General features: G+C 44.5%; 2 protein-coding genes and 1 pseudogene across 7 annotated transcripts; 1 reads left to right on the top strand and 2 right to left on the bottom strand.

Annotated features, from left to right (window-relative positions):
* The first annotated feature begins 14,747 nt into the window (after positions 1-14,747).
* Positions 14,748-19,508, top strand: LOC123127461 (cyclin-dependent protein kinase inhibitor SMR1). Of its 6 annotated transcripts, XM_044547195.1 has the most exons (5): positions 15,466-16,185; positions 16,388-16,792; positions 16,897-17,820; positions 18,673-18,766; positions 18,915-19,508. In XM_044547195.1, exons 2-3 carry the CDS (start codon positions 16,396-16,398, stop codon positions 17,814-17,816), a joined length of 1,317 nt encoding a protein of 438 aa, XP_044403130.1. In that variant the 5' UTR covers positions 15,466-16,185; positions 16,388-16,395; the 3' UTR covers positions 17,817-17,820; positions 18,673-18,766; positions 18,915-19,508. The 6 variants fall into 6 exon arrangements, with proteins under 6 accessions (XP_044403144.1, XP_044403141.1, XP_044403130.1 ...); XM_044547201.1 differs by lacking the exon at positions 16,897-17,820; XM_044547198.1 differs by having other exon boundaries at positions 18,673-19,508.
* LOC123127454 (syndetin) lies at positions 19,320-29,636 on the bottom strand. The gene is made up of 25 exons (XM_044547176.1): positions 29,156-29,636; positions 28,893-29,060; positions 28,735-28,809; positions 28,165-28,243; positions 27,850-27,914; positions 27,675-27,764; positions 27,276-27,365; positions 26,930-27,016; positions 26,691-26,774; positions 26,465-26,584; positions 26,172-26,200; positions 25,537-25,669; positions 24,634-25,074; positions 23,607-24,076; positions 23,458-23,521; positions 23,257-23,359; positions 22,964-23,136; positions 21,691-21,816; positions 21,526-21,596; positions 21,294-21,356; positions 20,866-20,938; positions 20,480-20,599; positions 20,318-20,395; positions 19,815-19,865; positions 19,320-19,726 (listed from the first exon to the last, which is right to left on the bottom strand). The coding sequence occupies exons 1-25, from the start codon at positions 29,408-29,410 to the stop codon at positions 19,616-19,618; spliced, it is 3,219 nt and encodes a 1,072-aa protein (XP_044403111.1). The 5' UTR covers positions 29,411-29,636; the 3' UTR covers positions 19,320-19,615.
* Positions 29,637-33,049: 3,413 nt separating this feature from the next.
* On the bottom strand, positions 33,050-46,402 carry LOC123127449 (uncharacterized; annotated as a pseudogene).
* Between the last annotated feature and the right edge of the window lie 25,687 nt (positions 46,403-72,089).

The raw sequence follows: 72,089 nt of genomic DNA, 5'->3' as shown, positions 1-72,089 counted from the left end.
TCCAAAGTCAACTAGGTTCCCCAAAGTATATGTATAACCTTTGCATACTTTGCACACTCCATTTTGGCTTATCTTGGTTAGTTATCTATGTGAGGACCTGGAGATTTTCCGTAGCTTCAAAATGAGCCCAAGATCATCAAGATCGGAGTCCGGATGTAAAAGTTATGCATGTTTCAGTTCTGGGGTTCCTGCTGTTTTTTTATGGGCCGAACATCTGGGTCTTGGCCGGATGTTCGGGATTCTCCTGGAAATCCATCCGTCCATGTACATAAACTTTGCTGAAATGTTGTTTAAGTCTCCCGGATGTCCAGGGCCCCAACTTTGGCCAGATGTCCGGCCCGACACAGCCACTTACACTCGAACGGCCATATTTGCACTACCAATATATATAGCCTTCTTCCACCCCAAGAGAAGGTTGAGCAACACATTCATATGAACTGTAGAACACAAAAATGCTCCCTCTCACTTCTCCTACACCAAATCTTAGATCCCGGAGAGATTCCTGAGAGTTCTTGAGAGATTTTTCCAATCAAGTGATAGATCCACTCCCTCTCCCTCTTGTGACCAAAGGAATTCATGATTTGAGCAAGTCTTGAGTATTTCCCCCTTGATCTTGTTACTCTTGGAGGTTGGAGACTCCTAGGAGGTAGGAGTGCTCCGGTGAGGAATCAACTTTTGATTTTTCCCCAGAAAGTTTGTGAAGGTTTGGAGGCCGCCTCAAGGTCTACCACTAGTGGTTGAGAAACGCCTTCGCGGTGTTGTCTCAAAGGGAGAATAGGGTGAGCTTTCATGGCGTTGGTGTGCCTTCGTGGTAGCATCCACCTCTCTAACGGTGACTAGCTTTCCTCCAAGGAAGTGAACATCGAGATACATCCTCGTCTCTATGTCTTCAATTATCTCTAACCCTAGCCACTACTTGTGGTTTACTTTGGTCTCTTGACCTTGCATTCACTATATATTATTGTCCTCATTATATTGTGTTGGCTATTTCCTTGTAGAGATTGTTTAGGCCTACACTTTATATCCCGCAATTCATACATGCTACTAATGATATATCTTGTGTTTAGTGTGAATTGCTAACTTGTGTCATACACTTACCCATCTTTTGATATTGCTCAAGTAAGTTTGTGTAACTTACGTGTGCTTATTAGTATCCTTGTCATGGTCATCTTATTTAGATCAAGTTATTGGTGCACTTAGTTGAGCCTAGTATAATTTAAGATTTGTGCTTGAAAAGTATCCTCTTAGTTTATTTCCGCATTGGGATAAAGCCAAATCCGTAGAAGTTTTTAAAACGCCTATTCACCCCCCCTCTAGGCGACATCGTGATCCTTTCACCTATGGGTCCATAGTTAGTAGCTAGATGGCATCTTCTCTCTTTTTGATCTTCAATACAATGTTCTCCTCGGTGTTCTTGGAGATCTATTTGATGTAATGACTTTTTGCAGTGCGTTTGTCGGGATCCGATGAATTGTGAGTTTATGATCAGATCTATCCATGAGTATTATTTGGGTTTTCTCTGAACTCTTTTATGCTTGATTGTTGTAGCCTCGTATTTATTCTCCGATTTATTGGTTTGGTTTGGCCAACTAGATTGGTTTGTCTTGCCATGAGAAGAGGTGCTTTGTGATGGGTTCGATCTTGCGGTGCTCAATCCCCGTGACAGAAAGGGACATGACATGCATGTATTGTTGCTATTAAGGGTAACAAGATGGGATTTATTTCATATGTGAGTTTATCTTGTCTACATCATGTCATCTTGCTTAAGGTGTTACTCCATTCTTCCATGGACTTAATACACTACATGCATGATGGATAGCGGTCGATGTGTGGAGTAATAGTAGTAGATGAAGAATCATTTCGGTCTACTAATCTTGGACGTGGTGCCTATATACATGATCATTGCCTTGGATATCGTCATAATTATTTGTTTTTCTATCAGATGCCTAATAGTAATTTGTTTATCCACCGTATGCTATTTTCTCGAGAGAAGCCTCTAGTGAAAACTATGTCCCCCGGGTTTATTTTCTATTATATATTAAAACCAAAAATATCTTGCTGCAATTTTATTTTATTTATTTTATTTTTTATTTTGTCAGATCTATCTATCAAAATCTATACAATTTAATCTTGCTCATAACCATTGAGGGATTGACAACCCCTCTACGCGTTGGGTTGCAAGTATTTGTTGTTTATGTGCAGGTGTTGTTTACATAGTGCTGCTTGGTTCTCCTACTGGATTGATAACCTTGGTTTCAAAACTGGGGGTGAAACTTATTTCTACTGTACTGCATCATACTCTCCTCTTCGAGGAAATCCCAACACAGCTCACAAGTAGCATGGCGTCCCATGCAGCTGAAGGGGGAGCGACGGGTGCAGGCGCACGCACGGGCATGGGCGCGGCGGGTGCAGGCACACACATGGGGACCGGCGCGGCATGTGTAGGGCACGCACGAGCACAGGCACAGGCGTTGGCGCTTGCACGTACATGAGCTCGCACGGATCCACGGGGACCTCGCTGATGCCCGCGGTTTCCAGCGTTGTGATGGTGCTCGACGACGAGCCCGTCAATGCCACGGGGATGGTCGTTGTTACGGGGATGGGAGTTGGGACGGGCTCAGGGTCAACATGAAGGAAATATCCCCTAGAGGCAATAATAAAGTTATTATTTATTTCCTTATTTCATGACAAATGTTTATTATTCATGCTAGAATTGTAGTAATCGGAAACTTAGTACATGTGTGAATACATACACAAAACATATTGTCCCTAGTATGCCTCTACTTGACTAGCTTGTTAATCAAAGATGGTTATGTTTTATAACCATAGACATGTGTTGTCATTTGATGAACGGGATCACATCATTAGGAGAATGATGTGATGGACATGACCCGTCCGTTAGCTTGGCATTATGATCGTTACAGTTTCATTGCTACTGATTTCTTCATGACTTATACATGTTCCTCAAACTATGAGATTATGTAACTCCCGGATACCGGAGGAACACTTTGTGTGCTATCAAACGTCACAACGTAAATGGGTGATTATAAAGATGCTCTACAAGTGTCTCCGAAGGTGTTTGTTGGGTTGGCATAGATCGAGATTAGGATTTGTCACTCCGTGTTTCGGAGAGGTATCTCTGGGCCCTCTCGGTAATGATCATCACTATAAGCCTTGCAAGCAATGTGACTAATGAGTTAGTTGCAGGATGAAGTATTACGGAACGAGTAAAGAGACTTGCCGGTAACGAGATTGAACTAGGTATGATGTGAAGGAAATATGCCCTAGAGGCAATAATAATGTTATTATTTATTTCCTTATTTCATGATAAATGTTTATTATTCATGCTAAAATTGTATTAACCGGAAACATAATACATGTGTGAATACATAGACAAACATAGTGTCACTAGTATGCCTCTACATGACTAGCTTGTTGATCAAACATGGTTGTGTTTCCTAGCCATAGACATGAGTTGGCGTATTTCGAGATTAGGATTTGTCACTCCGACTGTCGGAGAGGTATCTCTAGGCCCTCTCGGTAATGCACATCACTATAAGCCTTGCAAGCAATGTAGCTAATGAGTTAGTTACGGGATGATGCATTACATAACGAGTAAAGAGACTTGCCGGTAACGATATTGAACTAGGTATTGAGAAACCGACGATCGAATCTCGGACAAGTAACATACCGATGACAAAGGGAACAATGTATGTTGTTATGCGGTTTGACCAATAAAGATCTTCGTAGAATATGTGGGAGCCAATATGAGCATCCAGGTTCCTCTATTGGTTATTGACTGGAGACGTGTCTAGGTCATGTCTACATAGTTCTCGAACCCGTAGGGTCCGCACGCTTAAAGTTAGATGACGATTATATTATGAGTTTATGTGTTTTGATGTACCGAATATAGTTCGGAGTCCCGTATGTGATCACAGACATGACGAGGAGTCTCGAAATGGTCGAGACATGAAGATTGATATATTGGACGACTATATTCGGACACCGGAATGGTTCCGGGGGTTATCGGAACCCCCCGGGGGGTTAATGGGCCTCATGGGCCCTAAGTGGAGAAGATGAGGGGCGGCCAGGGCAGGCGCGCCCCCTCCCCCTCTAGTCCAAATAGGACAAGGAGGGGGGTGGCGCCCCCCCTTTCCTCTCCTCCCTGGTGCGCCTCCTCCTGGCCGGCCGCCCCCTCCCCCTTGCTCCTTTATATACTGGGGCAGGGGGCACCTCTAGACACAACAATTGATCATTGATCTATTAGCCGTGTGCGGTGGCCCCTCCACCATATTCCACCTCGATAATATCATAGCGGTGCTTAGGCAAAGCCCTGCATCGGTAGAACATCATCATCTTCACCACGCCGTCGTGCTGACGGAACTCTCCCTCAAAGCTCGGCTGGATCGGAGTTCGAGGGACGTCATCGAGCTGAACGTGTGCAGAACTCGGAGGTGTCGTACGTTCGGTACTTGGATCGGTCGGATCATGAAGACGTACGACTACATCAACCGCGTTGTGCTAACGCTTCCGCTTTCGGTCTATGAGGGTACGTGGACAACACTCTCCCCTCTCGTTGCTATGCATCACCATGATCTTGCGTGTGCATAGGAATTTTTTTGAAATTACTACGTTCCCCAACAGTGGTATCCGAGCCAGGTTTTATGCATAGATGTTATATGCACGAGTAGAACACAAGTGAGTTGTGGGCGATACAAGTCATACTGCTTACCAGCATGTCATACTTTGGTTCGGCGGTATTGTTGGATGAAGCGGCCCGGACCGACATTACGCGTACGCTTACGCGAGACTGGTTCTACCGACGTGCTTTGCACACAGGTGGCTGGCGGGTGTCAGTTTCTCCAACTTTAGTTGAACTGAGTGTGGCTACGGCCGGTCCTAGAGAAGGTTAAAACAACACTAACTTGACGAACTATCGTTGTGGTTTTGATGCGTAGGTAAGAATGGTTCTTGCTCAGCCCGTAGCAGCCACGTAAAACTTGCAACAACAAAGTAGAGGACGTCTAACTTGTTTTTGCAGGGCATGTTGTGATGTGATATGGTCAAGACGTGATGCTACATTTTATTGTATGAGATGATCATGTTTTGTAACAGAGTTATCGGCAACTGGCAGGAGCCATATGGTTGTCACTTTATTGTATGCAATGCAATCGCCATGTAATTGTTTTACTTTATCACTAAGCGGTAGCAATAGTCGTAGAAGCAATAGTTGGCGAGACGATAACGATGCTACAATGGAGATCAAGGTGTCGCACCGGTGACGATGGAGATCATGACGATGTTTCAGTTATGGAGATCATGAGCACAAGATGATGACGGCCATATCATGTCACATGTTTTGATTGCATGTGATGTTTATCTTTTATGCATCTTATTTTGCTTAGTACGGCGGTAGCATTATAAGATGATCCCTTACTAAGTTTCAAGGTATAAGTGTTCTCCCTGAGTATGCACCGTTGCTACAGTTCGTCATGCGGACACACCACATGATGATCGGGTGTGATAAGCTCTACGTTCACATACAACGGGTGCAAGCCAGTTTTGCACATGTAGAATACTCGGGTTAGACTTGACGAGCCTAGCATATGCAGATATGGCCTCGGAACACTAAGACCTAAAGGTCGAATGTGAATCATATAGTAGATATGATCAACATAGTGATGTTCACCATTGAAAACTACTCCATCTCACGTGATGATCGGACATGGTTTAGTTGACTTGGATCACATGATCATTTAGATGACTAGAGGGATGTCTGTCTAGGTGGGAGTTCTTAAGTAATATGATTAATTGAACTTTAATTTATCATGAACTTAGTCATGATAGTTATTTTGCATGTCTATGTTATTGTAGATCAATGGCCCGTGCTACCGTTCATTTGAATTTTAATGTGTTCCTAGAGAAAGCTAAGTTGAAAGATGATGGCAGCAATTACACAAACTCGGTCCATAACTTGAAGAATATCCTCATTGCTACACAAAAGAATTACGTCCTGGAAGCACCGCTAGGTGCTAGGCGTGCTGCAGACGCAACTGATGACGTTAAGAACGTCTGGCAAAGCAAGGCTGGTTACTACTTGATAGTTCAGTGTGCCATGCTTTACGGCTTGGAATAGGGACTTCAAAGACGTTTTGAACGTCATGGAGCATATGAGATGTTCCAAGAGTTGAAGTTAATATTTCAAGCAAATGCCCGAGTTGAGAGATATGAAGTCTCCAACAAGTTCTATAGCTGCAAAATGGAGGAGAATAGTTCTGTCAGTGAACACATACTCAGAATAACTGGGTACCATAACCACTTAACTTAGCTGGTAGTTAATCTTCCTAATGATAGTGTCATTGACAGAGTTCTTCAATCACTTCCACCAAGCTATAAAGGCTTCGTGATGAACTATAATATGCAAGGGATGAACTAGACAATTACCGAGCTCTTCGCAATGCTAAAGGCTGCGGAGGTAGAAATCAAAAAGGAGCATCAAGTGTTGATGGTCAACAAGACCACTAGTTCCAAGAAAAAGGGCAAAGTGAAGAAGGGGAACTTCAAGAAGAATGGCAAGAAAGTTGCTGCTCAGGAGAAGAAACCCTAGTCTGGACCTAAGCCTGAAACTGAGTGCTTCTACTGCAAAGGGACTGGTCACTGGAAGCGGAACTGCCCCAAGTATTTGGCGGATAAGAAGGATGGCAAAGTGAAACGTATATTTGATATACATATTATTGATGTGTACCTTACTAAAGCTCGTAATAGCGCCTGGGTATTTGATACTGGTTCTATTGCTCATATTTCCAACTCAAAACAGGGGCTACGAATTAAACGAAGATTGGCTAAGGACAAGGTGACGATGCGCGTAGGAAATGGTTCCAAGGTAGATGTGATCGCCATTGGCACGCTACCTCTACATCTACCTTCAGGATTAGTTTTAGACCTGAATAATTGTTATTTGGTGCCAGCTTTGAGCATGAACATTATATCTAGATCTTGTTTGATGCAAGATGGCTATTCATTTAAATCGGAGAATAATGGTTCATCTGTTTATATGAGTAATATCTTTTATGGTCATGCACCCTTGTTGAGCGGTCTATTTTTGTTAAATCTCGATCGTGATGATACACATGTTCATAATATTGAAGACAAAAGATGCAAAGTTGATAATGATAGTGCAACTTATTTGTGGCACTGCCGTTTGGGTCATATTGGTGTAAAGCGCACCATGCTGATGGACTTTTGGAATCACTTGATTATGAATCACTTGATGATTGCGAACCGTGCCTCATGGGCAAGATGACTAAAACTCCGTTCTCCGGAACAATGGAACGAGCTACTGACTTATTGGAAATAATACAAACCGACGTATGTGGTCCAATGAGTGTTGAGGCTCGTGGCGGGTATCGTTATTTTCTTACCTCCACAGATGATTTGAGCAGATATGGGTATATCTACTTAATGAAGCATAAGTATGAAACATTTGAAAAGTTCAAAGAATTTCAGAGTGAAGTGAAAAATCATCGTAACAAGAAAATAAAGTTTCTACGATCTGACCGTGGAGGCGAATATTTGAGTTACGAGTTTGGTCCTCATTTGAAACAATGTGGAATAGTTTCACAACTTATGCCACCTGGAACACCACAGCAAAATGGTGTGTCCGAACATCGTAACCGTACTTTATTGGATATGGTGCGATCTATGATGTCTCTTACTGATTTACCGCTATCGTTTTGGGGTTATGCTTTAGAGACGGTTGCATTCACTTTAAATAGGGCACCATCAAAATTCGTTGAGACAACGCCTTATGAACTGTGGTTTGGCAAGAAACCAAAGTTGATGTTTCTTAAAGTTTGGGGCCGCGATGCTTAAGTGAAAAAGCTTCAACCTGATAAGCTCGAACCCAAATCAGAGAAGTGTGTCTTCATAGGATACCCAAAGGAAACTATTGGGTACACCTTCTATCACAGATCCAAAGGCAAGATATTCGTTGCTAAGAATGGATCCTTTCTAGAGAAGCAGTTTCTCTCAAAAGAAGTGAGTAGGAGGAAAGTAGAACTTGATGAGGTAATTGTATCTTCTCCCTTATTGGAAAGTAAGTTCATCACAGAAATTAGTTCCACTGATTCCTACACCAATTGGTGAGGAAGCTAATGATGATGATCATGAAACTTCAGATCAAGTTACTACTGAACATTGTAGGCCTTCCAGAGTGCGATCCGCACCAGAGTGGTACGGTAATCCTGTTCTGGAAGTCATGTTACTAGACCATGGTGAACCTATGAACTATGAGGAAGTGATGATGAGCCCAGATTCCGTGAAATGTCTTGAGGCCATGAAATCTGAGATGGGATCAATGTATGAGAACAAAGTGTGGACTTTGGTGGATTTGCCCGATGATCGGCAAGCCATAGAAGTTGACACTGACCATAATGTTACTGTCTACAAAGCTCGACTTGTTGTGAAAGGTTTTCGACAAGTTCAAGGAGTTGACTACGATGAGACTGTCTCACCCGTAGCGATGCTTAAGTCTGTCTGAATCATGTTAGCAATTGCCGCATTTTATGATTATGAAATATGGCAGATGGATGTCAAAACTGCATTCCTGAATGGATTTCTGGAAGAAGAGTTGTATATGATGCAACCAGAAGGTTTTGTCAATCCAAAGGGTGCTAACAAAGTGTGCAAGCTCCAGCAATTCATTTATGGACTGGTACAAGCCTCTCGGAGTTGGAATAAACGCTTTGATAGTGTGATCAAAGCATATGGTTTTATACAGACTTTTGGAGAAGCCTGTATTTACAAGAAAGTGAGTGGGAGCTCTGTAGCATTTCTAATATTATATGTGGATGACATATTGTTGATTGGAAATGATATATAATTTCTAGATAGCATAAAGGGATACTTGAATAAGAGTTTTTCAATGAAATACCTCGGTGAAGCTGCTTACATATTGGGCATGAAGATTTATAGAGATAGAGACGCTTAATTGGACTTTCACAAAGCACATACCTTGATAAAGTTTTAAAGAAGTTCAAAATGGATCAGTCAAAGAAAGGGTTCTTGCATGTATTACAAGGTGTGAAGTTGAGTCAGACTCAATGCCCGACCACTTCAGAAGATAGAGAGAAAATGAAAGTCATTCCCTATGCTTCAGCCATAGGTTCTATCATGTATGCAATGCTGTGTACCAGACTTGATGTGTGCATTTCTATAAGTATAGCAGGGATGTACCAAAGTAATCCCGGAGTGGAGCACTGGACAGCGGTCAAGAACATCCTGAAATACCTGAAAAGGACTAAGGATATGTTTCTCGTTTATGGAGGTGACAAAGAGCTCATTGTAAATGGTTATGTCGATGCAAGCTTTGACACTGATCCGGATGACTCTAAGTCGCAATCCGGATACGTATTTTTATTGAACGGTGGAGTTGTCAGTTGGTGCAGTTCCAAGCAAAGCGTTGTGGCGGGATATATGTGTGAAGCGGAGTACATAGCTACTTCGGAAGCAGCAAATGAAGGAGTCTGGATGAAGGAGTTCATATCCGATCTAGGTGTCATACCTAGTGCATCGGGTCCAATGAAAATCTTTTGTGACAATACTGGTGCAATTGCCTTGGCGAAGGAATCCAGATTTCACAAAAGAACCAAGAACATCAAGAGACGCTTCAATTCCATACGTCATCAAGTGTCGGAGGGAGACATAGAGAATTGCAAGATACATACGGATATGAATGTTGCAGACCCGTTGACTAAGCCTCTTCCACCAGCAAAACATGATCAGCACCAAAACTCCATGGGTGTTAGAAACATTACTTTGTAATCTAGATTATTGACTCTACTGCAAGTGGGAGACTGAAGGAATTATGCCCTAGAGGCAATAATAAAGTTATTATTTATTTCCTTATTTCATGATAAATGTTTATTATTCATGCTAGAATTGTATTAACCAGAAACTTAGTACATGTGTGAATACATACACAAAACATATTGTCCCTAGTATGCCTCTACTTGACTAGCTCGTTAATCAAAGATGGTTATGTTTCCTGACATGTGTTGTCATTTGATGAACGGGATCACATCACTAGGAAAATGATATGATGGACATGACTCATCCGTTAGCTTGGCATTATGATCATTACAGTTTCATTGCTATTGATTTCTTTATGACTTATACATGTTCCTCAAACTATGAGATTATGCAGCTCCCGGATACCGGAGGAACACTTTGTGTGCTATCAAATGTCACAACGTAAATGGGTGATTATAAAGATGCTCTACAGGTGTCTCCGAAGGTGTTTATTGGGTTGGCATAGATCGAGAATAGGATTTGTCACTCCGTGTTTCAGAGAGGTATCTCTGGTCCCTCTCGGTAATGCTCATCACTATAATCCTTGCAAGCAATGTGACTAATGAGTTAGTTGCAGGATGAAGTATTATGGAACGAGTAAAGAAACTTGTCGGTAACGAGATTGAACTAGGTATGATGATACCGACGATCGAATCTCGGCTAAGTAACATACCAATGACAAAGGGAACAATGTATGCTGTTATGCGATTTGACCGATAAAGATCTTCGTAGAATATGTAGGAGACAATATGAGCATCCAGGTTCCACTATTGGTTATTGGTCGGAGATGTGTCTCGATCATGTCTACATAGTTCTCGAACCCATAGGGTCCGCACGCTTAACATTTGATGACGATATGTATTATGAGTTATCTGTCTTTGATGACCAAAGTTTATTCAGAGTCCCGAATGAGATCACGGATGTGACGAGGAGTCTCAAAATGGTCGAGACATAAGTATTGATATATTGGACCATGTTATTCGGACACCTGAAGTGTTCCGGGTGGTTTCGGGTAAAAACGGAGTGCTAGAGGGGTTACCGAAACCCCCCGGGGGAACTAATGGGCCACCATGGGAATTAGTGGAGAGAGAGGGCCGTGGGAGGGCTGCCCCCCTTGGGTCCGAATTGGACTAGGGGAAGGGGTTGGCGCCCCCTTTCCTACTCCCTCTCCCTCTCCTTCCTTCCCCCTCTCTTTCTTGGAGGGGAATCCTACTAGGACTAGGAAGTCCTAGTAGGACTCCTCCTCTTGGGGCGCGCCATAGGGCCGTTCGGCCTCCCCCTCCCTCCTTTATATACGGGGGCACGGGGCACCCTAGGATACACAAGTTTCTCTTAACCGTGTGCGGTGCCCCCCTCCACAGTTACACACCTCGATCATACCATCATAGTGCTTAGGCGAAGCCCTGTGCCGGTAACATCATCATCACCGTCACCACGCCGTTGTGCTGACGGAACTCACCCTCGTCCTCAACCGGATCAAGAGCACAAGGGACGCCATCGAGCTAAATGTGTGCTAAAAGCGGAGGTGTCGTACGTTCGGTACTTGGATCGGTTGGATCGCGAAGAAGTTCGACTACATCAAACGCGTTACTAAACGCTTCCGCTTTCGGTCTACGAGGGTACGTGGACACACTCTCCCCTCTCGTTGCTATGCATCTCCTAGATAGATCTTGCGTGATCGTAAGAATTTTTTTGAAATTACTGCGTTCCATAACACAACATCCTCCATGGCTAGCTCGTTCAGGGCTATGTTCGTGAGGTCCCTCCTTATATTCTATCTCCTCGGGGTCGGGGTCGACTTCACCAAACCAGAAGACTAGTGGCAGACGATCCTTATGCGCCATGGCGTAGGTGGATATCTGGATGCTAGGAGGCGGGAGAGGGGAATGGGAGGCGAAGAGAGAGGATTTTGAGTGAGCCGGCAGTAAGGCCTCCTATTAAACAGCGGCTCGGGCGTCCTTAATGGAGAAGTTGGGAGCGAGGCAGGCGGCGATGGAGTCAAAGGGCCCGCTTCCCGGTGAGCCTGCACAGCGTACTGCTCGCACGCCTTCCGGCGAGCCTGTGCAGTGGAGGACTGCTTGCACGCCTCTTGTCTACTCAAAGAGCTACCCGCACGTCACCTCCTAGCCAATAAAAAGAGGGATGTGTTGCGGCACGTAAATGGTCAGTAGAACGCCGTGATTTATAAATGATACAACTTTTTGCGATGGTAACATCACAATTATTTCTTCCAAAATGCCTTTATCGGTTGTTAGTCTGTGCGTCTCTTCTCAAATTGGATATGGAAAATACCAAAACATATTTGTGCTATATCATGATACCCTGCCCAACTTCATGAATTTCATCTGAGTTTTGGATTTACTAGAATTTAAATCAATATTCAATGTTGGCTCTATAAAAAAATAAAAAACTTGTCTCGAATTGGAAAACAAAACCCTACAATGCCTATATGTGCCCTGCCATGACACCATGCCAAGTTTCATGAGTTTCTGATGAGTTTTGAATTTGCCAGAATTTAATAACAAAGTTTCTCAATGTTTGCTGTCAATCCACAACACCGAGATGTTTGAAATCCATTCTCATTTCTTACATGGGACCTAAACATGCACCCAAGGACACAAATATGTTTTTCAACCCGTTTTGGTGCACTGGAGCATGTGTTTGCGGTTCAAATTTGAATTATGCACATTAAATGCCTACAAAACTCAGTTAATCTATAAAAGGGTCAAACGAACCCTGAATAATTCCAAATTTTAACACGACACTCCTATTGGTCAATGTTACATCTACAAAAAAATCAAGGTAATAAGAGGCATCGAATGTTGTATCGCCCACAAAGGTGATACATGTTCCTTATCAAAATCACGAGGCTTATTATGAGAAGCTCCAATTTGTAAGAAGCTTTAACCAAAACTTGTCCCAAACTAGACAAAAATTGTACCACGGCATAAATGTGCCATGCCATGACACCATGCCAAGTTTCATGAATTTCAGACGAGTTTTGGATGTACGGGGATTTAAAAACCAGGATTCTCAATGTCTGTGGCCGAGCTACTATCTTGAGATGTTTTAAATTCATTCCCATTTCTTGCATAGGACCTAAACATGCACCCAAGGACACATATATAATTTTTAACCCATTTTGGTGCACTGGAGCATGTGCCTGTAATTCAAATTTGAATTATGCACATTAAATGCCTAGAGAACTCAATTAATGTATAAAAAAGGTCAAACGAATCCTGAATAATTTCATATTTCAGCACGACACTCCTATTGGTCTATGTTTCCTCCGGGGAAAATTCAAGGTGAGAAGAGGCACAGAATGTCGTTTTGCCCACAAGGGTGACACATTCCCTATCGAAACCACGATGCTTCTTGTGAGAAGCTGCGGTTTGTAAGGGTGACACTCCCATTGTACCAAAACTTGCTCTAAATTGGACAAAAAAATCACCACGGCATATATGTGCCATGTCATGACACCATGCCAAGTTTCATGAATTTCACGCGAGTTTTGGATTTACAGGAATTTAAAAAACCAAGATTCTCAATGTTTACGTCGGAACCATGACGCCAAGATGTTTGAAATTCATTTCCATTTATTGCATGGGACCTAAACATGCACCCAAGGACACATATACGATTTTACAACCCATTTTGGTGCACTAGAGCATGTACTTGCAGTTCAAATTTGAATTATGCACATTATATGTCTAGTAAACTCAATTAATGTATAAAAAGATCAAACGAACCCTGAATAGTTCCATATTTTAACACGACACTCCTATAGTTGCATGTTCACTGCAGGTAAATGTTCAAGCAATTCAAACATCGTCCTTTGTCGATGCGACCCCATTTTATCTTTCCAAGTACATCACAAACAGTTGGCAGTAAGGCTACACCAAGTTGTTGTTCTTTAATTTGATAACATCCTAGTTGATAGAAAATATCTTGATAATCATATGATGCGTGTTGTGATAAAGTGCTATGTAGCCAGGAATTGTTTCGCGACATTAATAAGTGGACCTTTTGCACTGCCCAACTCATTTTCTTAGGCATCTTTGTTTCCTCAAATGGCATAAAGTTGATGAGTTTAAGATTGGCATGATAGAAAGTTGGCATCAACCCACCAATGTGACACAAGTACCGAGTTTGCCATTTATGAGCTTTCTAAGTTTGTCGGGCCGACATCATCCCCCTCAACGCAAACTGTATCAAAATTATAATCCTTTTGCTCGAGAGTTTGAGCTTTACGGAAGGCGGCTTCAGCTATCGCCCCTTGGACCTCGCCTTTGGCACGGATTGACAATTACATTTCGAGGATGGCTCGTGCTAGGTTGAAAGACAAGGCAACTATCTACTACAATTTGTTCAAAGTCAAAGTCTGGCAAAGCGTCAAGTGCACAATGGGTGATACTCTTTCTTAGATTTCTTCACAATATTCCAACACAACACTACTCCCTCTATGTTTGAAATGCTTGTTTTTGGGATATTTATACGGTCTACTTTGATAATCTATTAAAAATAGTTATACATTGCAATATTGTAAGTTTGATGTCTTCAATGTTGACAACTCTTCTGGATTGATAATCAAACATGTAAAGGTTGACCAATGCAATTTCTACAACGAGTAACATTTTGAAAAGGAATGAGTGGTAATAGATTTACCCCTTTTTTGTTGTGGAATTGATACTAACACAATTCATGAGATTCGTCCACAAAATTGTTATTTAATGTGATGAAGACTTCTAAGATAACTAACTTAACTAACATGTTTTCGAGAATCTTTCTATATTTTTAGTATCGAAACTGAAAGGAGAAATTTTGTTTCTACCACTCTAATTTTTGCCAATTTTGCTTATGCCACTCTCAAATTTGACATCTAACTTTTGCCACTCTTAGATTTTGACAATGTATCACAATTGACATTCAGTGGCAAAAGCAAAAAAGATTAGAGTGGCAATTGTGATACATTGTGAAAAGCTAACAGTGACAAAAGTAAAAATTAATATTTTTTGCTCGCTCCCTCGTTCCCTCCACTACCCCCCGCACGCGCCGCCACACGCCACGCACCACCACCAACCCAAGAAGCTCCCTCTCCTGTCTCCTCTTCCTTCTTCCTTCTCTCTCACAGGCACAAGAGTAGGTGCCGCCGGCCGGCATCGAGATTCGAGACCGACCATGTCGGCGTCGCCCGAGTTCTACAAGCCGGCGCCGGCCTTCTCCCCATGCCGCTCGCCGCTTGCCCCGCGCGGAGATGTCACCGCAGGAGCGGCCGGCGGAGCAGGAGTAGCAGGAGGAGTGGATCAGCAGGCAGGCGCGTGGGAGGAGCAGTGCTGCCGGACGCCGACGGGCAAGGGGAGCGAGCTGAAGCAGGCGGCCGTGACGTGCCCGCCGGCGCCGAGGAAGCCGCGGGCGCCGGCCGCGCCGTGCCGGAAGCGGCTGTTCGAGGTGGAGGTGTTCAGCCTGCGGCTGGAGGAGCTGGAGCGCCTCTTCTGGCGCCCGCACGCGCCGCCTCCGCCGCCCGAGAAGAAGGTCAAGCTCAAGCGCCGCAGGGTCGCGCCGCCGAGCGCCTCGCCGTCGCCGGGGCCCAGCAAGAGCTAGCTCGCTAGCAGGACGTGCGTCTGCCGGCCGGCCAAGCCGTTTTGGCCTGCCGGTGCTGGTCGCGGTAGGCAGCTAGTGTAAGATTTGGTACCGCGTTTTTACTGCTGTACTCGTGCTCTATGCTACTACTACTCGATTAGGTCAGTTCGTGGTACCCGTAGCTAGGTAGCAGTAGTAGCAGGAGCAGTTCTTTCTTTTTACTGTATGTGATACCCCGTAGCACCATTGGCGTACCCAGCGTGTGTGCAAGGTGTGCCGTGGCACACCCAAAAAAATTCGATTTTTTTATTACCATATGATATTTAGGCCCAAATCAACCCAAGCCCAGCGTGGCAGCGCCCCAGCCCATCTACTCCCGAGCGAGAGAGGCAGCGAGCCATCGATACAGTCCGTCGGCCAGGCAAAGCGCAGCCGCTGAAAGACCTAATCCAGCGCCCCCCTGCCCCCCATCCCCGTCCGGCCATCCCCATCCCCATCCGGCCATCCCGCCGGGGTCGTCCGCCGGACCGCCGTTCCTTGCCTCCTTCCACCGAGAAGGCGAGAAGAGTCGCCGCTCTGCTCCCCTTCGAGCGCTCCTTGCCTGGCTGGTGGATCTGCAGCCACCACGAGCCGCCGCCCGCCGGTCGCCGGACGTCCGAACTCCGTAGCCCGGCAGAGATGAGGAGCTGCTGCCCAAGCTTCTGAATGGCTTAATCCCTGCTGAATTCCTAGTTCGTGACGCCCTTTGGTTTTTGGGTGAGCTTCTGTCAATAGTACACTGTATATCCATTCAGTTAATTTGCTGTCCTAAACTGCCAATTGATTCTTAAATTTTTTGCACGAGGGATGATATTTGGTGCAGTGCATTGAAGGGAATATGTTGCCAATTGAGTAGTAGTATTGTTCAATCTTAAAGTTGTGCTTGTACTAATAGTTGTGTTTTTTGTTGTAATTGTAGAACCAAAGATGAAGAGGAATGGTGACATTCAGTCCTTTTTTCGGAATTATGAGGCTGCTAAAAGAAAGAAGGTTGCAGCCGAAGAGCAACCTGAAGATATAGTGTCAAATATTGAAGATGAAGCAGTCCATAATCCACCTCCAGTCCATTCTGCAGAGATTGAATTTGATATTGAAGATGAAGCAGTCCATTCCGATGTAGAGATTGAAAGTGATTGTGAAGATGAAGCAGTCCATTCTCCGTGTGCAAGGCCATATAATATTCAAAGGCTTCCTCCTGATCCAGGGGAGAGGATTCCTATTTCAGAGTATGATGTCGATGATCAAGATGAAGTTCGGAGACGATACATTGCAAAGCAAGCAGTCCAACCATATGCACACAACTTTCAAGTCAGAAAAATCTATGGTAAAAATCGACACTTCAACTTTGTTTGGTTTGAGACCTATAAATGGTTAGAATATAGTGTCAAATATGAGGCAGCATTTTGCTTTGTTGTTATTTGTTCAAAGGAAAATCGAATGGGGGGCCTAGGGGTGATGCCTTTGTTAATGGTGGTTGGAAAAATTGGTATAAGCCCGATGCATTGGTCAAACATGTTTTCAATCTTCACTTGATGCTTGTTATTCTTGGCTATACAAATGAGTTGTCCAAATCTGTGCAAAAGAGAGATCAAGATATTGTCAATGCAATGACACTTGTTAGTTTGGCGAAGAGTAGAATGCAACACATGAGGTCTCATGGTTGGGAAGAATTTCTTGCAAAGCTAACCTTATTTTGCAACAAACATGACATTCAAGTTCCTTTGTGGGAGGATATTTATAAGCCTAATCGAAGATCACGTCGGTATTATGAAGTACAAACAAATGATGATCGTTATAGAAGAGAAGTATATCTTGGTGTCATTGATCAAACCATTCAAGAGCTTGACAATCGGTTTGATGAGGTTAATACGGAGTTGCTTATTTGCATGTCGGCTTTGAATCCCCTCAATTCATTTGCTTCTTATGATGCACTCAAGGTAATGAGACTTGCTGAATTCTATCCCATGGACATTTCAAGCACAGATTTGATAAGGCTAGAATTTCAACTTACTAATTTTATTGATGATATGAGACAAGATGATAGGTTTAGAAATGCAAGTAATATTGGTGAGCTCTCTATTATGCTTGTTGCAACAAAGAAGCATGTTCTTTATGACTTGGTCTACTTACTCATCAAATTGATATTGATTTTACCGGTGGCGACGGCAAGTGTTGAAAGAGTATTTTCAGCAATGAATCTAGTGAAAAATAAGTTGAGGACTACTATGGGTGATGATCGCTTGAATGATTGCTTGGTGACATTTGTTGAACGGGATGTGTTCATGGAAGTAAGCAAAGATGACATAGTTAATGCTTTCATGGCAATGCAAAAACGTAGAGTTACCTAGTGATGTAAGTTTCTACTTATGCTTCTTTCATGTAAGACTATTCCTATTGTAATTGAGCACATTTGAGATATATTTTGTGAACTAAATTGTTGTGAGATTTGCATTAAGCTACTCATGTTATTATTTTGCCATATTTTGTCTGACACATGGATTAGGTGGGAAAAAAAATTTAGAGTGTGCACACCCTTCATTTTTTTCCTGGGTCCGCCACTGCGTAGCACCGTGGTCAATGGAGTAATAGTAGTACTAGTAAACTTGTAACAGGTTAAATTTCCTTCTTCCATAGTGTAATAATAGGTTTAAATTTCCTTCCATGGACATGGAGTGCAGGCTGTATAGATGTGTAATGAGACGCTTGATCGATGCTGTATCTGCCTATGTACCAGTCTAAGCAGTCTCGTTCCCAATACAAGTACTCCATACTACTTATTTGTTCTTCAGTCCTGTGTTTATTTTCTCTGAAATTTTAGCCTTGTTCTGTTTGGGTGCGGATTAATAAATCCAAAATCCCCTCAATTCCCTCCAACCATCTCAGAGCCTAATCCCATAGCAAGAGATTGTTAACCGAACGAGGCCAAGTGGGGTCGCTGCCAAGCTTAGGGCAAGCTAGGGCACGAGAGATGCTCTGATTCGTCAGTAACTTGGAGCAGTTTTCCATGGAATAATCCTGGCTTCCTTGCACGATGGTTGGCGTGGGGCGCCTCGTACGCCGGCGCGGCCGGCCCTATGCTACCGCTGCGACTGCGAGTTGCTGTCTCCGTCCGTCGTTGTCGCCTACGTTTGCCGATTGGTGGCGTTCTGTTTTCCTTCGATTGCAACCCTGGTGCTTAATGGATTCTTAACTCCTTGCTTTCAGTGGATAACACAGCGACGGCAGCGCCATCCTACTATAAAAATCCGGCCCTGCGCTATGCAGGCCGCAGGGGAGAGGAGGAATCACCCGTGCAGAGGTAAAGAGAGCAGTGAGTGGTGCAAACTAGCAATGATATGCCGCCGTGACTTTTACCGAAGTTTCTGCAGCTTTTTGGCGTCCGCAGCTCGTGAGGCGGAATGATTCCGCCACCACTGGTACTAATGAATGTGTTGGGGGGTGTTCAGTGTTCGCAGGCAGTTTCTGTCCTGGAATAGTCGAGCCGCAGGCGCTGCGAGAGGAGACGGCGTACGGCCGGGGAGATCTCCTGATGCCCTTTGCAGCCTTCCAGGCTCCCATCATCACGTCGTCCTCAAATCCTTCTGCCTTGCCGGGAACACTGTATTCCGGGGGAGACTTTTCTTTAGCACAGCAGCACGACTAACACGGCCATTAAATGGCTGTGTGTACGTATACGATTTCCATACGGATGAACGCAGCAGAACCCGTATCATATCATTATGGTTCCGATATGGGTTTTATTACAGCATCGTCCATTTGAAATTTTAACACAGCAATCTGCTGCGTCCATGGCGCATTTGCTGCCATTTAAGACGCGTGCAGAAAGCTGAGGACGCGCAGCACATTTCGCATAACTGGATGATGATTTGATTTCACATTTATTGAGCCAACGCTCGTTCATATACGGTGTACATACAGCACTGTACTGTTCGTTCGCTTCTGGTTGCTAACCCAGCTAAATCACTATGATACAAGGCTCTTGTCCCATAAATATACACCAAGGAAAGATAATGGTGGTAGCATCATCAAAATGGAAAGAGGTTGAAAGAATTGACAATATTGATGCGGACCAAAATATAAGAGGAAAACAGCTCTATATGCAGCTGGAGCAAACAAAAATGAAACGGTTACAAACCACCGCCTTCACCTACGACGCTGCCTCAATCTTCTCAATGGTTTCTAACCTCGTTTTCCTTTTCCATCCTTTCATGGTGGCCACCAGGTTAACCAGCCCGACAACCTGGCTCTTGCTGTATTCCTACAGAGTTACGCAGCGATAGAGGGTGTAAATTATTTGCATCTTCTAGTTTAAAATGAGCTTCTAGTAAGATTCTCCGAGTTCTTACTGGATGAGACCGTGCCCAGTGGACATACTCCGTCTCTGGCAAATAATAAGCCTGTTTTATTCAAAGAAGAATCGTTAACAGTAATAAGCATGTTTTATTCAAAGAAGAATCGTTAACAGCAATGGTCTTTGTCAATACCGAATTTATATGGGAAATGAAATACAAGGTTAAATGACGTCCATGTAGAAGGTACTCTCCAGGCAGAACTAATGCCATTAAATTACGGTAATGCTATTCAGCTGACGTTCGCTGGGAGGGGATGGCAAATCATACTTTTTTATGGCAATTTATATTGTCGCGAGGATGTCAATTTTACTTTGCAAGCACGGCAAATACTGGCAAAAAACTGAACTGAGGCAGATTTGCCATGCTTGCCAACTAAACTTGCCATCCTTGGCCAACATAAATTGCCATGCAAATCGTTCCCAGCTGACGTTCGCTGGTTAAGCCGGCCTTAAAGTACTGGTATGCACATGATGGTTCAACAAATCTGTGTTACATACCTTCACGAAAGTTTCCACAATTTGCAGCCTCGGCTTAACATTTGACGATACTATGTGTTGCAGCCCATTGATCAGTACCTGAAAGAACAGTAAAACTCTTATACCAAGTCTTGCTCCATGCCTTTCATCCACTCACAAAACATCACAGCGTAAGATTACAACCTGAAGGTCAAGTGACATCAATGCACGCCCTTCATCAGTGCACCTTTTCACTCTAGACAGCCCTTCAACTAACACTTCTGCAATGCTCTCTATGCCATAGTCCAGCAAGAGGTGTTGGAGCTGGGAAGAACATGAGAAATTTAATTGCCTTCAATGTGAGTAATCATCAAAATTTTGTTAGGACAAACAAATGCAGAGATTCTTGAATTCTGGAAAGTTACTCCTCCGTTCCAAAATAAGTGTCGTGGTTTTAGTTCAAATTTGAACTAGAACTACAGCACTTATTTTGAAACAGAGGGAGTAAAAATCTAATTAACACACGCATAATAAACAAAGTCAAGGTGATACTAAAGAGAAAAATATTCAGTTAACTGGCTCACGCTAACCTCCTTAGAAATTCCTCCATGATCCAATCTTGTTTTGTAATGTTTGAACTCGCCCAATAATAAATCAACGTAACTGGAATAGAAAAAAAAGGTCCAAACCAAACAATAATCAGTGGCACTTTCAGAGCATCATGTATTCAGCTTCACGGTACCAAGGAGTAACACTGACTGCAAGAGTAGAAGGTGTGATTTTATCTTCAAAAACTAAACTTTGCAAGGCATAGGAAGGAAGCAATACTATATAGCCACAGAACTCCATCAACATCGCATGCAAATTGATGGATTTAATTTGAAAACTATAATGCACAAGTGAATAAGACACGGTTCCAGAGAATAGTTCAAACGGAACATAAGAAAGGGGCCAAAGAGAGACTCAAAGCAAGAAATTTCAAGCTACTGGCAAAAAGGCGGCTTAAATATAACCATACCCATTGTGGTCTGTGCCAAGCTCCTTGACCTCCCATTTGGCATTTGCTATCTTATCCGGATACCTGAAAAGCACATCAAATGCAGTAGCTGAGCAAGATGCTATTGTTATATACTTCTAATAGCATCTATGGAGATGCCTATTTCACCCAAGTTATACTCGGCCAAAAGAAATATTAATGACACAAGATTTCAAGGGATTCACGAAACACATGCAAAGTTTATTCAACATACCCATTGATATGCAAAAGCATCCGTGCACTTGTTCTATGAATGTGCTCAGCCAAGTCTGGAACGGTGTCCACCTATCATAAACAAGAAAAATGGCAGATTTCAGCATTTACACAGAATGTACCATGGACAATAGCAGCAGCAATTACAACAAAAGTCGAGATTTACCAATGTCCCAAAAAACTCTTCAACAACAGAAGTATTATTTTGAGACAACACAGAATGTAGATGGGCTCTAGATCTGTTCAAAACTCGAGCAACCAGTGATACTGTTTCGGCAGCTGCGCATCTCTCCTGCGAGAAAAGGAGAAGTTCCAAATATAGATTCAGGTATTCACTCCCCACTCATAATAGTAGTTTTAAGGTAAACTGAGATATGGAACTATGGGGATTGTGGACATACAGACATACATTTTTCTTATACTAATGTGAAGAAAAAGCTTATAATAGCATCCATGGCGCTTTATAAAGCATATGTTCAGGCACAAAAACAATCTGCTAGCCATATGCTTTTTAAACACCTAATTAAGCAGAAGGAACCTTCAGAACACAAAATTTTCAGTTTGACCTAGTTCATGAGAGAGAATTACACTGATAGTGAGGCACGCGTTCAAGGACTTATGTAAGAATATTATCATAAAGAAAGGATCACATCAGCCTCATGCCTACACCTTATAAATTTCTCCCAGTCCTACATCTAGATTCTTTCCATTGTGCCTTTTTTTAAATGACACATAATCCTCCATTAATTTGTACATGAAAATCATCTGCAGACAATATTTGTTTTTCCTTACTTTTGCCCTCCACTTTCTCCACCATACTACAGTTATAGGCTGACAATGACAAGAACTCTGCTCTCTTCACTATCCACAAGTAACTTCACAAGGCAAAAAGGTACTCGGCATCCCCTCACATTACATCCAAAAGTTTTGCCTTCCCAATAACCAGCTGCTATAACTTCTTTCTCATATTCACACAAATCAATATAAGCTACTCTGTATCAAAATATAAGACGTTTTTGTAGGCTGCGGTGCCAAGGGGAGCAATTGGCTATTAAAAGTAAACCATGAACCAAATATGGAAAACTGTTCCGTGGTAACCAGCAGAAATGAATGCTAAATTCATCACAGCTGCGAGAGTTTATCTTTTTAAATTTAGAAAAATATTGGAGCAGTTAATGCTGAAGCCATGAAAATATAGACATGTCGCTAATGTTATGAAATTTCATTCACAGCCTCTTAATAACTCCAAGGGCTGCATGAAACCATGAATTAACAGACATGACCTGAATTTTTATGAAGCAAGCTCAAGCCAAATGTGTTGTCTATGACAGGCAAACATCAAATTTATGGTGAGTACTGTACTCAGTTCCAAATACTAAAATATGTTAAAGTGCACATACATAAGGCTATAAGCATAGCCATGTAAAACAAGCTGTTACCTTTAACCCATAGGAGGTGAACATTGAGCTTGGGGGCGCAGTAGGCATCACATCCATTTGGGCAATAGTTGAACCAATTGATAAAGATGATGAAGATGGATACAAACTGTTCTGTGGTTTAATCCACTGATCAGAGTCTTGTGTTATTTTTGATAAAGCCGCTTTAAGCCGAACTGAATACAACACAAGCATCAGAAAGGATATACGAGCTCCAAATCAGCAATCATGAATTTGCATTAATAGCAAAGAACCACGAGCCAAGAAAAATGTTGGACAAAGCATATAACCCATACATGATTGAGAATCAGGTAGTGGCTTGCCACTTTGACTCCTGTCCTGGTACCCAAATGTCTCATATATGTGGTGATAAAAGATGCCAAAAAGTTGGAACATGCCCTGGAATAAGTTGTTAAGTATGAACAACAGAAGATATTCCACAAACTTCAAATGCATGCAATTTACCGCAACAAAAATCTTTTGACACCATAACTGACCTTAAAAAGCTCAACATTGACCATTTCCAGCTTTTGCATAAGTCTAGCATATTTATCCATCATCCTGATTCCAGTGAAGCAGTGACAGCTTAGCTTAGGCAGTTACGTTATAGGAATTTCTCAAGTTAAGGTACAAAAATATTTGATACCTTAATAAAGAAAGTGATGATCCTGTCTGTGATGAAATGTCTCCATCTTTCCAATGTGAAGTATTGCCTTTCACAATTTTTGTTTTCAATGTCCTACTGGGCAATTGACTATCTTCATCAATGAAATCAGCAAGAAGGTCTTCATTCTCTTCATCAAATGGTGAATTATTTCCATTGCCAACTGATGAGTTGAACAGCACATTGCCCTTGGGGGATTCCGCGGAGCCATTCTCTAACTTGAAAGAAAATGGGTTCCCCATATTATGCCAGGAAGCAAATCCATTGTTTTGCCTTCCTGTATTGGTTGCGGTAGAATTTCCACGGAAATAATCTTTTGGCAAGGTAGAACTACCACTGGTAGGCGAAATCAGTGCAGCGCCATCACCAGTAAGTCCTGCTAAACTAATTATCTGACTAGCTTCAGCAGACATTATTGTCCAAGATTCCTTTTCCAGTACCATTTTAAGTGCCTGCCAAAAGAATCACAAAATGAAAACTATTAAAATGCCACACTGAAATAAAAGTCAAGAATGACCATGCCATCAATAAAGTAAAATGCCGACTAGAGCAATCCATACAATACCAGAACACAAAACAGTAGTGAAACATAGCAAAGTATGTAAATGCCCCAGTTCATAATGCGGTTGTGCTTGTACTGTTAAAAAACGAGCCGGGGGAGGGGGTGGATAGGGAAGCCTCAGGTTGTTTTATCAAAAGAGTCACAAGTGGATTTACTGTTGTACTGACTCAGGAAATTGATACAAAGATAAACAGTAGCTGCTCGCATCGAGATCAGTCTACAACAGCAAATCCTGAAATGCAATGGCTAAAACATTGGCACCATGTTTCTACAGAAACTACACTCTTTGCTCGATGCTATAGTTTCAACGGTGGTTTAATAACTTGACAGCACTCATGGAGTTTGCATAGTTGGATAAAGGTCTAGTGTGATAATTTCCTTTTATCTGACCCGCAGAACAATTCATGCTTGTACTCCTAATAACTGAATAGTAGTCATTGAGCATACGTATATATTTTGCCGGTGAAAGGTCACTATGTAGTTCAAACAGACTGTCTTCAGCTTCTGTCGGAATTCGCTAGCTTCAAACCCACAAAATGCTTCACCGGCCAGAATAAATAGTGTGAGATCTTCATAGTTCTTCAGAAATTGGTATATGCTAGTTGAAGAAACAGCTGAACAAGCCAGTAAAACAGACAGGCGACTTGTTGCCAGTTGCCAAAGATTTCTCCGGCCCCTTTCAAATGTATATTTAACAAGTTTTGTAGCATCTGTCCTCAGTTGATAGAATGGAGCATCTGTTCCTGATGTGCTAGCATCAGGATTACTGACAGAAGATGGCATCCTGTCGCTCTTCGTGGCAGCAACATCATCCTGATTGACTACTGCACTTGAATGGCTTCTTCCTGTATCAGCTGAAGTTCCACTTGGACTCTTAGACGTGTTATTCTGAAGAGAAGAACACACAGGTTCCATTAATAACAAACATTCAAATCAGAATCGTTAAGAACTCAACCAAAATATTTCATCAGATTTAGATGCAAATCTATGGGAAGATAGATCAAACTAGATCAGGTCGACTGGCAACATATATGATTTTTACCAACTATCAGTTCCATAAACAGAGAAGAGTTTAAGAAACTGTTGACATTTGACACCTGTATATAAGAAGCTTCTTCAGCTGGAAGTTCCTACGGCATCACATATACAATCGATAACAAAATATAATTTGTAGCTTTTCATAATGGTTTACACTTACATAGAAATGGATTCACCAATTCTAGCACAAACATGATTCAGAAGGCAAGTCCAAATACGAATTGGACTTGCTTATGAGGCTGCCATTAATCTAGACACGCCATCAAAATTTCAAGAAAATAAATTTGACCGCACACCTATAAAAAAAGTTACCTTTGCTTCTGGGCAAAAGCTCATAATAGCATAATATGACCGCATCAACGAAAATATGCTCTCAAGAGTTTTTAACAAGCAGGAGCGGAGTTTGGACTCAGGAACTTGAACACAAAGATCACTGTATGTAAATCTGCAGAAAAAAAACATCAGTGGAGTGAGTACTCAAGAGAAACTTGAATAGTGTCTGGTTTTATATTTGGAGTATCTAGCCCACAAGATTCCCTCAAAAAAACTGACGTGGGTTTATCTGTAAAATGACACAAATGATAGGACACATTTACATACATCTTATACTGCTTTAGATGATTGGAAACGGTCGGTCAGTGTATGGCAACATAGACTGGGTTGGTACACCACTATTCTAGCAGAGAAGGGACCATGATTTTCCGCAGAAACTGCAGCACTTGAGACAATAGCATGCGAACATATGAAGCTCCAATTTTTGAGTAAATCGATCCCAGTGTAAGATGTAAATTGTGAAACATAATCCTTTTAAGTTAATAGTTTGGTTTGCCAAAAAAAATCGTCCAAGGCTGATAAAATCCACCCATCCATATGTTATGGAAAACAGTGTAAGTTCTATTTAATCTTAGTGCAATGAAAAGAACAAAAATAAGGTACTAGATACATACCTATTTCTCTGTGTATTATTTCCCACCTCCTGCAATATTAGAGAAAATGGTATGTTATGGAAAGAGCTGTCATATCGCACAACCACCCAAGTGAGCAAAAATACATCACTACATAACTTGGACTGCAAGTCAATCTACTTTTATCTGGACCAAAGCAATCTACTAGACCTAGACTAACAGGAAACCATAATAACCCCTAAAAAATATGGCATGTGAAGGAGTTAACAGTAAAAGAGTGTATGAACAGCACGAGTATAGCAAGGAAGAATATGTCAATAAATCAAATGTGATACCTCTTCCAACATTTCCTTCAGGACAATATGTGTTCGAGAGAGTACTTCTTGCAAAAAGAAACTCTGCATCTTTTCAGCCATGCCACCAATGTCACCCATCAATGCGAATGCATCAATCACCTATAATTCAGAGTTAATCGTTAAAAGGATATAATTCAAGAAAGTTAGCAAAAAAATATAACCAACCCAAGAAAGCATACAAATTAATGGCCAGGTAAATACTCACGGTTAGATAGCTTTCTTCACTGAAGGTCTGACAAACTCCCAGTAAATGGTTGTCCAACTTTCTGATTGTCCTTGCTAACCATGCCTGCAGGGCAGAAATACCATAATCAGAATATAAATATAAAAAATAAAACAAACGAAGTGAGAAATGCAGATGACTCCATCGAATTTGATGGTGCTCAAGAGTTTTGTTTCTCTGAATAACCCAACAGAAAACCATGGGATGAATGCAACAATTACCTCAATCCCTCGTCCCATTTCTTGTACGGCGGAAAGGCCTGAATAGTTCTCCAAGATTTGCAGATACTCTGGTAATAATTGAAATGCCTGCGACCATCAGTAAGGTATCATAAGGAAACTAACACAATTTGGACGAAAAATATGGATTGCCATACACATAGCAAACACATGTAGGGTCATTTAAGTGGAGTAAAACAACCCTCATTCGAAAATGTGATTATGGGGTTGAAAACTACTGTGGTAAGATTGTGAAATAAAGATTATGCATATATCTATCTTGAGTAGAGAAGAAGATAAACAACGAACTAGACCAAATTAAAAGTGCTCATGGCCAAAATCAGCCTACCTGAAAGTAATTTTCTTTCTCAACAAAAGTTTCTAGCTCCATTTGCATATCTTGAGCATGTCGAAGTTCTGTAAGAACAGGAAGAACATCCTGCATTACACAAAAACTAAACCTTTTTATGTATAGATCCTCAATTCTACTTATCTAGAGCTAGCTGTAGTGAAAGAGATATAGAATTTAAATTTAACAATGCATTAAACATTAATAACTCCATCTTAAGAGTTAACACCATGATAGACAAAGGAAGTGTTGATCTAGAAGGAGTTAACACACCAAGAACCTCATCTTACAATAGAATTAGAATGGCAGCTCAGTGATCTTTATGAACAGCCTAAGGACAATCACCAAGCTTATCCATTTAACGCAGAACATACAGATAAAACAACAGCAGGCACCTACCAACAAAGCTTGTTTTTTCTTTGATTTTACATTGACAACCAGATCCCTTGACACCTCATTCTTGGAAGAGGATATGTGCCTTCGACCGTTCTGAAATAATAATTAATTCATAAGGGCCAGATACCCATGAGGGGTAAAATAATGTTTGCAAGGAGAAATAATCGTGAGGTAATACCATGCAGATCACATTTGCAACCTTTAAGTCTTGTTCTAACTCCATCACTAACTGCATCCCCTTCACTGGCCAAAAATTAGTATCAGAAATCTGGTTTTCATTGAAAGGCGACGTTTTGGTAGCATCCAATACATATGTCTATTAATCATAACTAAAAGGGCTTAAAAACCTAAACATGTCAAAGGAGAAGCACCCATCCGATGGATCAGTCAAAGACAAAATTGCAAAGGAATTCAATGGAAACATATCCTATAGTGTGCAGAGAAATAGAAAACTAATCAATGAAGATATTGTACAGTCTGATCGGACACATACCCATTTCTTCATGGTGACCCATAACATGATGAGACAATCGTTCTGCAATCTTGTCGAGCTGCGCTAATCTCAAAGTAGACTGCAAAAATGAAATGTGCATCGTTAGAAAAAAGATGGAAAGTGTTAATGTGGTAACAGAAGCGCACATGCATAGAGATATAACTGAACTTTTGGTGGCGATTGTCAAATATATTCATGGATAACTAGAATGATAGGAACGACAAAAGGGAGTCGGTTTCTTCTACAAAGGGCATAAGTTGCATTCATAAGGCAATTACTTCCGAAACTGTCATTAACATATCCGCATTGGTATGCGTGCAAATGTCACTCGGAAGAATGGACTACATAAGTTTGTACTCCCTCCGTTCCTAAATGTAAGTCTTTGTAGAGATTCCACTATAAACCGCATACGGATGTATATAGATGTATTTTAAGTTTAGATTCATTCATTTTGCTCCGTATGTAGTCCACCTAGTGAAATCTCTACAAAGACTTATATTTAGGAACAGAGGGAGTACATAGCATGCACTGGTGATAATGACTTGAGGTGATTATAACTGACACACTAACCTGCTTATCGAAATAGGTGGCGTCACCAGCTCCTTCCGAAATATTTGCCAGAATGTACTTTATGGGGTCGAATTCCTGCACATAATTGGAACTCAAAAGCATCAAGTCCAACTGGCACAAAGCGGCGGCACCCATGCCTCGAAAAATGCAGCACCAACCTCCTCATAGAACACCTCCTCGAGCTCATCAACGGCTGGCCCCTGCGGGTTGCTCCCGTAGATCGAGACCAGGTCCTCCGAATTGGACGGCAGGTTGATCCTCTCGTGTGGTGGCAGCCCGGCGATCGCGCGCGCAGCGGCCGCGGCTGCAGCAGCTCGAGCTGGAACCTACAGGCGCACGGCACAATGATAGGCAGCCAACCACTATCGCCGGATCCAACACGGGGCGACGGGAGGGAGGGAGGGGTGGAGCAGCACGATACCTCGGGGCGGGAAGGGGCAGGGGCTGGGGTCGGGGGGATGAGGCCGAGGGAGCGCGCGGAGCGGACGGAGCTGAGGAGCCTCTCGCCGACGCGGGAGAGGTCCATGCCGCCGCCCTGGATCAGGAGCAGGGGCAGGAAGACGAGCGGCGAGGGCCCCGACTCGAAGAGCTCGCCACCGCCGCCGCCGAAGAGGGAGGGGGAGGCGGAGGAGGAGGAGGCCGATGGCGCGGTAGGCGGCGGCGCGTCGCCCCGCATCTCAGCGGCGCCGCGCCCCGTCGGCGCGGCGGGGGACCATGGGAGGGAGCGCCGCCCGCGGCAGCTCCCAGATCCGCGCGCGGGTTAGGGCTCGCCCCGCGCGTCGTCGGTGGGCTGGATCGCGCGGGGGAGAGGACCAGGCGGTTGGTCGGTCGCGTGGCTCCTGTGTGTCTGTCTGCGTGTGTTGGAGTGGGGGGGAGAGGACGTACGGTACGGGGCTGGAAGAGAAGAACGGTGAGGTAATGACGAGACGAGGAAGGGGATGAACTGGCATGGGTTCTTTTTTCTTTCTTTCTCCGCGGCATTTTTCCACGGGGAAAGGTTCCGTGTTTTCAGGTAGTAGCTTCGAATTACCGTCCTGTGAAGTGTTCGGGTCATGTGTGTTGATGAGTTTCCTTTTTCACACCTCATGTGAAGAATTCTTTTGTTTTTGCATGTGCACGAATAATAAACATACAAGTAATCCATGTATAGTATTGAAATTTGCATTACGCCATTTTTTTGGTTTTTACTCCTTCGTCCCAAATTACTTGTCTCACATTTATCTAGACACAAATGTATCTATTATATAATTTTTTTTATGGATCATGAGAACCGCATAGGCCTTGGTTGAGTTTTAACTTTTGCATGTTTAGGTCGAAACCATCATAAATTTACTAGTGAGATACTAATTGTGCCACATAGCATACACCATGCAATATAGGGGTGTTTGTTTTCAGGGACTTTTTTGTGTGGGGACTAGAAAAAGTCCCTCTTAGAGACTTTTTTACCAAACGGGAGGGACTTTTTAGGGACTAAACTAGGCATTTGGGACTAAATGGAGAAGACTCTCAAGGAGAGTCTTTTTGGGGACTTTTCCAACAATGCCCCTCCATGCATCCATTGGCGCGCCACCCCATGGTGTTGTTTGATTGTTATTTTTCTATATACTAGGGGCAACATGGTCATTTAATAACCTCTAGAAAGGGACTAGGGACTTTTTAGTCTCTGGAAACAAACAGGGAGGGATTTTTTAGGGACTAGGGACTTTTTAGTAGGGACTGGAAAAAGTCCTAGGACTTATGAACCAAACAGGGCCATACATTGGCACCCTTCATTGCACTTGCATAATCAAGAGAATTAATACAACCCTACCATAATTCCGCATGCAATGTTACACCACAGATATAAGGTTTGCACAATATAACGGCAACACTAGTAAAAAAAGAGATTCGATGAATTATGAACTTTGTCTCAACCATGGACAAAGCTAATTAAGTTATGACCAGGGTGTCCTAGCCCCCCACCCCCACCCCCACCCTCAAAATTAAATCGGGATGGGAGGCTTTTTCCACTTCGGCATGTTTATACAACATACACCACATAAAAATTAGATAATCGTCACCATGTGTTGATTCTAAAACCCAACCAATTTAGTTTGCTTCATCAAGTTTTCATGTTTGTGTTTATCATCACATAATGTTAACTCTTCATGTTTTTGATTCACTTTGCTTTTCACCCAAGGTCACCATAGTGATAAGGCCAATGTTGATGGGTAAGTCCATGAAGGTGATACGGGGGCCCACTCAAGTTGGGTTTTTACAATTGTTAGTGATATCTTGTTATGCATTTGCTTTGCTTCGAGAGGAATTCTATCTCTCAGAAAAATAAAGAAAAAGTTTAGGAGATTTTTGGAACCTTATTTTTAACGGTTACCTTCTCATCACTAAATAGGAATGACTCAGTGCGGTAGCAACCATACACATCATATTTCATTAAAAAAATGTCATGTGAATTCAAATAGTTTTGGTTGTATTTTAACATACGAGAGGCGGGTGGGGACTTCGTTAATCTCAAGATCTGAAACCGCCCTATGTAGACACTGTGATCATATGTTGGTTGTTTAAGTACATATTTGATCTATCAATGCTTAATTAGTGTTGGATGGGCATCGTACAAAAAATGTCTTACATCAAGCAGTGAGGAGATCCCGACGGTTCAACCTCTCATATATGCTCATAGAGATAGGGTGTACATGTGTGCGTCCACAAAAGATGAGTTCATATATGTGACTTCTCATCACTAAACAGGGATAACTCAATGGGCGAGCAACCATACACATCATCTTCCATTCAAAAAAAAAACATCGTCATGTGAATTCAAATAGTTTTGGTTGTATTTTAACATACGAGAGGCGGGTGGTGACTTCGTTAATCTCAAGACCTGAAACCGCCCTATGTAGACACCGGATCATATGTTGGTTGTTTAAGTACATATTTGATCCATCAATGCTTGATTAGTGTTGGATGGGGCATCGTACAAAATAATGTCTTACATCAAGCAGTGAGGAGAACCCGGTTCAACCTCTCATATGTGCTTATGAGTGTACATGTGTGCGTCCACAAAAGATGAGTTCATATATGTGAGCGCATGTGTTGTGTTGTGTTTATTAAAAAACATAAGAAAGGCGGAGAAGTTCACATTATTTGAGCTGCTAAATAATAATCATCACGAGTGAAAGATGAGAATGACCAACGATCGGTAACTGTTACCACAAACATAATTGGTGAAATCGGGGCGTGAAAAGGGAAACTAAAGACTTCTGCCGGTAATAAATAAAACAATGTGCATCTCCCGTATTCAGTCACAAAACCTCCAAACAAGTTTCTAAGTATTTTAGAAGCATCTAGCATGTGTAGGGAACAACAATGGGCAACCTTTGAAGTCAATTGCAGAAATAAGAGCATCTGCAACCGTTGGAGCCCCCAAGAACACCACCGAACCAAAAAAGTGGGTGTCTTTTGGGGGGGGGGGGGGGGGGCAAATGCTTCATCCGGCTGAAATAGATGTGCATCTTCCCAGCCACACACTAGCCCAACCAAAAGCTTGTGAGCCCCCCAACGCGCTGGGTTTCGCCTGGGTTTGCTGGCGCTATTTTGACGTCCTGCGAGAGTGGGGGCGTGGTTGAGCCGTTTTTCGGCAAAAAACGCCGTCCGAGCCTAAAAAGGTGTCCTAGGGGGGTGGGGGCGGGGGGGGGGGGGGGGGGGGGAGTGAAGATGCTCTAACCAGCAATACATCTGTAGCCTTAAGTCAAACAAAAAGTCCAAATCAGTTTTCATGGCATTTGAAGTAATGGGCTGCTTATTATCTTTTCAGTCCCGATAGCCATTACAACGTCATTTCAGGTTGTATACCATGCGAGGGTTTGGCCCTAGCATGAACACACTGTATCCACACAATGTCTTTTTCGCCAAAGAACCTACTCTTATGATATTTCATATATTGCTATTGGCGCCTAAGCATAGCCATAGCGCTGTGAGACCATCACGCTATCTGAGTTATCCATAATTTTGACAACCCTGCGTCAAGAAGATCGGGCAAGCCACAAACAAGGTCATGATTTAACTATTAAAATGTTAAAATTACCAACGTCAGAATTTTAAGCATTGCAAAACAAACGTTTTATATGGCAATTTGTGTTGTTGCAAGAATGACAATTTCCTTTAGCAAGCACGGCAAATCCTGGCAAAAAACTGAACATTGCAGGATTTACCATGCTTGCTAAAGGATTGACATCCTCGCGACAACATCATTTGCCATAAAAAAAAACTTTTGTTTTGCCATGCTTAGATATCTGACGTTCACTGGTTATCAAAGTGCTTTAATTATTGCTCTTGCATCCGTGCGTGGCTCTCTATTGGGAATTTACATGTACAACGGCGTGTGATCGGTTACAAGTCCTACCAAAATTCTGCTCCCCGTGCGTGCAGCTACTACCAGTTCCATAGCAGAACGGGGAAGACAAAAATAAAGAATGGGAACCAGTGGAACTATGTAACCTATTTTTGTATGAGCAGGAAGAAAAACTGTTCTGTGTCCAGCCCGTGTCCTCCAACTTCGCCAAGCTCCTCTGGAGAGGGGAGATCCGGGGGTTGGAGGAAAGAATGCGTATTCACAACCACGGCGCCTTCACGCTTCGTCTCTTCTGCAGCAAGAATGTGACATGCTCGCCTCTTCTCGGATTGCCGCGAGAGAAAACATGGTGTATCAGCACTGATGGACCGGATCTTGCAGCTGACGTGATCGATTTTCGGATATCTCTTTTGGTTCTTCCGGTTTTACTACTGTTATTGTCCCAGCGGCTTTTGTTTGTAACCCAACTTCTGCCTCTCTAGCAACTTCACCTTGCTCTTGAGCTTCTTGTCCAGTTTCTTAATGTATTTCTCTTCCCTTTCGCGGTCGGCAATGCCCGGCCAGAACACTTGCCCAGTTAACGGCCACAGCCATTGGTCCTTCCCGGGGTGCATGCCGTCATCCGCTTCCTCTGCTAGATCCTCGTCCATGCTTTTCAGGAGGGTGAAATCGAAGAACTTCACCCACATCTCGTTTCTTTCCTCGCGCAGATGCTGCTCTTTGCTCTCTCCAGTGACAGGGTTAAGGTACACCATCTTCCTTCCACTGTGATAAGCCCAGATATTTACAAGGATTTCCAGGATTCGACAATAGCAGTGCCTTTTCTGAGGTAAAGATGATGGCTGAGTTGAGATGGCATCTGTATTGAATTATAAAGATAAGTTGGGGGGGGGGGGGGGGGGGTCACCTCAGGTTGTGATGCTCCAAGCAAGCATGAAGCTGGCTCGGTATTGTTTCCATTCAAGCTATGAAGCGAATCAACAAACATCCTGCAAAACATGACTCAATGAAAATAATGAACATAAAGATAAGTGAATACCTCCTAAAAATATGGATCATTACCTTGTGAACATGATGAACTTTAAAAATGACGGGGTGGGCATTACCCAACTATGAAGAGTAGACCAATAATCGCCATCATTGGGCATTGGCGGCAGGGCTGCAACGCCCTCTGGTAATCCGTACATATTCCTAAATGCATCCTCAAAAAGAGTTCTGCCAAATAACAATGAAGGTAAAGCCTAAGCAAGCAGATTGGAATAGAGCATTGTATAAATCTCTTGCCTAATACACCATGATGCAAAAGGTAGGAACAAATAGCACAAGTCCCTTCAGATCAAGTTTGAAGCAAAGGAAAAATGTAATAGTACACTGACAAAATGATTCGGGGAGTGGTTCTGTCAAGGGCCTCAGTGCCCAAGACAGCGGGGCCTCGACTACGTAGTTCGTAGTCCCGGTGGATAGGAGCGCTAGGGTTTTTGCCTGGCTGCTCAATGGTGCGGGAGGAGAGGATAGGAGACAGAGGAAGAGGTAGGAGATAATAACTTTATTGCTTGCCCTCAAAGGGTGCTGATTATACGATATATAAAGGCCCCATGGGCTGCTAACAAACTAGAAACCTATACGTAACAAACTAGTCTTTTATTCTAGGAACTAATGTATCAGGACCAGGACTCTTGCCCAGCCTACGCCTCGCCTGATGTGGCCGACGGCTGCTGCTCCTGGCCGCGTGGCCCACGCCTGTAGGACGTGCCCCACATGACATCTCTTCCCCCCTCGACGAGCAGCTCGTCCTCGAGCTGAAAAGCGGGGCAGCGCTCGACGAAACTGTCAAGATCCTCCCATGTAGCTGATGATGCTGCTTCACCCTTCCAGTAGACGAGTAGCTGGCGAACGCCGCGTGCTAGGCGCGCACGAGTCACACGCTCCGGTTCTGGAACAGCCGCCCCGTTGTGGATCGGAGGCAAACCCGGCGGTGCAGTTGGAGGCGTGCCGAAGAACTTCTTGAGGAGGCCCACGTGGAACACGTCATGGAGGCGCGAGCGTGCCGGAAGCTCAAGGCGGTAAGCCACGTCGTTGACGACCTCTGAAATGCGATACGGCCCATAGAAGCGTGGCTTGAGCTTGCCCCTGGTTGGCAAGTTGAGAGAGGACGCGGCGCGCTGGCGAAGGCGAAGCCAGACCCAATCGCCCACGTCATGCCGAATGTCCCGATGGCGTCTGTCGTAGTAGGACTTGTAGACCGCCTGTGCCTGTTGTAGACGATAGCGGACGTCCTCGAGAAGCTCGTCGCGCTCCGCCATGCTCCTGGCCACTGCGGCTACCCTCGTGTCGCCCGGCTCGTAAGAGTGAACAGTGGGAGGGTCACGGCCATACACAAGCTTGAACGGAGTTTCTTGGGTCGCTGTCTGGTAGGCGGTGTTGTAGATGTACTCGGCCCAGGGAAGCCACCGGAGCCACTGCCTGGGACGATCCCCGGTGAGACAACGTAGGTACATCACAATGATCTTGTTAGCAGCCTCCGTTTGGCCATCCGACTGTGGATGAAACGCTGACGTCATGTGCAGCTTTGTCCCGGTGAGGCGCATGAGCTCCCGCCAAAAAGCCGAGGTGAAGACGGGGTCGCGGTCAGAGACCATGGACTGCGGCACGCCATGGAGACGAACAATCTCAGCGAAGAACACCTGCGCCACTGATTCTGACGTGTACGGGTGGCCAGCGCCACAAAGTGGCAATACTTGCTGAAGCGATCCACCACGGTGAGGATGACAGACTTCCCGCCCATGCGAGGGAGCGCTTCCACGAAGTCGATGCCGACGTCAGTCCACACGCCCGTGGGCACCGGCAGCGGCAGCAGCAGCCCAGCGGGGTGCAAGTGCTCGGACTTGTACCTCTGGCAAGTACTGCAAGTGCGGACGTACTCTTGCACCGTCTTGCGAAGGTTAGGTGCGTGGAAGTCGCGGCGGAGACGATGCAAGGTGCGCAGGACGCCTTCGTGCCCATCATCGTGCACGGCACTGAGAATCTCCTGGAGTAGCGGGGACGACGGCGGAATGTAGAGGCGGCCGTTGAAAGTGACGAGGCCGTCGGAGAGCGCCCACGGCTGCTGCCGCGTACCCGCCGTGATATCCTCACGCAGCGTGACGAGCGCCGGATCTGTGGACGTCGCTTGTCGGAGGCGATCGATGAAGTCGAAGCGAGGACCCGAGATCGCCATGATCGACGTCTCCTCCGTGTCGCGGCGGGAAAGGGCATCCGCCACCGTGTTTGTACTACCGGCCTTGTACTCCACGGTAAAGTCGAACCCCAGTAGTTTGCCGACCCAATGATGCTGCGGGATGGTTGCCAAACGCTGGTCAAGTAGAAATTTGAGACTGTAGTGATCCGTTTTTACCACAAATTGGCGCCCCCAGAGGTACGGTCTCCAGTGACGAATCGCGAGCACCAGGCCGATGAGTTCCCGTTCATATGCTGCCAGGGAACGGTGACGTGGCGCGGCTGGCCGGCTAAAGAAAGCCACCGGGTGTTGGTCCTGAAGAAGGACGGCCCCGAAGCCGTATGTCGAGGCGTCACACTCGACGATGAACGGCCGCGTGAAATCCGGTAACGCGAGGATGGGAGCCGTGGTGACTGCCGTCTTGAGGGCGTTAAAAGCTGCTGCCGCCTCCGGCGACCAGGAGAAACCATCCTTGCGAAGGAGGGCCGTTAGTGGCGCGGCAACCACGCCAAACTCCTTGACAAACTTGCGGTAGTACCCCGCAAGGCCGAGAAACCCCCGAACCGCGCGCGCCGAGCGTGGTTGCGGCCATTCGGCCACTGCCTGCACCTTTTCCGGATCCATGGCCACTCCTGCGGCGGAGATGGTGTGACCCAGGTATGAGATCGACTCGATGGCGAATGCGCATTTGGATCGCTTGACGAAGAGCCGGTGCTGGTGCAGGACGGTGAAGACGGTGCGCACATGTCGGAGATGGTCAGCCCATGTCTCGCTGAAAATGAGGATGTCGTCAAAGAAGACGAGAACAAAACGGCGCAGGTACGGCCACAGCAGATCGTTCATGAGGGCCTGGAACGTTGCCGGCGCGTTGCAGAGGCCGAACGGCATCACCAGGAACTCGTAGAGGCCGTCATGAGTACGGAAGGCGGTCTTCGGGATGTCCTCCGCACGCATCCGCACCTGGTGGTAGCCGGAGCGCAAGTCGAGCTTGGTGAAGAAACGAGCGTGCCGGAGCTCGTCGAGGAGTTCGTCCACCACCGGGATCGGAAACGCATTCTTGACAGTAATGGCGTTCAGGGCGCGGTAGTCGATGCAGAAGCGCCAGGACCCGTCGGCCTTGCGGACCAGCAGTACCGGGGACGAGAATGCGGAACAACTCGCTCGTATGATGCCCTGGGCGAGCATGGCGGCGCACTGACGCTCCAGCTCGTCCTTGTGCGCGGCCGGGTAGCGATACGGACGGACGGCCACCGGGGCGGAACCGGGCAGCAGGGTGATGCCGTGGTCGCGGCTGCGGGGCGGTGGCACGCCGGAGGGTTCGGCGAAGATGCCGTCGAACTCGGTGATGATGGCGTCGAGGAAGTCGCGGCTGCTGCATGATTTCAGGGCTGGCCCGTCCGGTCCTGCAATGCCGCGCCAGCACACCCGATGGCCCCTCCGCCAGAATGTCATGGAGAGGGCGCGGAAATCCCACAGGATCGGTCCGAGCGTCGCCAGCCACTGCGTGCCCAGGACGATGTCGTAGCCCGCGAGCGGCAAGGCAAGGAAATCCTCCGAGAACTCCTCTTGGCCGATGCAGAAGGGCACGACGCGATACACGCCCTGGCACGGAACGCGCTCGCCGTTGGCCACCGTGACACGCATCTTCTCGGTGGTGGGGGATGGCAGCGTAGCACGAGCGGCCGCCTCCTCGGCGATGAAGTTGTGGGTGGAGCCTGAGTCGATCAGGGCGAGGAGGGAGACACCCCCGAGAGTAATATGCATCTGCATGGTTTCGCTCGTGCGCGCGCCGGAGATTGCGTGGAGCGAGATCTGAGGGTCGGCCCGCGATGCATCATCAGTAGCGGAGGCCGTGTCGTCGTCGTCGTCCGGCGCTAAGTCGAGGAGAAAGATGCGCTGGCACACGCGGTTGTGGCCCCTGCCAAACTTCTCGTTACAGTTGAAGCATAGGCCCAGGCGACGGCGTTCCTCCATCTCTGTCTGGGAGAGACGTTTGATTGGGCGCCCGTCCGGCAGACTGTGGCCATGCTGGGGTGCGGCTGGTGGGGCCGGTGCGGGGGGCGCGAGGCGTGGTCCTGGCGTCGGCAGAATGCCCTTCTGCGGAAAACGCACCGGTGGCGCGGCGGGAAGCGCGCACTGGTCGCGCAGCTCCAATTTGCGGGCAAGGCTCATGGCGACGGCGAGGGACTGCGGGTTATGGATTTCCACGTCGAGGCTGAGGGGTGGCTGGAGGCCTGCGGTGAAGATCTGAACTTTCTGCGTTTCCGACAAGGAGCCTGCCCGGGGAAGGAGCGCCTCAAACCGCTCCTGGAAGTCGACGACGGACGTCGTGCGCTTGCACGCCATCAGTTCGCCCAGCGGGTTCGCGCGCAGAGGAGGCCCGAAGCGGAGGTTGAGCAGCTCGGAGAAGCGGCGCCACGGCGGAGTGCCCTCGTCACGCTGGACCTGCATGTACCACAGCTGGGCAGAACCCTCGAGGTTGTATGACGCCATCCAGACTTTCTCCTCCTCGGCGATCCGTTGTTGATGGAAGGACTCGCATCTGTTGAGGAAAGCGAGCGGGTCGGACTTGCCGTCGAACTTGGGGAAGTCCATCTTCTGAAACCGCGGGGGGCGATCGTTGTGGTGCTGTCTGTCGTGGCTGACATCGGCGGCTGACGAGGAGGCCGACTTCTCCTTCTGGAGGGCTGCCACGGACGACTGCAGGGATGTCACGGTTGCAGTCAGGGCTTCGATCATCTTGGCCAAATCAGCGGTGGTGGGTTCCGACATGGCGGAAGAAACCGAGGCGGCGGCGGATGGCGGCGATGGAGGTGGGCGGGGCGGCGGGTGCAGCGTGGAGGAGGCCGAGGAGCGTCTGGAACCTGATACCAAGTTGTCAAGGGCCTCAGTGCCCAAGACAGCGGGGCCTCGACTACGTAGTTCGTAGTCTCGGTGGATAGGAGCGCTAGGGTTTTTGCCTGGCTGCTCAATGGTGCGGGAGGAGAGGATAGGAGACAGAGGAAGAGGTAGGAGATAATAACTTTATTGCTTGCCCTCAAAGGGTGCTGATTATACGATATATAAAGGCCCCATGGGCTGCTAACAAACTAGAAACCTATATGTAACAAACTAGTCTTTTATTCTAGGAACTAATGTATCAGGACCAGGACTCCTGCCCAGCCTACGCCTCGCCTGATGTGGCCGACGGCTGCTGCTCCTGGCCGCGTGGCCCACGCCTGTAGGACGTGCCCCACATGACAGGTTCCTCACCCTATTGCCTGAACTCAAAGGAACATAACCGAAAAAAAACACTAAATAGAAACATGCGAAGACTTCAAAAGGCACCTGCAATGACCAGCATTTAGGCAATCACACATTGACCAAAAGTTGGATGTTTGATCAGTATCCATTGGCACCCAGTAGTATATAACATCCTCATGATTTTCCTCAGCCATAGTTTTCTCTAAGGTTTCTTCAGCACTTTCAGACAAGGAAACCTGATGGGAGAAAAAGATTAAAAACATAATGATATCCTGTTTCATAAAAAAACATCCAACAGTTGATATTTATGCCAGTCTCCAAAAAAGCAATATAGGCAAAATGTACTCTTTTAGTACATAGTATTAAGCAGCAATAATATCAGATATCAAATTCAGAGAATGCACCATTATGACCAGTGGAACTATTGCTGCTTAAAAGTATCATTATGTAGGATCATTGCTGCGTGAATGAATGACTGAAACGAAAAGTTACTTAATAGCTTTACTGGAGCAGTCCGTATAAATAGATATTGTCCACCCAGAAAACCTAAAATACCAGGGCATTTAAATTTGACCTGTGTGTTCAGGGTGTAGAAAAGTTTCTATAGCAGCATATACTGGACATAACACAAGAGAAGAACAAATTGACTTCCATACTTCCATGGTTAAAATAAAAAGATTGCAGAATCTGAACTCCTTTTCTTCCTGGAAGAATACAAGTTTCTCAACAAGTTCACAAAACTAATATGGCCAAAAGTGACACAGGACTGAGGAAAATCAATGAGAAATTCATAATTTGTACCTTCCTTCCAGCAGCTCGCCATGACTGGAAACCTATCCACGGTAACTTATGCACAGTATCAATTCTGTTCGCAATGGCAAACATAGCACCAAATTCACAAAGAAGATCACGATAGTACGTATCCTCTAGAACCGAAAGCCGCATAACAGCATCAACATCATCTGATCTGGGTCTCCTGCCTCCTTTTGACTGACACAAAATTTATCCAAAAAAATCAGAAGTGGTGAATGCAACTTTAACTAGCAAGACCAACAGGTAGGAATAATACGATAAAGCATTGTGCCGATAAACATACATGAACTTTAAAATTTAATTGCTAGAAAGGCTAGCAATTCCAATGAACTCCAAATTTTGATTCTTTAAAAATAACAATTAAACAAAGTGGAAATGATCCACACTGCCAAACTGAAAACAGAAGTTGAACACACAAGCACAGTTAGGTCAAACTGTGCCCGGACTTACAAGAGTAATGCCACGATATAAAGAACCATGGTGTAAAAATGGCCATGCGCCCTCTCCACGGTAAATCTCATATATACAGACGGGCTGCCCAGTTCTTTCCAGTTCGCCTTCATCACGTTCATTTCCTTCAGGCTTCATCCTTTCCGATTTTCGGGCATTTCTGTACACCTCATCCCATGTTAACAGAGGTTTTTCCACCCTTTCATCAATCTACATAGCACAAAAGTATATGAAATTTTGTCCAGAATATTACATTTTAGTATTGTTCGAGAAGAGGGATTATGTTAAAACAACAACAAAAAACTCACCTCCTCCATTTCTCTCATCTCAATGTCTTCAAAGATTTCAACTTCACTTAGATCATCCCAATCAGACTGGCTAGGGTAGTCATATGAAGAAGTATCATTGCTATCAGAATCGATTGTCCAATTACTTTGAGCGGATTCTCCTAAGAGAATACCAGCAATTCTTATGTGGATATGTCTTTTATCTTCTGAGGAACTATTGCCCAGTGCAGCTTTCGACTCGAAAGGATCCCATAACCATGTTCTCTCTTTAACTTGAGAGAAGGAAAGTGGTAATCTTGCATCTGAAGGATAGTGCAACACACTTTCAAGAAGCTTAACATGAGCAACAATACAATCATATGCTAACATGTTTTTTGAAAGTAGCTTTCCCTCCAAAGCAACAGAATAGGCAGTGTCCAAAAGTCCCTTTTCTCCTAAAATCCGCATGAAAGCTGAAGCTGCTGTGCTTGGGTCGCCAGAATTAAAAAGGAAGGCATGAATACCATCAGTGACCTGAAAATAACAAACATGTTTGTGAAAAGGATCTCCCAACACAACAGTGGCAAAGCAAATACTCCCTCTGTAAGCAAATGTAGGACGTTTTTGCAGTTTAAATTAAACTGCAAAAACGTCTTGCATTTGTGTACAGAGGGAGTAACATATTATGGAATGGATTAAGTAGCATACATATTTTGTTATAACAGTTAGATTCGGCGCAATGATTGGAATTTCAGCGGACATGGACCGCAATAACAAAGGAGGGAAACCAGGTTCCTGTCTTAAAGATCCATAGAGAACAATATCAACAAACATTAGCAGGTTTCCGATATCATGTGTCATGGGGAAATGCTTTACAGAATCATCAGGAAATCCCATATGAGATGCAAGTTCCTGTACAAAGGAAAAAAAAGATAGTCAGTGGAGTCAAAGATGACCTGATATGGGACAACCAGTAGTCTCCCTCTCCCATGTGTGTAACGAATCCATTTCACAGCACCTAAATGTTTATGCAAATAAATATATATCACATATAACATGCCAAGCATCAGTCGTCTAGTGCCTTCAGTCAAACATAGGAAGACCTTGCAGTCCGAACTCCTCTATATAAAAATTGCTATTTTCTACAGTACAAGGCATTTCTGCCAAGATTCACGACGAAAATAGTTTATAATATTACCTGGAAAGCAGAGTTATAGGCGTCAGTGCCATTTCCACAGAAAAAGATGAACTGCACTCCCAATTTTTTAGTTCTTGCCATGTCCATGACATGTGGAGCTGATGTACGCAAGACTGTTACGTAATCCCATGGTAATTCATCAAAGAACAGGTAGCTCCCAATAACCAAAACAACAATATCTTCTTCTTTGATTCCATGTTGATTCCTTATAGTTCCTTGAGAATGTGACAAGCCGTATCGTTTAGCAGCCCAGATATCAACCGGAGAACCAGGAATCACCAAGAAATTCCCAGTATCAAGTGGAGAGTATAATAACTAAAATCAGAAAGATAAAAGTCAGATAAAGGCTATGCTCATCTTTAGTTTAATTATTTCAGAATACAAAGTTGGGGCAACACATACAGGGAGGTGGCTATCTGGAAACACAACGTCAGTGCATGCATTAAAATGAGCTCGCCAATCTTCAATATGATTTGGAATGGACAGATGCGGCTCCGGATAATTCCTAAGGTGCTGCCCGAGAGCATCATCATGAATAAGCCAAACCACTGGTAGAAGTCGAAAAGGTTCCTGCATAAGACTGAACACAACATAAACGTGCTGAGTTGGAAAACAAATAATGTTGTGATAAAGGGGAAAGAAAATCCAAAATGGTAAAACAAAACAATAACTCGTTTAATAACACAAAATTTAGTCAAACGGCAGAATTGGAGCACTCTCAGCCGCCGCTCTGCCATCTTATCTCTCCCGCTCGTCTTTCTCCCTCACAGCCGGCCGTCTCGTCTCTCCCAGAGATAGGAGGACTGGAGGAGCGGCCGTTCTGCCGCCGGCACATCTGGGCGAAGGAAGGAGGAGCGGCCGTCCTGCCGCAGGCACATCTGTGCGGCGGCAGCGGCTAAGGAGGAACGGAGCAGTGGCCAGCTTGGGCGGAGCAGCGGCAGCGGAAGGAGCAGCATCAAGCATGGGCTGCGGCAGTGGTTGGTGGTTGCCGGTGGTGGCCTCACCTGCTAGGTGGCTGCCGGACGCTGCACGAATCAATTTGTTGAGCGGCACAACATGAGCAGCTCGCGCAGCGCGAGCAGACAGCGGTGTAACACACATCCGGGTACTGGCCGGCGACTTGGAGAGGAATTGGCATGCGGCGGCTACACCACGGGAGAGAATCGGGCTCTGCTCCATCGTCCACTCTCACTTGTGTGTTCGCCAGAAACTATTGATAATCACATACATGGATATTTGTACATGCTTGTTGTTGCCTTTTGCAATTGTATATTTGTGCATGCCCGTGGACCATTTATTGAGGATTCTTTCTAAATTTGTTTGTAAATATATGATTGTGTATAGACTATTGATGTCATTTATTTGGCATGATTGTGAAGCATAATACAAATTATTAAAGGGCAGCCCCAGTGCATGTAGCTCCCGCTTGCGCAGGGTCTGGGGAAGGGTCCGACCACTTTGGGTCTATTGTACGCAGCCTTTCCCTACATTTCTGCAAGAGGCTGTTTCCAGGACTTGAACCCGTGACCTCATGGTCACAAGGCAGCAGCTTTACCACTGCGCCAAGGCTCCCCTTCATAATACAAATTATTGGTGATGAAAAAAAAAACTTTTGTTCTGAAATTCAAATAAAATGCTTCTGAAAATATGATTACGTTGCATATATTGCCAGAAAAGCAAACACTAATTTGAACATTTCTCATTCCATTCCACCAACCAAACACCGAGACGTAACAGTTCTGTTCCACCTCATTATTCGTACCAAAGACAGGGATGGAACCACTCCATTCCTGTCGAATGGAAGTATGGAATAGTTACATTCCGTTCCACTTGGTACTTCAACCAAACACACCCTTAGTTATCAGCAGAACCGGAATGCTTCTAGTACAACCAGAACTATTTTATTTTGGGAAGATTTGTCTTTGTCAGAGACCTGCATCGCAATTATTACATTGTGCTCACATCAGAGCATATACAACCTTCCACCCAACCAATTACGTGGAATTCCATAACTAACCAGAACTCTACAGCTAGATAACAATAATGTTCAAAAGGTTCCATCATTTTCCTAGAGCATTTCATTTAAAGTGCTATATGAGACCAGGACTAAGCTAAAATAGATTAAACTGTTCCAGGAGTAGATATTCCGATTTCTGGCAACATAATGTCGACTCCAGTCCAAAATCAGCAAAAACAACCAACTAAAACAGTCATAAAATGATGCAATTAAGTCTTAAAAGCTGTACAAATGGTAAAAAAAAAAGCGGTGCAATGAACTAATATTAGTTTGTACTTTGTAGTCAAAATTGCCAAAATTTTGCAACAGTAAGTTGACTATACCAGGTGGTCATAAACAAAGGTTGCAAATAAAGGAATTAGTTGGTACAGTTATATATGACGCATACTGTTTTAGCTAAATTAGACATGGAGAAACAGTATACGTGGTAGCACAAATAACTGTATCTAAAATTGTACTGTGTCTCAAAAGAAACAAATCACTGACTCACATCGAAACAACCCTTTTCCCTTCAAGAGAGCTTACGAGCACAGCATTGTATCTACAAAATCAGGTGCAGAGAGTATAAGCACCAAGAGATTAGTAAGAATAGCATGTGAATAAAGGGAAATATTACATGTTAAGTGTTCAGTACTCACTTTGACCAATCGACATACTTCAGCTTCTCAAAGCTCACAACATTTACATGGCAAATAGTTTTCCAAATATCGTGAGCTTTCCCATCCGTGAATGCTAAAACCTGCCCCATAGCAACTCAGTCAACAAAAAGAGGTGCAAAGTGTTCTCGACATGGGATAAACGGGCCACCACCAGTTACAGATTACTCTCAGTCTATGCTTGTCGCAATTAGAAATATGCAACCAAGTGACAACTGGACTTTCACCAAAGATGTAATCCGTCTACGGTGTGTCATGTCGTTGCAAAGCAACTCACCTCGACCTCGTATCCGAGTCCCCCAAGACTTTTTGCTAAGGTAGTGAGCATCAGGGATTCTGCGTCTATGTTCATAGTTCCCACAACCTGAAACAATGCAAAAGCCAAACTCAAGTCCATGGCATGCAGCTGCAACAAAAGCAATCATACGTACGAGACTTGACCAATAAAAAAACCAACTACCCAAGCAAACACGAGGTCCATCTATCTAGGTAAGCATGTTTGTTCCTACGCCCAATAATCTCTGATCAGTACAGATAAAATGATAGATAACTGTAGTAACACCAACAATCGAAACCGTCCACGTTTCACTTGGGTAAACTCCAAGCAGAGCTCCACTAGATATATAGATTAAAAATGAGCATTCCTCACCGGAACCGAAATTTTGGAACTGATGCAGCTAAGCTGCTACGAGGTACTAAGCGTGAATAATATTATATACTATATTTATTAAGTTGTGCGAGAGCGAGGGAACAGGAAGGCTCACGAGTGCTAGCCTGACGGGCTCGAGGCCGGGCCACCACCGGCGCGCGGATCTCGCGGCCTCGAGGCGGCTCTCGGTGCCGAACGCGCGCAGCACCATGCGCGAGGCCGAGAACCGCATCGTCCCTCCCCCGCCCGGTGGTGGCGGCGCTACCTCCCCGTCCGCCGCCGCGTCGCCGTCGCCGATGGGGAGCAGCTGCCAGACGACGAGCAGGGAGGCCGTGAAGAGCGCGACGAGGAGGGCGAAGAACAGGTGGCTCGGACGGCACGACAGCCCGGGTCGCCGTCGCCTCCGCACGGCGCCCGCAGCGGCGGCCGAGGTGGACCCGCCGGCGCCGCCGGCGGGGAGGTGGTGAGCGGCGTCGGAGTGGGCCCCGCGCCGCCACATTGGAGCGGCGGCGATCGGGGAGCCGCCTCGTCTCGGGGGGCAGTGGCTTGGCTGGCTGGGCAGGGTCAGTGGGAGCTGCGCGTTGTTGCTACCATGCGACTCGTCGTGAGCCCACGAGTAGGGGTTTGATCGACTCGGGTTGGTTCGGGTGCGGGGTTTGGATTTGGCGACGCGTCACGAGGGAGGGGGAGAAGGAGGAGGGTTGGGATCGATCAAGCGAATTGCCGAGCCGAGCAACCGCCGCGCCGCGGGGGGGACGAACAACGAATCTGTGGACTTGCGTGGCCGTGATAGCCCGAGCTGGAATACCCGCAACTCAAGCAGCAGGGCGCACTACCTCTCCTCTACCTCTGTCTCGCTGTAGCCTACATGGAAATATCGTATAATTCGTATTGGTATTCATTTCTATTTTAATTTAATGTAATCACAACCGACCCCCTCCCTGATCTTCGTGTCTCTCCAGCCCGTACGATAGATCCTGTAGATGTAGCACGGTTGATATTTTTTTCTGGGTGATGCTCAGAGGCCGGGCGTCACAAACCCGCCTCATGCGTCCGGTCACTTATCGGTCACGAATTTTTGACTCAGACGAGCGCCTCAAACTTTCGGGCTAATGGACACCACTCATATTCAACCCAAACTAGAAGAACGCCCGTGCGTTGCAACGGGCCACATTATGAGAGTTTAATATTACAACATTGGCGACATTTTTTTTTCATCAAATCCTCACACACACACACTCTCCCCCCTTCCTCTTCCTCACTTTCTCTCCCTCTCTCTCTAACACACACATAGCCTATTCTCCCCGCCAATAAGACTTACTCAATTGGCAATAATGTGTGGACTTCTGGTGAGCTTGACTGAACTAATGGATAGTGTGATATATTCACTAATCATTTAACAATGAAATTTCAGAAATGGAAAGATTATGTAAAACCTCAAGTCGTTAGCTACAGTGACCTCCCCTTAATGATGCCATGCCATCAGGCTTGGGGGAGGGATTGACCTTTCTAACGCATATTCTGTCGTACCGGCATGGCCCCACTAATTTGTTTTCGATCGGAGCATCAAGCAGTGCATCAAGTCGTCCGTCTATCTTTCTGATCTCATTCGTTTTCTGATCGCATAAAAAGTCATGAGATCAAAAAAGAAATGTGAGAATGTAGTTACAGATGTAAAAAAAGTAAATATCTCGTTCTCTTGTTCTTAAATCATGAATTGGATGATGTGGGTTTCATCAAGTATGAACATATTGCATTTTTTGCTAAGCCAAACTGCCACTTGATAAAAATAAAAGCCCAATTCAAATTTAAAATAAAGTCAAATAAATTATTCCGTCAAACAATAAAACTAAAATGTTCACCATATTCTATAAATTCCACTGATTTTTGACATGTTGAGCCCAATATTATTTGACCCAAAAATTAAATCTGATCAAATTAATAAAAGGTCCAACAGTAGTTAAAATAACCAATTAAATATAAACCTAATTTTATGTATTTCCTTTTGGCCCAAATTTTTTGTGCCACCTAAAAATATTGTGCTCGAATTGTGTGCATAGTTTCACAATTAACAAAATCCATTTAGTTGATATAAGAATAAATAGAAACCGGTGTTAAAAAGGAGAAACAGATTAGAATACATTAAAAACCAAAAGGACGATGAAAAAGGGGATTCCCCCTACCCTGGGCCTTGCCACCGAACCGGCCTAGTGGTCCAGTCCCCGCACGGTCTCTTCTCCTGTTCCCCGAGCCCGTCGCTACAGAGCCGGGCTCCCGCCCGACCACCTTGCCGACGTCGAAGGGGAATGGATAAGGACGACGCCCTGCCTCCCCTGCCCCCATGGCCTCACTCCTCCTCGACGCCCCCTCCCAGATCCACTTCTCCTCCTCGCTCACTCGATCCTGGTGATCTGGACGAAGTCAGATGCCACGGCCACCATGACCGACCCCGTCCACACGGCCACTGCCCTCCCTGCTGGCTAGGAGCTTGTCGAGGAGCTCTGAATGCCTCCGCTACTTCGTCTGCGCCAACGAGATCAAGTCCAGCACCCCCAGATCGACGTTGTTGATGTCTTCCTCAACCTTGTCGTTCGATCCGCGCCACCCCGAGCTCCCCTGTCTTCCCCTAGGGTGCCATTGACACCTCTGTGATCTCCTCTTGCCTTTCCCCAGTTTCCCCTCTCGTTTGCTCTCGTTAGGTATTTCGCCATGGCCGAGAACCGCCATCCGCCATGGCCATTGCAGGGGTAGCCACTGAGCTCCTCGGATTGACCCGGTGGCACATGCCCGCTCCTATGCGCGCCCATGCCCGAGCTTTCAGCTCTTCTTCTGCGCCTGCAGGGCCACTCCCTCTCTGGCTCTCCATGCCCACGCACGTGCCACACCGCGTCTGTCGCGCCCGCCGTTGCAATCACGCTTGCCACAGCCACCGCACCACTGTGCCCCGCGCGACGCACACCCTGGCCGCGCTCACACTCTCGTTGGCTGCGCTCGCCCCGTCTGCTGCCGCCTATCCCTTCGCTCGCCCCGTTGTCGCGCCCCTGCCTCGCGCCGCCTCCTGTCGCGGCCATCTTCTGCCGGCCGCCCCCTCAGCCATGCCGGCCGCATCTCTGCCCTCCACCGTCGACCGCTCGCCTCGTCTGCTGCGTGCTTCTTCCTGCTGCTATGCGCTGCTCTACCACTGGTACGCTATTGCGCCATGCCCTCGACACCACCGTGGACAAACGTGGCGGAGGGATTATCAATGGAGTACGAGGAGGATGTGGCGGAGAAGGTGTGGAGAGGCAAGAGGTCTAGGGTGGCGTCAGCTGGCTGTGGTGGAGGTGATTATGCGAGAAGGAGCCGGAGCAGAAGGAGAGGTCACAATTGGAAAGAATCACAAAAAAATCATAACCCGGAGATCTCATTCCAAAAAAATGCTAATATCGATGGAGGGGCGATTTCCTTCAATAGGTGGAAAACATAGGACATATTGGATGTTATCAAGGAAAGGTAAAAATTTAGGAAAGTTAGGATTTTGAACTGATTTCTATGCAAATGGGGTTTTATTGTTTGGTAACATGATATCAGTACCTGCCCGTTTGTGACGTGTCTGATTAGGAAAGTTTGCAAATGTTAAAAACTATTTATTGGGAGGAAAGTTTGTGACGTGTCTGTTATTTGTTTCCTAAAAAAAATTTACTAATGAGAAAAATCGATTGATTTAGATAAGTTAGGAAAGTTAGATTCAAATCTATTATTTGTTTCTTAAAAATTTATTATTTTTTCCTAAGACAAATTGAACCAATAAAAGGAATCGATTGATATGAATAATTTAAGGAAGTTAGATCCGTGATTTCTTATACGTTAGGAAAGTCCTGGTTGTAATAAAGAGTGGAGCGAAAAATAAACCGATGGACCAGGATGGGAGGGGGTGGTGGGAGGAGAGACGAAAAAACCTCAGCAAAAATAAACCATGGAGACTATTCACCAACCCCAGTGGTCCAGTCCCAGCACGTCCGTCTTCTCCTGTTCCCCGAGCCCGTCGCTACAGAGCCGGGCTCCCGCTCGACCACCTCGCCGGCATCGAAGGGGAATGGATAAGGGTGACGCCCTGCCTCCCCTGCCCCCATGGCCTCACTCCTCCTCGACGCCCCCTCCCAGATCCACTTCTCCTCCTTGCTCGCTCGATCCCGGTGATCTGGACGAAGTCAGATGCCACGACCACCATGACCGACCCCGTCCACACGGCCACTACCCTCCCTGCTGGCTAGGAGCTTGTCGAGGAGCTCTGAATGCCTCCGCTACTTCATCTGCGCCAACGAGATCAAGTCCAGCACCCCCAGATCGACGTCGTTGCCGTCTTCCTCAACCTTCGGCCACCGCGACATTGCCGTTCGATCCGCGCCGCCCCGAGCTCCCCTGTCTTCTCCTAGGGTGCCATTGACACCGTCGTGATCTCCTCTTGCCTTTCACCAGTTTCCCCTATTGTTTGCTCTTGTTAGGTATTTCGCCATGGCAGAAAACCACCGTCCGCCATGGCCATTGCAGGGGTAGCCACTGAGCTCCTCGGATTGACCCCGTGGCACATGCCCGCTCCTATGCGCACCCATGCCCGAGCCTTCAGCTCATCTTCCGCGCCCATGGGGCCACTCCCTCTCTGGCTCTCCATGCCCACGCACGTGCCACACCGCGTCCGTCGCGCCCGCCGTTGTCATCACGCTTGTCACAGCCACCGCACCACTGTGCCCCGCGCGACGCACACCTTGGCCGCACGTCACACTCTCGCTGGTTGCGCTTGCCCCGTCTGTTGCCGCCTATCCCTTCGCTCGCCCAGCTGTCGTGCCCCTGCCTCGTCCACCTCCTGTCGCGGCCATCTTCTACCTGCCGCCCCCTCAACCACGCCGGCCGCATCTCTGCCCTCCACCGTCGGTCGCTCGCCTCGCCTGTTTGTAGGACCTTGAGAAGAGGTGTCTAGAGGGGGGTGATTAGACACTAAGTACCAAAGTTGCAGTTTTAACCCTTTTTAGATTTAAGTGGAGTTTAGGCACAAGTTTAACATTCACAACACATAGCAAGCAAGCATCCAAAGAGTATGTGAGCAGCGGAAAGTAAAGCATGCAACTTGCAAGAATGTAAAGGGAAGGGTTTTGGAGGATTCAAACGCAATTGGAGACACGGATGTTTTTGGCGTGGTTCCGCTAGGTGGTGCTATCGTACATCCACATTGATGGAGACTTCAACCCACGAAGGGTAACGGTTGCGCGAGTCCACGGAGGGCTCCACCCAAGAAGGGTCCACGAAGAAGCAACCTTGTCTATCCCACCATGGTCGTCGCCCACGAAGGACTTGCCTCACTAGCGGTAGATCTTCACGAAGTAGGCGATCTCCTTGCCCTTACAAACTCCTTGGTTCAACTCCACAATCTTTGTCGGAGGCTCCCAAGTGACACCTAGCCAATCTAGGAGACACCACTCTCCAAGAAGTAACAAATGGTGCGTTGATGATGAACTCCTTGCTCTTGTGCTTCAAATGATAGTCTCCCCAACACTCAACTCTCTGTCATAGGATTTGGATCTGGTGGAAAGAAGATTTGAGTGGAAAGCAACTTGGGGAAGGCTAGAGATCAAGATTCATATGGTTGGAATGGAATATCTTGGCCTCAACACATGAGTAGGTAGTTCTCTCTCAAAAATAGGATGCTGGAAGTGTAGGTTTAGTCTGATGGCTCTCTGCACGAATGAAGAGAAGGTGGAGGGGTATATATAGCCTCCACACAAAATCTAACCGTTACACACAATTTACCAATCTCGATAGGACCGAATCAACAAACTCGGTCAGACCGATTTAGTAAACTTAGTGACCGTTAGGATTTTCGGTGGGACCGAAATGCAGCTCGGTAGGACCAATTTAGTTAGGGTTAGGGCATAACGTAATCTCGGTGAGACCGATTACACAAACTCGGTGGGACCAATTTTGGTAACTAGCTGACCAGAGAGTTGGTCAGGCAAACTCGTTGGGACCAATTACTCAAACTCGGTGGGACCGATTTTGGTAATAAGTTAACCAGAGAGTTTGCATTGTAATCTCGGTAGTACCGATTGCTCAAACTCGGTGATACCGATTTTGATAATGGACATACACAGAGAGATTACAATCCCATCTCGGTGAGACCGAGATCCCTATCGGTAAGACCGATTTGCCTAGGGTTTGTGGCAGTGGCTATGACATTTGAACTCGGTGGCGCCGGATAGAAAGAATTGGTATGGCCGATTTTGGCTTTGGGTTTAGGTCATTTGTGGATGTGAGAAAGTAGCTGAGGGTTTTGGAGCATATCACTAAGCACATGAAGCAAGAGGCTCATTAAGCAACACCTCATCCCTCCTTGATAGTATTGGCTTTTCCTATAGACTCAATGTGATCTTGGATCACTAAAATGAGAAATGAAGAGTCTTGAGCTTGAAGCGTGAGCCAATCCTTTGTCCTTAACATCTTGAGGGAGTTCCCACATCCTTTAGTCCATGCCACTCCACTGCTGAACTTTGTCTGAAATATACTAGATAAAGGTGTTAGTTCAAAAGAGATATGTTGACATTAATTACCAAAACCACCTAGGGAGCACTTGTGCTTTCAATCTCCCCCTTTTTGGTAATTGATGGCAACATACATCAAAGCTTTAGATAAAGGTATAGAGAATATCAAGTAAAGCTTTGGAAAGACATGTAACAAGCATAGGCTCCCCCTACATATATGCAATCATGTGAATATGAAATATAGAAGCATGTGAGAGCATAACCATGATGGAGCAGGCAATGTGTTACATGTATCTTGGCCATATGCATCAGAGCAAAAAAATATTAAAGGAAATACCTTCATGCCCATGAGTCCTTCTTGCAAACAGTATGTACATCAGCAAGAATTCCTCATACACATGATTGTGATGCATATACTTACCTTGTAGTCTTGAGTAGGCTTAGGATGGAATGAACCTGTGTAAACAAGGTTAGATAACACAGATACATCTACTAGCCAGAGCAAACAGAAGAAACCACAAGAATACCAAGACTGGGATGACATGTAGAGAGTGAGTACTAAGTACCACGTTGGATTAGACATGTCCCCGAGAGTAAAGATATGCAAAGAATTTAAATGATTTCTATCCCTTAGATGTCTTGCTCCCCCTGAATCTAGCATGGGATACTGGGAGAAGATAGGGAACAGAAAATTAGAGCTGAAAGACATAAATGAACAGAGCTAATGCAAACTAATGCAAGTAAGCACACATGAACATGTCTTTCCCCTCAAGAAGACATGTGGCATCTCTCCTCTTGAACATCAAGCATCTGGGATCCTTGAGAAATACTTTCTACTAGTATTCTCTCCCCCTGGAGATCTCTCTCTCTCCCTGAAGGATCTCTCTCCCCCTGAGAAGGTGATACTCTCTCTAAAATGATAAGCTTTGATGTGATCTCTCTCTCCCCCTTTGACATCAATTTCCAAGAAGGGTTTGATAAAGATGTGATCTCTCTCTCTACCTCTGGAATTTGTCGTGAATGGGTTTGATCCTTGAGTCACAACATAAAGCACTTGATAAAAATGTGATGCTTGTTAGAGGACAAGATTCATTGAGTGGAGCTGGATCAGAAGAATCAGAGAATACGTGGCAAACTGTTTTTCCTGTGGTGAAATCGGTGGCACCGAGTTGTATGCTTTGGTGGTACCGAAAGAATTCGGTTGGACCAAAAATAACTAATCGGTGGAACCGAGTTCATCGCAAAGAAAACACTTGTCACCTCAACTCACTAGACTAGTAAGATCTCACAAAGATTTGCAAGGAATTAACTAAATGATATGCAATGAATTGATGCATAAAATGCAGAGCAAACAAAAAGAAAAGAAAGAAATCTAGATATGGTCGGCGACAAAGTCACCTATGTTAGAGTATATTGACTTAGGAGTCAAGTAAGATCACTTGATCATAGGTCACACTCATCGTTTAAGCTCAAAATGGGGTTACCATTTTTCATTTAAGCATCTTGATGTATTCACATCTTGTCGAGTTGCTTTAGCTCATGACTCGGAGTAAAGCTTCTCTAAGATGGAATAACATACCTTGGTTGGTGGTGTTGATCATGTAGTTGAACTTGTGTGGGTTGCTCAAGGTTGATGTAGCTCATCAAGAGTTGGGAGCACCACTTGGAATTTGAGTCCATCTACCTACATGGGTTGGTTCTTGCAAGGAAGAGCACTTGTGTATCAAAAAATGACAATCATGAAGCTTAACATAGAATTTGTCAAAGGATATGTTTGAATGGTTTCGTGCTTCCTTGTCTTCAACCACCATAGTGTAGAGACTTGGTGATGTAGAGATTGCTCACGATATGAGTAGGCTACAATCTCATGGAATTTGATTCAACCAAGTACCTACATTGGTTAGATAACATGCAAGATGCAAATATATCCAAGACATAAGATTTTCATCATAAGAGAAATATCAAGGATTAGTCATAAGCTCATGTCTTGCATGTATCCAATGGAGTTTCTACTCCAAGTTTGAAGCATCTATGATGTTCAATTCTCCTCTCAACCTACAAAACACTTTCTCATCAAGAGGTTTAGTGAATATATCAGCTAATTGCTTTTCGGTGCGAACATGCTTAAGATCAATGTCACCCTTAGCAACATGATCTCGAATGAAATGATGTCGAACTTCAATATGCTTAGTTCGAGAATGTTGCACAGGATTATGACCAATTTTGATAGCACTTTCATTGTCACAAAGCAATGGAACATGTCTCACATATATCCCATAATCTTTAAGAGTTTGGGTCATCCAAAGTAATTGAGCACAACATGAACTAGCGGCAATGTATTCCGCTTCGGCGGTGGATAAGGATACCGAGTTTTGTTTCTTGGAGGACTAAGACACAAGAGATCTACCAAGAAATTGACAAGTACCCGAAGTGGACTTTCTATCAACCTTGTCTCCGGCATAGTCTGAGTCAGAGTAGCCAACAAGATCGAAAGAGGCCCTCTTAGGATACCAAATGCCAAAATTTGGTGTATGTATTAAGTATCTCACTATCCTTTTCACAGCCTTAAGATGACATTCTTTAGGAGCGGCTTGATATCTTGCACACATGCACACACTTAGCATAATATCGGGACGTGAAGCACATAGGTATAACAATGAACCAATCATAGAGCGATAAACCTTTTGATCAACCGTTTCACCATCTTTGGTCAAATCAAGATGTCCACTAGTAGGCATGGGTGTAGACATACCTTTGCATTCTTTCATATTGAACTTCTTGAATAAGTCCTTAGTGTACTTCGTTTGAGAGACAAAAGTACCTTCCTTAGTTTGCTTGATTTGCAACCCAAGAAAGAATTTGAGTTCACTCATCATTGACATCTCAAACTTCTCTGACATTAGCTTTCCAAACTTCTCACTAAAATGAGGGTTAGTTGATCCAAATATGATATCATCAACATAAATTTGGCAAACAAATAATTCTCCATTAACCCTTTTAGTGAAAAGAGTAGAATCAATTTTCCCAATTTCAAATCCTTTTCCAAGAAGAAACTTCGTTAAGCATTTGTACCAAGCTCTAGGAGCTTGTTTAAGACCATAAAGAGCTTTGTGAAGTTTGTAAACATGATTTGGTTTCTTAGGATTGACAAAGCCGGGAGGTTGTTTAACATAAACTTCCTCCTCTATTTCTCCATTTAGAAAAGCACTTTTAATGTCCATTTGGTACAATGTGATATCATGGTGATTAGCATAGGCAAGTAAGATGCGAATAAACTCAAGTCTAGCAACGGGAGCATAAGTCTCACCATAGTCCATACCTTCGACTTGTGTGTAGCTTTGGGCGACGAGACGTGCTTTGTTGCGAACAACTTGTCCATCTTCATATTGCTTGTTGCGAAACACCCATTTGGTACGTATGATGTTGTGGTTGTTGTCGGGCTTCTCAACCAATGTCCAAACTTGGTTTCTCTCAAAGTTTTGTAGCTCTTCATGCATAGCGTTTATCCAATCTGGATCTTCCAATGCTTCTTCGACCTTCATAGGTTCAATGCTAGAGATGAAAGAATAGTTTTCACAAAAGTTAGCTAAATGAGTTTTAGAGCGAGTGATTCTCCCGGTTTGAATATCATTGTAGATTTGCTCGACGGGATGGTCTTTAGCAATTCTTGCTCGAACTCGTGAAAGCTTATGCTTGGATCTTGGTTGAACTTCTTCTTCATCTTCTTCATTGTTGGCGTTGTCGTTCTCTTGTCGTGGTGGAGAAGGAGGTTGTTGACGTTCTTGATGCACTTCCTCGTTTTCTTCATCTTGGTGTGTCCCACTTGTGGATGCTTCCGTTTCAACTCTTGGTTCACCTTGTCGTGAAGTAGAAGCTTCCACTTGGACAGACGAGGTACTCTCCTTCACCTCCGTTGGACGAACCTTGCCAATAGACAAGTCTTGGATTGCTTCCGAAGGATCTTTGTCTCCTACATCAATTGGCAATTGCTCTACTTGCAAGCTGTTAGATTCATCAAACTTCACATCTACCGTCTCTTCAACCTTTTGGGTGAAATTGTTGTAGACACGGTATGTGTAAGAGTTTGAGCCATAACCTAGTAGGAAACCTTCATGAGACTTGGAAGCAGATTTAGAACGACGATGCTTATCAAGAATGTAGCACTTTGAGCCGAATACTCGAAAGTATCCAACTCGGGGTTTGTTACCGGTGAGGAGCTCGTATGCCGTCTTGCCGAGTAGCTTGTGAAGATACAGGCGATTTGTTGCATGACAAGCTATCTCAACCGCTTCTGCCCAAAAGTGCTTCGGCGTCTTGTACTCATCAAGCATCGTTCTCACCATTTCGACGAGCAACTCCATTTTGTTGAGGTGTGTACGTAGCCGAGAACTCGTGTGAAATCCCTTCTTCATCAAGAAAGGTGTCCACATTTGCGTTCTTGAACTCTGTTCCATTGTCGCTGCGAACCTTCTTGATCTTCACTTCAAATTGATTTTGGGCCTTCCTGGCGAAGTTCTTGAAGATCTTTTGGACCTGCGATTTATCATCGAGAAAGAACACCCACGTTAATCTTGAAAAATCATCAACTATAACTAGACCAAAAGAATTTCCACCGAGACTCTTGTAAGAGTTGGGACCAAAGAGATCCATGTGAAGTAGCTCGAGTGGCCTCCTTGTGGTCATGATGTTCTTCACGGGTTGCCTTCCTCCAACCTGTTTACCTGCTTGACAAGCACTGCAAAGTCTGTCCTTATCAAATATGACATCGTTAACACCAAGGATATGATTCCCTTTAATAAGCTTGTTAAGGTTTCGCATACCAACATGACCTAATCGTCTATGCCATAACCAACCTTTTGAGGATTTAGCAATGAAGCAAGTTTTAGGTTGGGCCTTTTTAGTGAAATCAACAATGTAAAGATCACCTCTACGTATGCCGGTAAAGACCATTTTATGATTGTCTCGACGAAACACTTGGCAATCAACTTCAGTAAATAAGACATTGAAACCAAAGTCAGCAAGTCTAGATACTGAAAGTAAGTTGTATCCAAGAGATTCAACGAGCATGACATTTTGTATGGAGCTGTCATGTGAGATGGCCACCTTACCGAGGCCAACCACCTTACCCTTTGAGTTGTCACCGAAAGTGACATACTTTCGAGGACTATCATTATCAGCAAGCTCACGAAACATGTCTTTATCTCCGGTCATGTGATCGGTACATCCACTGTCAAGGACCCATTCCTTTCCTCCTAACATATATCCCCAAAGATTTGCCATAAGACCAAAGTGTCTCATTGCATCATCAAGATCGAAGTCACTATCATCATCCTCATCATAGTATCCATGTTCAACATCGTCATGTGGTGGATCAAATCCTAGAGAGGGTGATTCGTTAGATTGAGTTTGACAATGATCTTGTCTATGGATTTTTATAGCTTTGGAAATAATATCACTAATAATACCAACATTTCCTTTGGCACGCATGAGGCTTGTAAGCTCAAATAGACGATCACCAAACATAGGATCACTAGTATTCATCTTACTCAAGGCAATAGACTTATGAAGAATTTCATCAAGATTTTTGAAAGAATAAATAGGAAATCGTTCCTCAAGAAATTTCCATATAGTGTAGGCACACTCAAGAGTAGGCAGTTTTATAATCAAGTTTCTAGGCAAGCCTCTAGTGATAAGATTAACAGTTCTAACATTCCTAATCATGTCAATAGACTCATCAAGGGTAGGATGCATAGGATCAACACAAGGTGCACAAGGACTAGCAATGTACTTGTTCAAATGATATTGATTGAAAATTACAAGCATCTCATTTTTCCACTCATGAAAATACTCTCCATCAAGTATAGGCACTCTATGTCTAAGACTCCCCAAAGTAGACTCATCCATCTTCCTCCAATGGTGATTAAACCAAGGCAATGGAGACCAATGATCTTATACCACTTGTAGGACCTTGAGAAGAGGTGTCTAGAGGGGGGGGTGATTAGACACTAAGTACCAAAGTTGCAGTTTTTAACCCTTTTTAGATTTAAGTGGAGTTTAGGCACAAGTTTAACATTCACAACACATAGCAAGCAAGCAAAGAGTATGTGAGCAGCGGAAAGTAAAGCATGCAACTTGCAAGAATGTAAAGGGAAGGGTTTGGGAGGATTCAAACGCAATTGGAGACACATATGTTTTTGGCGTGGTTCCGATAGGTGGTGCTATCGTACATCCACGTTGATGGAGACTTCAACCCACGAAGGGTAATGGTTGCGCGAGTCCACAGAGGGCTCCACCCAAGAAGGGTCCACGAAGAAGCAACCTTGTCTATCCCACCATGGCCGTCGCCCATGAAGGACTTGCCTCACTAGCGGTAGATCTTCACGAAGTAGGCGATCTCCTTGCCCTTACAAACTCCTTGGTTCAACTCCACAATGTTTGTCGGAGGCTCCCAAGTGACACCTAGCCAATCTAGGAGACACCACTCTCCAAGAAGTAACAAATGGTGCGTTGATGATGAACTCCTTGCTCTTGATAGTCTCCCCAACACTCAACTCTCTCTCATAGGATTTGGATCTGGTGGAAAAAAGATTTGAGTGGAAAGCAACTTGGGGAAGGCTAGAGATCAAGATTCATATGGTTGGAATGGAATATCTTGGCCTCAACACATGAGTAGGTAGTTCTCTCTTAGAAATAGGATGCTGGAAGTGTAGGTTTAGTCTGATGGCTCTCTGCACAAATGAAGAGGAGGTGGAGGGGTATATATAGCCTCCACACAAAATCTAACCGGTACACACAATTTACCAATCTCGGTAGGACCGAATCAACAAACTCGGTCAGACCGATTTAGTAAACTTAGTGACCGTTAGGATTTTCGATGGGACCGAAATGCATCTCGGTAGGACCGATTTAGTTAGGGTTAGGGCATAACGTAATCTTGGTGAGACTGATTACACAAACTCGGTGGGACCAATTTTGGTAACTAGATAACCAGAGAGTTGGTCAGGCAAACTCAGTGGGACCGATTACTCAAACTCGGTGGGACCTATTTTGGTAATAATTTAACTAGAGAGTTTGCATTGTAATCTCGGTAGTACCGATTGCTCAAACTCGGTGAGACCGATTTTGATAATGGACATACATAGAGAGATTACAATCCCATCTCGGTGAGACCGAGATCCCTATCGGTAAGACCGATTTGCCTAGGGTTTGTGGCAGTGGCTATGACATTTGAACTCGGTGGTGCCGGATAGAAAGAATCGGTATGGCCGATTTTGGCTTTGGGTTTAGGTCATTTGTGGATGTGAGAAAGTAGCTGAGGGTTTTGGAGCATATCACTAAGCACATGAAGCAAGAGGCTCATTAAGCAACACCTCATCCCTCCTTGATAGTATTGGCTTTTCCTATAGACTCAATGTGATCTTGGATCACTAAAATGAGAAATGAAGAGTCTTGATCTTGAAGCTTGAGCCAATCCTTTGTCCTTAACATCTTGAGGGAGTTCCCACATCCTTTAGTCCATGCCACTCCACTGTTGAAGTTTGTCTGAAATATACTAGATAAAGGTGTTAGTCCAGCAAGAGATATGTTGACATTAATTACCAAAACCACCTAGGGAGCACTTGTGCTTTCACTGTTGCGTGCTTCTTCCTGCTGCTATGCGCTGCTCTACCACTGGTACGCTGTTGCGCCATGCCCTCGACACCACCGTGTACAAACGTGGCGGAGGGATTGTCAATGGAGTACGAGGAGGAGGTGGCAGATAAGGTGTGGAGAGGCAAGAGGTCTAGGGTGGCGTCAGCTGGCTGTGGTGGAGGTGATTATGCGAGAAGGAGCTGGAGCGGAAGGAGAGGTCACAATTGGAAAGAATCGCAAAAAAAATAACCCGGAGAGCTCATTCCAAAAAATGCTAATATCGATGGAGGGGTGATTTCCTTCAATAGGTGGAAAACATAGGAAATATTGGATGTTATCAAGGAAAGGTAAAAATTTATTAAAGTTAGGATTTTGAACTGATTTCTATGCAAATGCGGTTTTATTGTTTGGTAACATGATATCAGTACCTGCCCGTCTGTGACGTGTCTGATTAGGAAAGTTTGCAAATGTTAGGAAACTATTTATTGGGAGGAAAGTTTGTGACGTGTCTGTTAATTGTTTCCTAAAACAAATTTCACTAATGAGAGAAATCAATTGATTTACATAAGTTAGGAAAGTTAGATTCAAATCTATTATTTGTTTCTTAAAAATTTGTTATTTGTTTCCTAAGACAAATTGAACCAATAAAAGGAATTGATTGATATGAATAATTTAAGGAAGTTAGATCCTTGTTATACGTTAGGAAAGTCCTGGTTGTAATAAAGAGTGGAGAGAAAAATAAACCAATGGACCAGGATGGGAGGGGGTGGTGGGAGGAGAGACGAAAAAACCCAAGGAAAATAAACCGTGGAGACTATTCACCAACTGCTCCATTAGGAGTAGAGATATGGGACGGGTTTGGGGCGACTTGGCACGTCCGCCACGTGGGACTGATGATGGGGTCCCACACGGAATCGTCCGGAAACCTGGTGGTCCAACGGACGCGTCCTCCGTCATCGCGTGGCGCCGCTTTGGCTCACCGCCCGAGGACAAATCCGACTATTTAAGCTGGTCGGCGTCCCCCAACCCTAGCGCATCCACCTCATCCCTCTGTGCCGCCACTTGAGCCCGTCCGCCTCCTCTCCCCCTCTCTCCCACGCTCTCCAACATCGCTATGGTTCCGCGGAATATCACCGTTTATGCTATGCTCACGCCGGAGCGCCGAAGGCAGATCACGGAGGAGATCTAGGCAGGGCGCGCCGCCCGCGCTGTCAGGCTGCCTCTAGACTCGCCGAGGAGCAGTCGAAGGTGGAGGACGGAGAGCGGATGTCGAAGCCGATAGAGGTGGAGGATCCGGAGGAGGATGAGGCAGAGCATCCCGCTTCGGGGTTCAACATGGCGGAGGCAGATGCGGAGTTCGCCGTCGCCCAAGTCTTGGAGATGGCGGAGCAACATGCCATCCTGAAGTCCATCCAGGATGAGGCCTACGTGGAGGCTAACCGGCAGTTCCTCTGGCAGGAGCTGGCAGTGTCCGACGCGCTCTTCGCCGAACTCGATGCGGAGATAGAGGAGAAGGAGGCCGGAGCGGAGCAACAGGAAGGGCAGGAGTTGCAGCTGCCGCCCATGTTGCCGGAGTCGGGCACGGAGATAGTCGACATCTTCGATGAGGAGTAGCTAGATCATCTACGTAATATGTAGATTTTTTCGTTTGCATGCTTTTATATGGATTTGGTAATTTAGTATGAGATGTCTGGATGCAGTTGTGCTAATTTGAAGAGTGTCCGGTCACTACGTGCGGGCGCATCGGGGCGCATCTGCATGCATTTGAGGGGTCATATTTGTCATATGCGGTTGTAGATGCTCTTAGGCGTCGACCGATCGGCTAGCATTCAGAACGGTGGCTTGGGCGCCGACCGACCAGCTCACGCATAGGCATTGTATTAAAACAACATCGCGCGTCTAAAATAGCGTTAATACGCAAGGCGCACGCAAGATGATACACACAGGACACATTTGGTTGCCCGCATATGGTCCAACCAGGCCCGTGCGGGACGAAAATGGGTTGTTTGGTAGTCTGTGTTCACTATTTGGGCTGCATAGCACGAACCTTAAAGCACCACTTAGCCAGTCCCGCTAGGAACGGCCGAATCAATAGTTTCTAGCGAGCCAGGCTGAGACAAGCCACATCGAGCTCACGTGGTGGGTCCTGTTGCACGAGAGAATACAGAGGGATGTGAGCTGTGTATATGGTTCTTGTCCTAGCTCCACTAAACTCCTCCCTAATCTCCTCTTCTTCCTCCCTTATGATTTAGGCTGCAGGTGGAAGCGGGTTTAAGTGGGACTAGCTAGCCCATCGCACTTAAATTCCTTTAGTGTCACTTGTCACAATCTGGGGAGGTGGGAATGATCTTTAAAAGGAGTACTCCTTAATTAGTGATTTCGTGGGATCGGAGTTTTCACTTTTTTTGTACATCCATTTATTAAAAATGTTTTATCTTTTAAACCATGCATCCAAATCTCGAACCGTTTTCTTCATTGGATTCCTTGCGTCGAGATCTTTAAAACTAGATCGCATGTTGATAGGTTTTAACAAACTTTTTTCAGAAAAAACTGATAAAAAATGAATGAAAAAACCGAATCAGGAGCACTTTTCCCCCCTTTCCGCAATGAAAGCACAACCATGCCTCTCACGAAAGCACAACCATGCCTCTCATGAAAGTAAAACCATGCCTCTCGCGGAAGAAAAATACACAAAGCATGTTTTTTTGTTTCCGAGAGGCACGACCATGCCTCTCGCGAAAGCACAATCGTGCCTCTCACAAAAGCAAAACCGTGCCTCTGGCGGAAGGAAAAAACAAAAAAAAACGAGTTTTTTCATTTCCGAGAGGCATGACCGTGCTTCTCACAAAAGCACAACCGTGCCTCTCGGGGAAGCAAAACCGTGCCTTTGGTGAAAGGAAAAAAGACAGAAAATGAGATTTTTCTGTTTCCGAGAGGCACGGCCGTGCCTCCCGCGAAAGCACGACCGTTCCTCTCGTGAAAGCAAACATGTGCCTTTGGTGGAAAAAAATAGAAAACATTTTTTTTCGTTTCTGAGAGGCACGGCCGTGCCTCTCGCGGAATTAAAAAAACGTGTTTTTCGTGCAATTTTTTTTTCAAATTTATTTTGCCCAAATGTTAAGGAAGACCGGTGAAAAGCCAAAAGCCAAAAACGTGCGCGGAAAAATAAATAAAACAAAATCCGGAGGGGACGCCTGATACGTCTCCGTCGTATATACTTTTACAAATACTTTTGCCCTTGTTTTGGACTCTAACTTGCATGATTTGAATGGAACTAACCCGGACTGACGCTGTTTTCAGCAGAACTGCCATGGTGTTATTTTTGTGCAGAAATAAAAGTTCTCGGAATGACCTGCAAAATCCACGGAGTGACTTTTTGGAATTAATAAAAAAATATTGGCGAAAGAATCAACGTTAGGGGGCCCACACCCTGCCCACGAGGGTGGGGGCGCCCCCCTAGGGCGCGCCCCCTGCCTCGTGGGCCCCCTGGAGCTCCACCGACCTCAACTCCAACTCCATATATTCACGTTCGGGGAGAACAAAAATCAGAGAGAAGGATTCATCGCGTTTTACGATACGAAGCTGCCGCCAAGCCCTAAACACTCTCGAGAGGGCTGATCTGGAGTCCGTTCGAGGCTCCGGAGAGGGGAATCCGTCGCTGTCGTCATCATCAACCATCCTCCATCATCAATTTCATGATGCTGACCTCCGTGCGTGAGTAATTCCATCGTAGTCTTGCTGGACGGTGATGGGTTGGATGAGATTGATCATGTAATCGAGTTAATTTTGTTAGGGTTTGATCCCTAGTATCCATTATGTTCTGAGATTGATGTTGCTATGACCTTGCCATGCTTAATGCTTGTCACTAGGGCCTGAGTGCCATGATTTCAGATCTGAACCTATTATGTTTTCATGAATATATGTGAGTTCTTGATCCTATCTTGCAAGTCTATAGTCACCTATTATGTGTTATGATCTGACAACCCCAAAGTGAGAATAATCGGGACCACTCTCGGTGATGACCGTAGTTTGAGGAGTTCATGTATTCACTAAGTGTTAATGTTTTGGTCATGTACTCTATTAAAAGGAGGCCTTAATATCCCTTAGTTTCCAATAGGACCCTGCTGCCATGGGAGGGTAGGACAAAAGATGTCATGCAAGTTCTTTTCCATAAGCACGTATGACTATATTCGGAATACATGCCTACGTTACATTGATGAACTGGAGCTAGTTCTGTGTCACCCTATGTTATAACTACTGCATGAGGGATCGCATCCGACATAATTATCCATCACTGATCCAATGCCTATGAGCTTTTCACATATTGACCTTTGCTTAGTTACTTTACCGTTGCCACTATTACAATTACTACAAAACTACTACTATTACTTTGCTACCATTACCATTACTTCCATACTACTTTGCTACTAAATACTTTGCTGCAGATATTAAGTTATCCAGGTGTGGTTGAATTGACAACTCAACTGCTAATACTTGATAATATTCTTTGGCTCCCCTTGTGTCAAATCAATAAATTTGGGTTGAATACTCTACCCTCAAAAACTGTTGCGATCCCCTATACTTGTGGGTTATCAAGACTATTTTCTGGCGCCGTTGCCGGGGAGCATAGCTATATTATTTGAGTCACTTGGGATTTATATCTGCTGATCACTATGAGGAACTTGAAAGACGAAAGAACTAAGATTTTCCCCTCAACTACGAGGGAAGGTAAGGAACTGCCATCTAGCTCTGCACTTGATTCTCCTTCTATTTTGAGTAAACTTGCGACACCTAAACCTGCTTATGCTATTAATTCTGATATGTCGCATGTTATTCATGATGCCACTTCTGCTATGCATGATACTTATGATGAAACTACTTCTATGCTTGATACTACTGTGCCATTAGGTGAATTTCTTGATGAACAACTTGCTAGGGCTAGAGAGAATGAAATTATTGAAACTGATAATATTAATGAAAGTGATGACGAAGGTTCTCCCCCTAAATATGAATTGCCTATTGTGCCTGAGGGTTACGTTATGGCTGAAGAAACTGCTAGAGATTTTCTTGCTTGCAATGATAGATCTGATCTTAAGAAATTATTAGCTAAACTGAAAGAAAAGTCTCTGAATGCTAAAATTAAATATGACCCTGCTTTTGCTACTTCACCTATCTGTGTTACTGATAAGGATTATGATTTCTTTGTCGATCCTGAGATAATTACTTTGGTTGAATCCGATCCTTTTTATGGCTATGAATCTGAAACTGTTGTGGCACATCTTACTAAACTGAATGATACCACCCTATTCACTAATGATGAGAAAACTTGTTACTACTATATCCTTAAGATATTTCCGTTCTCATTAAAGGGTGATGCTAAAACATGGTTTAATTATCTTGATCCTGGTTGTGTGCGTAGTCCCCAGGATATTATTTATTACTTCTCTGCTAAATATTTCCTCGCTCATAAGAAATAAGCTGCTTTAAGGGAAATATATAATTTTGTGCAAATTGAAGAAGAGAGTCTCCCACAAGCTTGTGGGAGGCTTCTCCAATTACTTAATGCTTTGCCTAATCATCCTCTCAAGAAAAATGAAATACTTGATATCTTTTATAATTGACTAACTGATGCTTCCACAGACCACCTGGATAGTTGTGCTGGTTGTGTTTTCAGGGAAAGAACAGTTGATCAAGCTGAATTGTTATTGAATAATATGTTGACTAATGAAAACAATTGGACACTTCCTGAACCAACTCCTAAGCTAACTCCAAAGAAAAGAGGTGTTCTATTTCTCAGTCCATAAGATATGCAAGAGGCAAATAAATCTATGAAAGAAAAGGGTATTAAAGTTGAAGATGTTGAAGAAATTCATGGCCTTAATATACCACCTATTGAAGAAATACATGGTCTTGATAACCCAACACAGGTAGTAAAGGTAAATTCTCTCTATAGATATGATAAAGTTGAAATCCCATCTACTAAGTTTGCTAGCCAATACTTGGATGAGTTTGATGACTTTATGGCTAAGAAAACTTCAATGCTTATGTTGGTAGACAATTGAAAAGTAATGCTAATATGATTGGACACTTGAGTGATTATATGTCTAGAGTTAAGAATGAACTTAAACTCATTAGTAAACATGCTTCTATGGTTACCACTCAAGTAGAACAAGTGCTTAAAGCTCAAAATGATTTGCTCAATGAATTAAATGATAAGAGAAATGATAATGTTGTTAGAGTTATGACTAGAGGGGGTAAAATGACTCAGGAACCTTTGTATCCTGAGGGCCACCCTAAGAGAATTGAGCAAGATTCTCAGAGAAATAATGTTGATGCACCTAGCCCTTCTAAAACTAAGAAAAAGAAAAATGATAGGACTTTGCATGCTTCTGGTGAACCTGTTGTAGACACACCTAAGAATCCCAATGATATTTCTATTTTTGATGCTGAAACACAATTTGGTGATGAACATGAACCTAGTGATAATGTTAATGATGATGTTCATGTTGATGCTCAACCTAGCAATAATAATGATGTAGAGGTTGAACCTGCTGCTGATCTTGATAACCGACAATCAAAGAATCAACATTATGATAAGAGAGACTTCGTTGCAAGGAAGCACGGTAAAGAAAGAGAACCATGGGTTCAGAAACCCATGCCTTTTCCTCCTAAACCATCCATGAAAAAGGATGATGAGGATTTTGAGCACTTTCCTGAAATGATTAGACCTATCTTTTTGCGTATGTGTTTGACTGATATGCTTAAAATGAACCCTTATGCTAAGTACATGAAAGATATTGTTACAAATAAAAGAAAGATACTGGAAGCTGAAATTTCCACCATGCTTGCTAATTATACTTTTAAGGGTGGAATACCTAAGAAACTAGGAGATCCAGGAGTACCAACTATACCATGCTCCATTAAAAGAAACTATGTTAAAATTGCTTCATGTGGTCTTGGAGCCGGTGTTAGTTTTATGCCTCTCTCTTTATATCGTAGACTTGAATTGAATAAGTTGACACCTACTGAAATATCTTTGCAAATGGCCGATAAATCAACCACTATACCTGTTGGTATTTGTAAGGATGTGCCTGTTGTGGTTGCAAACGTTACTATTTTAACGAACTTTGTTATTCTTGACATTCCCGAGGACGATAGTATGTCGATTATCCTTGGTAGAACCTTTTTGAATACTACAGGGGCTGTTATTGACTGCAACAAAGGCATTGTCACATTCCATGTTAATGGTAATGAGCATACAATACACTTTCCGAGGAAACAACCTCAAGTTCACAGTATCAATTCTATTGGAAAAATTCCATCGATTATTATTGGAGCTTTTGAATTTCCTCTTCCTATTGTCAAGAAAGAAATATGATATTCTTATTTTTGGGGATGTACATATTCCCATTGAGGTAACCTAGTGTCATTCAAAATTTCTCCGGTTCCATGTTATTCGGAATGAGTTTGTTAACAAGACTTGATCAACCTTGTTAGTGGATTCCTTTTGATGAGCATGAGATGGATGAAGTTAGAAAGCACAACCTTCTGTACCCTCCTTTTACTTTCTGTTATTTAGGTTAAATAAAGCGAAAATAGTATTTTCTATCTGTTTTCTGAACTATCCATGCAATAAAAAAATACCTCAAAAATAAAAGTTCTCCAAATGCCCTGAAAATGAAATATGATTTTTTCTAGAATATTTTAGAATATCTGGCACTGAGAACACATTAGGGGGAGCAAGCACCTGGCCACGTGTTGGGGAACATAGTAATTTCAAAAAAATTCCTACGCACACGCAAGATCATGGTGGTGCATAACAACAAGAGGGGAGAGTGTTGTCCACGTACCCTCGTAGACCGAAAGTGGAAGCGTTAGAACAACACGGTTGATGTAGTCGTATGTCTTCACGGCCCGACCGATGAAGCACCGAAAGCATGACACCTCCGAGTTCTAGCACATGTTCAACTCGATGATGTCCCTCGAACTCCGATCCAGCCGAGTGTCGAGGGAGAGTTCCATCAGCACGACGGCGTGGTGACGATGATGATGTTCTACCGTAGCAGGGCTTCGCCTAAGCACCGCTACAATATTATCGAGAAGGACTATGGTGGGGGGGGGGGCACTGCACATGGCTAAGAGATCAATGATCTGTTGTTGTTGTGTCTATGGTGCCCCCTGCCCCTGTATATAAAGGAGCAAGGGGGGGGAGGTGCGGCCGGCCAGGAGGAGGCACACCAGGAGGAGTCCTACTCCCACCAAGAGTAGGACTCCCTCCCTTCCTTGTTGGATTAGGAGAAGGGGGAAAGAGGAGGGAGAGAGAGGAAGGAAAGTGGGGGCGCCGCCCCCTCTCCTTGTCCTATTCGGACTAGGGGGGCAGGGGCACGCGGCCCTGCCCTGGCCTCCTATCCTCTTCTCCACTAAGGCCCACTATGGCCTATTAAGCCCCCGGGGGGTTCCGGTAACCCTTCGGTACTCTGGTAAAATCCCGATTTCACCCGGAACACTTCCGATATCCAAATATAGGCTTCCAATATTTCAATATTCATGTCTCGACCATTGAGAGACTCCTCGTCATGTCCGTGATCACATCCGGGACTCCGAACAATCTTCGGTACATCAAAACTCATAAACTCATAATATAACCGTCATTGAAACTTTCAGCGTGCGGACCCTATGGGTTCGAGAACTATGTAGACATGACCGAGACACGTTTCCGGTCAAGAACCAATAGCGGAACCTGGATGCTCATATTGGCTCCTACATATTCTACGAAGATCTTTATCGGTCAAACCGCATAACAACATAAGTTGTTCCCTTTGTCATCGGTATGTTACTTGCCCGAGATTCGATCGTCGGTATCTCAATACCTAGTTCAATCTCATTACCGACAAGTCTCTTTACTCGTTATGTAATGCATCATCCCGTAACTAACTCATTAGCTACATTGCTTGCCAGGCTTATAGTGATGTGCATTACCAAGAGGGCCCAGAGATACCTCCCCAACAACCAGAGTGACAAAACCTAATCTCGAAATACGCCAACTCAACATGTACCTTTGGAGACACCTGTAGAGCTCCTTTATAATCACCCAATTACGTTGTGATGTTTGGTAGCACACAAAGTGTTCCTCCGGTAAACGGGAGTTGCATAATCTCATAGTTGTAGGAACATGTATAAGTCATGAAGAAGAAAGCAATAGCAACATACTAAATGATCAAGTGCTAAGCTAACAGAATGGGTCAAGTCAATCACATCATTCTCCTAATGATGTGATCCCGTTAACCAAATGACAACTCATGTCTATGGTCAGGAAACATTATCGTCTTTGATCAATGAGCTAGTCAAGTAGAGGCATACTAGTGACACTATGTTTGTCTATGTATTCACACATGTATTATGTTTCTGGTTAATACAATTCTAGCATGAATAATAAACATTTATCATGATATAAGGAAATAAATAATAACTTTATTATTGCCTCTAGGGCATATTTCCTTCAGTCTCCCACTTGCACTAGAGTCAATAATCTAGATTACACAGTAATGATTCTAACATCCATGGAGCCTTGGTGTTGATCATGTTTTGCTCGTGGAAGAGGCTTAGTCAACGGATCTGCAACATTCAGATCCATATGTATCTTGCAGATCTCTATGTCTCCCACCTGGACTTGGTCCCGGATGGAATTGGAGCGTCTCTTGATGTGCTTGGTCCTCTTGTGAAATCCGGATTCCTTTGCCAAGGCAATTGCACCAGTATTGTCACAAAAGATCTTCATTGGTCCCGATGCACTAGGTATGACACCTAGATCGGATATGAACTCCTTCATCCAGAATCCTTCATTTGCTGCTTCCGAAGCAGCTATGTACTCCGCTTCACATGTAGATCCCGCCACGATGCTTTGTTTAGAACTGCACCAACTTACAGCTCCACCGTTCAATATAAACACGTATCTGGTTTGCGATTTAGAATCGTCCGGATCAGTGTCAAAGCTTGCATCGACGTAACCATTTACGACTAGCTCTTTGTCACCTCCATAAATGAGAAACATATCCTTAGTCCTTTTCAGGTATTTCAGGATATTCTTGACCGCTGTCCAGTGATCCACTCCTGGATTACTTTGGTACCTCCCTGCTAAACTTATTGCTAAGCATACACCAGGTCTGGTACACAACATTGCATACATGATAGAGCCTATGGCTGAAGCATAGGGAACATCTTTCATTTTCTCTCTATCTTCTGCTATGGTCGGGCATTGAGTCTGACTCAACTTCACACCTTGTAATACAGGCAAGAACCCTTTCTTTGCTTGATCCATTTTGAACTTCTTCAAAACTTTATCAAGGTATGTGCTTTATGAAAGTCCAATTAAGCGTCTTGATCTATCTCTATAGATCTTGATGCCTAATATGTAAGCAGCTTCACCAAGATCTTTCATTGAAAAACTTTTATTCAAGTATCCTTTTATGCTATCCAGAAATTCTATATCATTTCTAATCAATAATATGTCATCTACATATAATATCAGAAATGCTACAGAGCTCCCACTCACTTTCTTGTAAATACAGGCTTCTCCAAAAGTCTGTATAAAACCATATGCTTTGATCACACTATCAAAGCGTTTATTCCAACTCTGAGAGGCTTGCACCAGTCCATAAATGGATTGCTGGAGCTTGCACACTTTGTTAGCACATTTTGGATCGACAAAACCTTCTGGTTGCATCATATACAACTCTTCTTCTAGAAATCCATTCAGGAATGCAGTTTTGACATCCATTTGCCATATTTCATAATCATAAAATGCGGCAATTGCTAACATGATTCGGACAGACTTAAGCATCGCTACGGGTGAGAAAGTCTCATCGTAGTCAACCCCTTGAACTTGTCGAAAACCTTTCGCAACAAGTCGAGCTTTGTAGACAGTAACATTACCATCAGCGTCAGTCTTCTTCTTGAAGATCCATTTATTTTCGATGGCTTGCCGATCATCGGGCAAGTCAACCAAAGTCCATACTTTGTTCTCATACATGGATTACATCTCAGATTTCATGGCCTCAAGCCATTTTGCGGAATCCAGGCTCATCATTGCTTCCTCATAGTTCGTAGGTTCGTCATGGTCAAGTAACATGACTTCCAAAATAGGATTACGGTACCACTCTGGTGCGGATCTTACTCTGGTTGACCTACGAGGTTCGGTAGTAACTTGATCTAAAGTTTCATGATCAATATCATTAGCTTCCTTACGGATTAATGTAGTTGTCACAGGAACCGGTTCCTGTGATGAACTACTTTCCAATAAGGGAGCAGGTACTGTTACCTCATCACGTTCTAGTTTCCTCCCACTCACTTCTTTTGAGAGAAACTCCTTCTCTAGAAAGGATCCAAATTTAGCAACAAAAGTCTTGCCTTCAGATCTATGATAGAAGGTGTACCCAATAGTCTCTTTTGGGTATCCTATGAAGACACATTTCTCCGATTTGGGTTCGAGCTTATCTGGTTGAAGTTTCTTCACATAAGCATCGCAACCCCAAACTTTAAGAAACGACAACTTTGGTTTCTTGCCAAACCACAGTTCATAAGGCATCGTCTCAACGGATTTTGATGGTGCCCTATTTAACATGAATGCGGCCGTCTCTAAAGCATAACCCCAAAACAATAGTGGTAAATCAGTAAGAGACATCATAGATCGCACCATATCTAGTAAAGTACAATTACGACGTTCAGACACGCTGTGGTGTTCCGGGTGGCATGAGTTGCGAAATTATTCCGCATTGCTTCAAATGTAAACCAAACTCATAACTCAAATATTCTCCTCCACGATCAGATCGTAGAAACTTTATTTTCTTGTTACGATGATTTTCCACTTCACTCTGAAATTCTTTGAACTTTTCAAATGTTTCAGATTTATGTTTCATTAAGTAGATATACCCATATCTGCTTAAATCATCCGTGAAGGTGAGAAAATAACGATACCCGCCGCGAGCCTCAATGTTCATTGGACCACATACATCAGTATGTATGATTTCCAACAAATCTGTTGCTCGCTCCATAGTTCCGGAGAACGGCGTTTTAGTCATCTTGCCCATGAGGCACGGTTCACAAGTACCAAGTGATTCATAATCAAGTGATTCCATAAGTCCATCAGTATGGAGTTTCTTCATGCGCTTTACACCAATATGACCCAAACGATAGTGCCACAAATAAGTTGCACTATCATTATCAACTCTGCATCTTTTGGTTTCGACATTATGAATATCTGTATCACTACTATCGAGATTTAATAAAAATAGACCACTCTTCAAGGGTGCATGACCATAAAAGATATTACTCATATAAATAGAACAACCATTATTC

This window comes from Triticum aestivum, chromosome 1B (assembly GCF_018294505.1).
Source record: "Triticum aestivum cultivar Chinese Spring chromosome 1B, IWGSC CS RefSeq v2.1, whole genome shotgun sequence".
NCBI classification, from domain to species: domain Eukaryota; kingdom Viridiplantae; phylum Streptophyta; class Magnoliopsida; order Poales; family Poaceae; genus Triticum; species Triticum aestivum.
Note: the sequence above shows the minus strand (reverse complement) of the source record. Positions and strands in the feature narration are given on the sequence as shown.

Coding starts and splice junctions, on each gene's coding strand:
- LOC123127461 (XM_044547195.1), top strand. CDS start 16,396: ATGAAGAGGAATGGTGACATTCAGTCCTTTTTTCGGAATTATGAGGCT. Junction 16,793..16,896: donor TCAAGTCAGAAAAATCTATG/GTAAAAATCGAC, acceptor ATTTGTTCAAAG/GAAAATCGAATGGGGGGCCT.
- LOC123127454 (XM_044547176.1), bottom strand. CDS start 29,410: ATGCGGGGCGACGCGCCGCCGCCTACCGCGCCATCGGCCTCCTCCTCC. Junction 21,597..21,690: donor AAGAGTTTTTTGGGACATTG/GTAAATCTCGAC, acceptor TGTTTATGATAG/GTGGACACCGTTCCAGACTT. Junction 19,866..20,317: donor TTGTGGAAACTTTCGTGAAG/GTATGTAACACA, acceptor TGAATAAAACAG/GCTTATTATTTGCCAGAGAC.